The 72,089-nt window shown below is 38.1% G+C and overlaps 1 protein-coding gene across 1 annotated transcript; it reads right to left on the bottom strand.

Annotated features, from left to right (window-relative positions):
- Positions 1-11,849: 11,849 nt before the first annotated feature.
- On the bottom strand, positions 11,850-52,544 carry LOC140991487 (putative beta-glucosidase 41). The gene is made up of 13 exons (XM_073461492.1): positions 52,306-52,544; positions 52,119-52,185; positions 51,942-52,000; positions 50,272-50,347; positions 13,945-14,016; positions 13,763-13,850; positions 13,412-13,667; positions 13,216-13,331; positions 12,902-13,125; positions 12,778-12,809; positions 12,577-12,679; positions 12,393-12,501; positions 11,850-12,194 (listed from the first exon to the last, which is right to left on the bottom strand). The coding sequence occupies exons 1-13, from the start codon at positions 52,423-52,425 to the stop codon at positions 11,996-11,998; spliced, it is 1,521 nt and encodes a 506-aa protein (XP_073317593.1). The 5' UTR covers positions 52,426-52,544; the 3' UTR covers positions 11,850-11,995.
- Between the last annotated feature and the right edge of the window lie 19,545 nt (positions 52,545-72,089).

Raw genomic sequence — 72,089 nt, forward strand, 5'->3', positions numbered from 1 at the left:
CCCAAAAAGACAACCTGTCTCAGCCAAAACTCGCATTTTGACAGATTAGCATATAATTTCTCATTTCTCAGCGTCTGCAACACAATTCTCAAGTGTTCGGCATGCTCAAACATACTCTTGGAATATACCAAAATATCATCGATAAAAACAATTACAAACTCATCCAGATATTTCTGAAAGACATGATTCATCACTCCCATAAACACCGCTGGAGCATTCGTTAAACCGAAAGGCATGACAATAAATTCATAATGTCCGTACCTGGTTCGGAATGCTGTCTTTCGTATATCAACATCTCGGACTCTCAGTTGGTGATACCCAGATCTCATATCGATCTTGGACTAGACAGAGGATCCCTGCAACTAATCAAATAAATCGTCGATACGAGGCAATGGGTATTTTTCTTTACCGTCGCCTTGTTCAGTTGCCGGTAATCAATACACAATCTCATCGAACCGTCTTTCTTTAGCACAAATAGCACTGGAGAGCCCTAAGGAGATACACTCGGTCTGATATATCCCTTGGCTAGAAGATCCTCTAGTTGTGTTTTCAGTTCTTTCAGTTCAATAGGTGCCATTCGGTACGGAGCTCGGGATATAGGAACAGTACCTGGAATGAGATCGATGCTAAAATCTACCTCTCGAGCTGGAGGTAACCCTGGAAACTCGTCGGGGAATACATCGGCAAACTCACGTACCGCTGGCAGATCTGCCAATGACGGGCTCGATTTCAGTAGATCTACTGAATAGACAAGGAACCCTTCTGCTCCTTTCTGTAACAATCGTGTCATCGTCAACACAGAAACTAAGGGAATCCGAGATCTGGAACCCTTACCGTAGAATTTCCATTCGTCAGCCATCTCTAGTCTGAACCTGACAATCTTTTGGAAACAATCTACAGTGCCTCGGTACTTTGTTAACATATCAATACCGACAATACAATCAAAATCAGATAGCCCAAGCACAACACAGTCTAACTCAATCTCGTGACCCTCGAACTGTAGCATACACTGTCTAACTGAAGTCACGGATATAAGACCATTTCCCAACGGAGAAGTAACAGACACTACGACTGATAATGACTCGACAAGCAATGCATGTATCAATGCAAAACGTTCTGATATAAATGTATGAGATGCACCTGTATCTATCAGAACATAGGCAGGATAACCGCAAAGAAAACAGTTACCTGCGACAACATCGTCTGGTGCATCTTGGGCATGCTCCTCTGTTAGTGCAAACACCAGAGCCTGCTGTTTGGAAGGCTGGCTCACTGTCTGGCTACCTCTGTCTTGGGGCTAGTTCCGTGTAGGGGTCGGCTGAAAGGAGTGAACAGATGAAACTTGCCTCTTAGGCTGAGTTACTGACCCAGATGCTCCTACACTCTGAGTTTGTTGTACCCCTTTCTGTGGACAAACCCTGGCGAAGTGTCCTTGTTGTCTGCAGATATTGCAACGACCCATCGCGGCCTGACACTTGTCAGTGGCATGTCTACCTCCACAAGAGCTGCAATACACACCTGTATATTCTGTACTCTGACCAGGACCTCTCTGGCGTGATCCACTGGAGCTCGTCGAACTGCTCCCTGATCTCTTGAACTGTTTGCCTTTCGCTTTCAACTGGTCTTTTCTCCCGCTGCTACTACCACTGCTCTCGAATCTGGAAGGAGGTTGAAAAGAGGGCTGTGGTGGTCTTGGACTCGGAGTAATATAAGGAGTGCTTCGTTGCCTAAGCAGTCCAGCTTCCGCCTCCTTGGCACGATTCAACGCTTCAGCGAAGTTGTTAGGTCTACCGGTATTCACCAAAGTAAAAATACCCAACAATACAAATATGATCTCCATTCTCACTCAATTCCTCCCGAAAATCATAACAATTTCAGAAACAATCTGTTCTTCAATCCGGTTTCAATTATACGATGTCTAACATGTCGAGAACCTCATATATGAATCATATCCGATTCTGACAATACCATAATTTCAGATCATATCAAAACTTAAGATAACTTACGTCCGTATGAAGCCTGCGTCAATAAGAACACAGTACTGAAGTCGGATTCAAAATCGGACGGACGGATCTTCCGCAAACTTCAAATTTCTACAAGAAAAGGCGTAAGGATTTTCACGATATTCTCTGAAGCTCTTCTTGTTTCTTTCTGAGGCTTTCTGAGGAATGAATGAAGGAAGTGTCAAACATATATAAATCATGCATGGTAAGGGGAAAGTGGCTTATTCTTTGTTCAACACGTCTCGCGCATATGCGCGACCATCACCAGCGCATATGCGCGAGACGCTCTGTCTCGACACTTGACAATTTCAGCTGCTGACGCATATGCGCGCCCTCTCGCGACGCATATGCGCCAACTTCTCTGGACAAACACTTTGGCTACTGGACACCTCGCGCATATGCGCGCCTCTTGTCGCGCATATGCGCGACACCTTCGTCTCGGCACATCTTGGAACCACACAGCTCGCGCATATGCGCGCCCAGTCTTCGCGCATATGCGCGAGAATTTCTGGTCACGCACTCAACAATACTCATGCAATGTCAATTCATATCTCCAGATGATCTGTCTAAAATCACACCAATTTGTCAGTTCCTCATTTCAGATTAACATGATAAAAATCTCGGGCATTACAGACAGACTGTTTAAACCGTCGTTATTAGCGACGGTTAGAACAAAACCGTTGCTACTTAGCGACAGTTTATACAACCGTCGCCGATTTATTTAGCGACGGATGTTTTAAACTGTCGTTAATTAGCGACGGTTTACATCTTTTTTTTGTTTGTAAGTTTTTTTACTTCACAATTTACATTTAATGACGAAGTTGTAAATTTAAAAGATTTCATTTTTTTGTATTGTAGTGAAATATTTAATAGAGATAGACTTCACAATTATTGAGTTATGGTGAAGTAAATTCTTTCTTTAACTTCGACACAATTTTAATATGACGAGTTAATTTGTATTTTGTTACTTCATCATTTAAGGAAAATTTATTAAAATTATGGTTCATTTTTTCACTTCACTAAATATAAATTTAAAATTTTTTTAACTTTTCACTTCATCAAAACTACTGTGTCAAAGTAAAAGATTATAAAAAATTAGAAATGAAACCCGTGTTTTTTAAATTGTGAAGTAAAAAATAATGTTTTACTTCGCTGGTGTTATTACCGAAGTTAATTGATATATACTACTTCATAATTAATAATCGTCGAAGTAACGAGTGGCGAAGTAAAAGCCAAAAATTCTACTAGTGATCGCTTGGTATGTAATAAGTCGCGCAAGAAGGGTAGTGTGTGTGTGTGTGTATTGTTGTTTGGGGTATTCAAATATGAGAGGAGAAGCAAGAAGAAAACAAAAATAATGGCTTGTAGAGGCAAGTGTTGAATACTTTTTCCTTAAGAAGAATTTGCCCTCACAATGTGCTAGAGTTGGTGGCAATCTTCTCTCAAGATACAACTACAACACTTGAATAATGAGCACTCAAATATTCAAGTTCTATCACAAACAAATGAAGGAACTCTCTCTTGTTGAAGAAGGAAAAAGAAGAAGATGCAAAATGATGTTATGTATATTTGATTTTCAATAATCTAATATTTAATGTTTTTCAAGTGAAAAGACATGAGCTTTCATTCATAAGGGTGTCCCTTGGTCATTGTAACTGACCACAATCATCAAACAATGCCAATGAAATGAAAAAATACCAGAAAAATCCGAAGGAACACGAAAAAATTCGAAAGGGCGCGCGCGCTCTCGGCAGCGCTCGGCAGCACCTGCCGGGCGCTGTCGGCAGGCGCGCGCGCGCGCACCTGCGCGCCGATCCGCGCACATGTGCGCGGCTGCTACTGTTCACGAATGATTTTTTTTTTTCCATTTCCGTCCCTTACATGTTCCGACTACTCGTTTTAAGTTCTTTCAACATTCGATGAACTTGTTTCGAGTTTGATTCAGAACAACCAAACTTAGTATTCGTTCATTAAGCTTCGTTTTTCTTTTCAAATTTTTCCAATCACACACATTGATTAATTTGCTTAAATTTCATTCATTAAGCATCAAAATTTTCCAACAATCCCCCACATGAATGAAATTAATGCATGAATGCTCGTGATGCATAAGAGAGAGTATATACGAAAAATTATCACATCAGGAGAGAAGGCTTTTGGCTTTGAACCTTCCCTAGTGGAATACAATCGGATTTACTAGGCCACGAAGTGAACGTGATGTCTTGAACTTCTTGGCGGTTCATGTAAACCCAGACAACTGTACCCACATGACAACCTTTCTTCCTTTTCCATTTTGTTTTATCGGTTGTGTCCGTTTTGGTCATGGAACACTTCTTGGCTTCATACGTGTTTCATTGAGGCGGCCCGGCCTCACACATACATAGGTGATCTCCTTGTAAAAGGGTATCCTACTTACCCTGCTTTTGCAAGCTACAGAATCATTAAAAGTACAATACTTAACCTCACTATCTTTGTAGGCAACTTCACTAATCGTCTTAGGAATGAGGAGTGATTCCTCAAGTTCTCATAATTTAGTTGTCCCATTGAACCTAGATCTTGAGATCTCCAATCAACAAAGTTGGGTTGCCACTATGAAAACTTTATTTGGTAGGTTTTAAACCCATTCCTCTTGATAATATAATCAATTGATATAACTCCATTAGAGATCAACTGTCGCACAGTATTATGTCTTCGACGAATGTGTCGAGACTTGCCATTGTACATACTGTTTTGTGCCCTTGCAATTGCCGACTGACTGTCACAATGTATCAAGATTGCGGGCACTGGACTTGTCCAACATGGAATGTCCTCTAGAAAGTTGCGAAGCCATTCAGCTTCTTCTACAGCTTTATCTAGTGCTATGAACTCCGATTCCATAATCGATCTAGCAATGCAAGTTTGTTTCGATGACCTCCAAGAGACTGCTCCTCCACCAATGCTAAATACATAGCCGCTGGTGGATTTGGAGTCCTTGGTGTCAGAAATCCAATTCGCATGACAGTATCCTTCAAGTACTGCAGGATACCTTGTGTAATTTATTACATATTCTAAGGTGTGCTTTAAATATCTAAGCACCCTTGTCAATGCCTTCCAGTGCGCATCACTAGGATTACTTGTAAACCGACTTAACTTGTTAACCGCACAAGCGATGTCAGGTCTAGTACAGTTAGTGATGTACATAAAGCTTCCAATAATTCTGGAGTATTCCAGTTGGGAAACTGGTTCTCCACGATTTTTAGCCAAATGGACATTCACGTCCAAAGGCGTTTTTACTGGGGTAGAGTCATAAATGTTAAACTTCTTCAATACTATTTCTACATAATGAGATTGAGATAAGACTATTGCTTCCGGAGTTCTAAAGATTTTAATCCCTAGAATTACATCAGCAATACTCATATCTTTCGTATCAAAATGTTTTGTCGACATTTTCTTTGTACCCTTAATCAACTCTTGGCTATTCCACATTATTAGCATGTCATCCTCATATAGACATACTATCACATAAGATTCTCGAGTGCCTTTAATATAAACACATTTGTCACACTCATTAATCTTAAATCCATTTGACAATACTACATTGTCAAATTTTTCGTGCCACTGCTTGGGCGCTTGTTTAAGTCCGTATAGTGACTTAATAAAACGACATACCTTTCTTTTTTGTCCTTTAACTATGAAGCCTTCAGGTTGCTCCATATATATTTCTTCTTCAAGTTCACCATTTAAGAATGTCATTTTGACATCCATTTGATGTATCTCAAGGTTATGCAAAGCTGCAATAGCAATGAGCACATGGATGGATGTTATTCTTGAAACTAGTGAATACGTGTCGAAGAAATCAAGACCTTCTCTTTGTCTATAGCCTTTGGCCACAAGCCTGGCTTTGTATTTTTCAATATTTCCATCAACTCTCATTTTCTTGTTCAATCACTATAAGAAAAAAGGCCTACGACAACGGTTTTTTCCCGTTGTTGTAGGCCTTTTAAAACCGTTGTTAGAAGCCCTGTGGTTAAAGGGTGTGCTCAAAGACAACGGTGAAAAACCGTTGTCGTAGACGTCTAAAGATGACCGTGAAAAACCGTTGTCGTAGGTATACAAAATCGTTGTTAAAGGTCATGTGGTTAAAGAATTCGCTAAAAGACAACGGTTCTAGAGTGTTGTTGTAGTTACAATTTGCGATGGTTTTTAAACAACCGTCGCAAATTAATTTGCGACGGAAATCATCGTTACCCGTCGCTAAAATTAGCGACGATCGTAATTAAAATAGTCGCTAAAGAGCGACGGTTTTATACACCGTCGCTAAATTTAGCGACGGTATTTATTCAATTTCGTCGCTAATATTAGCGACGGTGTTTTATGCTTTCCGTCGCTATTTTTGTTAGTAAAATAAAAAAAATTTCAGTCGAAAATATTATATTCTTGATTTTAAAAATTTATTAAACTTTAAAAAAAAAACGAAATTTAAATTGTTTAAGGGAGAAAAAATTTAAGTGTTGTGAAGTGGTAAAAATTTATTAATCTTTAAAGAGAAAAACGAAATTAAAATTGTGTAAGGGAGAAAAATTTTAAGTGTTGTGAAGTGGTAGGGTAGAAAATGGACTGAGGGTTGGGATATTTATAAACAGTTTGCGAAGGTTTTGATTAAACCTTCGCAATTAGCGACAGTTATTTTTTCAACTGTCGCCGATTTAAAATTAGCGACGCTTTTATAAGAACTGTCGCTTTATTTAGCAACGGTTATATTTAACCGTCGCTAAATATAGCGACGGTTAAATAGAAACCGTCGCTAATTATAGATCGGCGACGGTTTACCAAAAAGGTCGCTAAATTTAGCGACGGTTATACAAAAACCGTCGCTATATCTACATCGGCGACAGTTTTACTTAAAACTGTCGCAAATTTTAGCGACGGGTATACTTAAACCGTCGCAATATTTAAATTAGCGATGGTATAGTATAAACGTCGCTAATTTTAGCGACAGATTTTACTTAGGCCGTCGCAAAATCTAATATTGACACCAAAATTTGTAGAAAAACCAGTTGAAAGACAACAGTTTTTTACAAACCGTTGTCGTAGCTTGAAGAAAAACGCTAATACGACAACAGTTTAAAAACCGTTGTCGTAGTCCAAAAAAAAAACGCTCATAGACAACGGTTTTTAAAAAACGTTGTCGTAGGCAAAAAAAAACGCTCATAGACAACGGTTTTTAAAAACCGTTGTCGTAGATATATCAAAGACAACGGTTTTAAAGAAACTGTTGTCTTTGAGCGGATTTTTTTAGGCTACGACAACGGTTTTTGTTAAAACCGTTGTTAAAAGTAAAAAGACAACGGTTTTTGTTAAAACCGTTGTCTTTGATGTGTTGTTAAATAGGATTTTTGTTGTAGTGAATATCCATTTGCATCCCAATGGCTTAGTACCTGGTGGAAGATCCACTAGTTCCCAAGTATGATTTTGCAATATTGAATCCATTTCAGAGTTGATGGCTTCTTTCCAATAGGGAGCTTCAGGGCTAGCCAGAGCATCTTGTATGTTCTTTGGTTCATTCTCCAACATAAAAGTATGAAAGTCTGGACCAAAAGACTTTGAGATTCTAGCTCTTTTGCTTCTTTTTTGACCTTACTCCTTTGAAGAGCCTTCCAATGGTATAGCATTTTCATTTAGAGTGGGTTCATGTGTAGGCACTAGACCTGCATGCTCCGTCTCAAGTTTTCGCTTGCTACAACCATTTTCTTTCCTTTCTTTACAAGGAAATATATTTTCAAAAAATACTGCATTTCTTGACACAGATGTCATGCCCGTATTCATTTCTACATTTTCAGATTTGTGCACTATAAACCTATAGGCACTACTATTATGTGCATACCCGATGAACATGCAGTCGACTGTCTTTGGTCCAATTCGCTCTTGTTTAGGCTTTGATATTTCAAACTTAGCTAGACACCCCCACACTTTAAGGTACTTGTAGGAAGGTTTGTGACCTTTCCACAATTCATAAGGTGACTTGTCATTTTTCTTTTGGGGTATCTTGTTCAGGATGTTATTAGCCGATAGTATTGCTTCCGCCCCATAAGTTTTGGGGTAGTCCTGAATTTTTTAACATAGCATTCATCATATCTTTAAGAGTTTGATTCTTTCTTTCGGCAATGCCATTCGATTGTGGTGAATAAGGAGCAGTCGTTTCATGAATTATGCCCACAGATGTGCAAAATTCATCAAACGGTGCTCCGTATTCGTTCCCTCTATCGCTTCGAACCCTCTTTATTTGTTTGCCTAGTTGATTCTCAACTTCGGTCTTATAACCTTTGAATGCTTCAAGAGATTCATCTTTAGACGTCAAAAGATATACGTAACAGTAACTCGTATGATCATCAATGAATGTCACGTAGTATCTTTTCTCTCCTCTAGTTTGTACAAACTTTAAATCACCAAGATCGGTGTGTATTAGTTCTAGAGGAGTTGTACATCTTTCAATCGAGTGGTAAGGCGCTCTGGTCATTTTTTCTTCAACACATATTTCGCATTTGTATGTTGGATCGACGTTGTGTTTAGGTAATAATTCCAGTTTCATTAAACGTTGCAAGGTATTAAAATTTATGTGTCCTAAACGAACATGCCATAAATGAGAACACTCAAGCAAGTAAATAGAACTTTTGTCTTTATTACTTTCAACAACATTTTGGCGTATAGCCATTACATTCAACTTGAAAAGGTTCTCATCGAGATATCTTTTTCCAATAAATGACCATTCTTAGTCAATACTACCTTGTTAGACTAAAATGCTAGTCTAAACCCATGTTTGACCAACAGAGACACACGAGGTTCTTTCTTATGTCTGGTAAATGAAGTGCATTAACAAAAGGTTACTTCCAAACCCGATGTCATCTTCAGTACCACATTTCCGGTGCCCACCACCTCAGATGTAGCGGAGTTCCCCATGTATAGTTTTCTCCCGGTCGATGGAGTGTATGTGGTGAACATCCCTTTGTTGGAGCAAATATGTTGAGTTGCTCCAGTATCAACCCACCACTCGTTGGGGTTTTCCACCAAATTTGTTTCAAAAATAACTGCAGACAAATCAAGTTCAGAAAAATCAAATAGTACCGACCTTTCTTGAATTACGTTGGCTTGAGGATTTCCCTTCTTTGGCTTCCTACAATCCTTAGCCATGTGGTTTGCTTTTCCGCAGTTATAACAAGTGCCTTTGAACTTCTTCTTGTTTGGTGGTTGTTGGCCTTGTTGTGGTTGCTTCTCAAACTTCCTCTTTTTCCCTTGGAAACTCGATTCAACAATGTTCACCCTTTCTGTCATTTTACTTGCCTTGGTCTCGGTGCTCTTGTTGTACTCTTCTATCCTCAATCTCACAATGAGATCCTCCAATCCCATCTCCTTTCTTTTGTGCTTCAAGTAATTCTTGAAATCCTTCTACAACGGAGGGAGTTTCTCGATCAATGCAGCAACTTGGAAAGACTCTCTTAGGCTCATTCCTTTCGCATGAATCGCGTGCAAGATAAGTTGTAATTCTTGCACTTGACTCATCACAGATTTTGAGTCCACCATCTTTAAGTCCAAAAATCTCCCAACAATGAACTTCTTCAAACCCGCATCCTCCGCCCTGTATTTCTTGTCAAGCATATCCCAAAGTTCCTTGGCGGTCTTGACTTGACAATACACATTGTACAATGCATTGTCAAGTCCATTGAGGATGTAATTCTTGCACACAAAATCACTTAGGTTCCATGTATCCAAAGCGGCCCTTATCTTGGTATCTGTCTCGTTTTCAGCAACGGTGGGAGGATCCTCCTTCAAGAGCCTTGAAAAACTCAAGGTTGTGAGATAGAAGAGCATCTCTTGTTGCCATCTTTTGAAATCCACACCAGAAAACTATTCTGGTTTCTCTCCTGGTGCAACGGTTGCATGTTGTGTTGTAGATGATGATGCCATTGATATTCTTCTTGCAAATGAATAAAAATCCGAAATTCTTCTTAAGATTGTTGTTTGGGGTATTCAAATATGAGGGGAGAAGCAAGAAGAAAACAAAAATAATGGCTTTTAGATGCAAGTGTTGAACACTTTTTCCTTAAGAAGAATTTACCCTCACAATGTGCTAGAGTTGGTGGCAATCTTATCCCAAGATACAGCTACAACATTTGAATAATGAGCACTCAAATATTCAAGTTCTATCACAAAGAAATGAAAGAACTCTCTCTTGTTGAAGAAAGAAGAAAAAGAAGATGCAAAATGATGTTATGTATATTTGATTTTCAATAATCAAATATTTAATGTTTTTCAAGTGAAAAGACATGAGCTTTCATTCATAAGGGTGTCCCTTGGCCATTGTAACTGACCACAATCATCAAACAATGCCAAGGAAATGAAAAAATACCAGAAAAATCCGAAGGGACACGAAAAAATTCGAATGGGCGCGCACGGGCCGAGCGCTCTCGGCAGCGCTCGGCAGCACCTGCCTGGCGGGCGGATCGGCGCGCAGGTGCGCGCCTGCTACTGTTCACGACTGATTTTTTTTTTTTTTCCGTTTCCGTCCCTTACATGTTCCGACTACTCGTTTTAAGTTCTTTCAACATTCAATGAACTTGTTTCGAGTTTGATTCAGAATCAACAAACTTAATATTCGTTCATTAAGCTTCGTTTTTCTTTTCGAATTTTTCCAATCAAACACATTGATTAATTTGCTTAATTTTCATTCATTAAGCATCAAAATTTTTCAATATATATATATATAAAACAGCCGGATGAAGTATATGGAGGATAGAAGAATAAGATTGAAAAAGGGAAAGCACAAAGGCTGAATCAAATTTGAAGAGCAGCTTTTTTATCTTATCAAGAATATATAATGTCTGTTTTTGTACAAAAGAAGATATTATTTACGAAACACATAAATTAGACAACACAAAGAAGGAAAATCATTGTATTTCACAAAAATCTTTTTTTTTTTGAATGGCTAGGGAAGTAGAAAACTTCAATTTTACACTCTTATCTGCATTTTAATGAAAAATTAGAGAATTAAGACTTTATTTTTGATTTGTTCGCGTCGATTGATGATAGATTTATCAATGTTTAAAATCATTTATTAAAAGATTGAAGCTTCCGAAAAATCTGAAGTACAAAATACATATTCGCATTTAAAAGATTTCGTTTAATTTATTTTAGATTTTTAAGCTTGGTTTCTTTTTTTTTTTAAAGAAAAAAGGACTTCGAACTTTTCGTGTTAAAAAAGTATCATGTTTCTAGAGAAAAGAGTTCCATTTCGCTAATAAAAATCTAAAGTTAATATTCAGATTTAAGAGTATTTCTGGAAATTACTTTGTATGCATTTTTGTTGGGTATACATTTTGTATGCATATCTATACTTCTATGCTATATTATTATATTGGAGACCCTTAGAGCAAATAACTAGTTTTGGTGTCATGGTCCGTTTTAATAATTATATATATTAATAAAGTGTTAAAAGTACAATATAATCACATGTAGCTTAGCAGACAGAGTCTTTGTTTTTTAATCATCAAGTTGTAAGTTCTGTTTTTTGTTTCGTCTTTTTTTTTTTTATCTTTTTTCTAATTAATTTTTAATTTATATATCAAAATTACAGTACAGTCTCTCACTATTTCTCATAATTACTTTTTTATACTTTTTTAAATATAAAGCGAATTAATTATAAAAAAATATTATACAAGCACGCAACGCGTACGTCGATGTATTAGTTTACATAATGGATATGAGTCTTTTGAAAGAATGTAATGTATGCATCATGCATGCCAACTCGTCATTTTTTCCCATTAAAATTTATATTAATTTCTCTTTAGAGGGAGAAAATAAACTTGGCATAAAAAGAATAATTCTGCTTGATTTATCCCAATTTATGTGTATGATTACAAAGTACAACAATTAGTTATGAGAAGTGTTTCAATTTGTTTTCACTTGGTATAATGTAAACAATAAAATCCTATAGAGTGTTCAATGGTACCGACGCATATATACTATTGAAACACATGGCTAGATTCTCGTTTTGAGTTTAGCATGTTCCGGAACCACTTGACTGAGGACTTAGGAATCCTGGTAAGGTTGTTTTTGAAATCCACATAATATATCCCGAACCGAACCGTATATCCCATGTTCCATTCCCAATTGTCGAGCAACGACCAAACGAAGTAACCACGGATATCGCACTTGTCTTGCCTACATTATGAAATCGACCTAAATGAATTTTCTAAATATTTGATCATATGGGTTTGAAAACTAAAAATTATGTTTCTAATCATGAGAATATTGTTATTATTATAAAGTAAAACATACATGTGAATATTTACACGAATACAAATGAAATTTAGCCGTTTGAGAAACCAAAGAGAAAATAAATTTATTTACCATGATTACCTTATGGCAGCCGAAAGATTTGAAAGGTAGTCCCTGTGAAAATTTATTCTCTTATCATCCTTCAATGCTTTATCTGGTGTTTCGTGTGATCTATTAGGATCATCCATCCCTGGAATCATGAATTCAATTTATTTCAAATATATCATGACTAGAATTCAAAGAATTTTCAAAGAAACAGACTCACCGTTTTCGGTTATTATTACAGGTGGATTCCCATACTTGTCTTTGATGTAGTTCGCCAGCTTCCGAATACCCCATGGAACAATGTGCAACCAACTAGACGCAGCCTGTAAAAGAGGGAACAACAAGAAGGCATAGCTTACTCCAGGGCCAGGGACTGATTTTGGTTCATGATCATTATGGTAAATTGGTCGATGCTACTTACCCTTTCGCCAATAGAGATTCCTCGCTTTGAAGCTATTGAAACATGCACAAATAGAACATTAATATCATGTTGATGAATCTTAGACAGAAAGATTGAGTTTTTACTCGCTTTTATAACATCTTACATGTGGTAATTACAGCTGAGTCAGACGAAGCATCCTGTAATATCAGCTTACGAATTTGAGTTCTGTCATTACGAGCGTATAAACTAGTGTAATGGTTTATCCCAACGAAGTCCAACGAACCCTTAAGTAGTGGGGACAAGTCCGGACCGATTTCAGGGAGTCTTTCACCCACCAGCTTCTGCATTGAAAGAGGGTAACTCCCAAGAAGAAGTGGATCTAGAAACCTTAAAATCAGATTCAAGGCATGTAATCATTTAATACAGACCATCATTTTCAAAATTACGAAATAGTACATTTTATTCGTATGTCATTACCATCCGATTCCAAAATCCAATGCTCTCCTTGCAGCGTCTACGTTTTCATCAACATCAGATATTGGTTCATACCACTTGGCGTCTAATGCTATCCCGACTATGCCTCGTTGGCTTTCCTGGTAAAAATGACGTCTATTAAGATTGGTCCCAGAGATGTTTTTGTCCCTCAAAATAAGTTCTTAATAAACAGAAATACCTTGAAATTTTGCTTGTAGTTTCTATAAGCAGCAACATGAGACAAGAGTACGTTATGAGCTACTATGTAAGGCTCGACAGATGATTTTCCTGCTCTGCAAAACAAATGTCCCAGGATAGAGCACCTCCCCGGAGCTTGAACCCCAAAATCATAACCTTGGATTGCAATACCGTGAGGCTCGTTGAAAGTTATCCAGTGTCTAACTCTATTCCCAAAAGCTTTGAAACATGTAAACGCGTATTCTTCGAAATCTTTTCTGTAACAAGTAAAAAATTTGACGTATTAAACTTCATTCTCGAATCCAAGAAAACACACTGTAATCAAAGTGAATTCCACGAACAATGCACCTACACTACTTGGTTGCTTAATAATCCTCCATACTTATCTTCAAGGATTTGGGGAAGATCCCAGTGATATAAAGTTGCATAGGGCTGAATTCCTAACAAAAAAACAACATTTTGAACAACTACTTAGAAATGAAGAACTTGCACGTATGATTTCTCATAAGTATTCTTTCTCCTTACAAAACTAACCTTTTTCAAGTAAAGCATCTATTAGATTGTTGTAGTATTCTATCCCTTCTTGGTTTGGTTTCCCAGTTCCATCTGTAAATTCCATAAACTAAAGACGTTAGAAATAGTGCTTAATGTTTGAGGCCACAAACTAGTATTGAAAAACAGGGATTACTGATGGCAAATGTCTGCATATTCAGTTATGTTTGCGATAGTTCACCTTAGGGATTAGGGGTGGGAACAAGTCGTCTATTTTGGTTTCAAATGCTTTGAATTGGATTTTCAGATAACAATTTATGCTACCAAAATAGTTGGTCACCCGAGCAGTCAAGTGCCGATGAGATTTGGTCACCTTGGGGAATTTCCCTAACAACCAATATCCATTATTTGAATTATATGCATTTTGAAGCTTGTTGTCCTTTTCAATCACGATTTAATAGATTTTGCAAATCCAGAAGCTTCAATTTAATGTTGGCCCCACATACGGCAAAATGAGATAATAATATGAAAATAAAGAATAAATTGGACATCGAGATTTACGGGAAAAACACCCAAAAATTATTACAGTAAAAATTACGGGAAAGATGAAAAGAATTCCATTATAATATTTTATGGTGTACAACCACTCATTGTGCTTTCAAATAGAACATATGCTGAGAGATTATGCATCTTTTTGGTGGGAGGGAGCAGCACATGGGGTGAATTTGGCTACTTTCACTTGTAACCAGTTCAGGGATCTGTGCACCCAAGGACATCTCAAGAAGCCGGGACAGCAGAAGCTCCCTCAGAATCCAGGTGCCCCGAGACAAGAGGAGAGGCATCCTTGCAATCAGTGCACCCGTTTCCATTACGGTAAATGCATGTGGCGGACGTTTAAGTGCTTTATCTAGAAAGAAAAGGGTCACAAAGCTGCAGACTGCCCAAGGAACAAGGGGCCTACTACTGGTAGGGTCTATGTCATGCTCGCAGAGGAGGCAGAAGCAGAGCCTGACTCGACTTTGATCACCGGTAACCTATTTGCTTACCATTTCTTTTGAAATTTCCTTGATTGCATGAAATGTTAAGTTGGCTAGCAGAACTACTTTTGGAACCAAGAACTTAAAATAAAATAAATTGCATGCTCTAATTAGATGGATTTAAGGGTTGAGTTGAGTTTAGTTAATTTGAGAATTTTGGTTGGTTAAAATGTGTGTTTTCGAGAATTCTTAAAGATTTAATGGAGAATCTTCGAGAAATATGGGTTTATCGATAGAGTTTCTCGAATTATTAGTCTATCGGATTTTAATGTTTATTTTGTCGCAGGAGGATATTTATTTTAGGTGTAGCCACCTATGCTCTGCTAGATTCAAGAGTTACATATTCATTTATATCAGAGACTTTTGTCAAGCGACTAGGAATTGTACCAGAGGCCATGGATTTGGGCTACAAAGTTTCGATTCCTTCCGGGGATCAGATGTTTACTTCGAGGATAGTGAAGAATTTGGAGCTTCGATTGCAGAAGAATGTTGTTCAGGCAGATCTGATCGCGCTGCAGATGCCTGAATTTGACATTATTCTGGGCATGGACTGGCTTTCATCAAATAGAGCTTCGATTGATTTTCGGCAGAGGTCAATATCTGTTCGACCGTCCTGTCGGAAATCTTTTATTTTTTGAGGTAGCAAGGAACAAGAATATGCCACACATCATTTCTTGTATTTGTGCGAGGAAACTGATGAAGAGAGGTTGCCAAGCTTTTCTGGCGAGCATTGCGTCAGTATCATAGCCTGTCAGTCTGAGACTAGAGGATGTCGAGATCGCCAGAGATTTTCCTAGCATCTTTCCTGAGGATAGACAGAGAGGTGGACTTTTCTATCGAGGTGATTCCGGGTACGGTGCTGATTTCTAAGGCATCTTATCGTCTACCACCTTCATAGATGAAAGAATTGAAAGATAGATTCAGTATTAGCTGGACTAGTTTTCCCCATGGGGCACACCGGTATTGTTTGTGAAGAAAAAAGACGGCAGCATGCGACTATCTATCGATTACAGAGAACTGAACAGAGTCACAGTCAAGAAAAAGTATCCTCTGTCCAGGATCGAAGACCTATTTGATCAGTTTCATGGAGCATCATTGTTTTTGAAGATAGTTCTTCAATAAGGAGATGACCAGCTGAAGGTGAGAGAGTCTAATGTGCACAAGACGGCTTTCAGGACGCGTTATGGGCACTATGAGTTTATGGTGATACCTTTCAGACTGACTGACGTGTCAGCGATCTTCATGGATCTTATGAATCGCATATTTTATCTGTATTTGGATCAGTGCGTTATAGTCTTCATAGATGACATTCTAATATATTCGAAGAGCAGAGACGAGCACAGTCATCACTTGAGAACCGCGCTACAGACTTTGAAAGACAGACAATTGTATGCCAAGTTCAGTAAATGTGAGTTCTGGCTAGACAGAGTGGCATTCTTATGCCACATTATTTCCAGGGTTGGAGTCGAGGTGGATCCCACCAAGGTTGAGGCAGTCAGAGAATGGCCAGTGCCTAAGAGTGTGACCGAGATCCGCAGTTTCTTAGGATTAGCTGGGTACTACAGAAAGTTTATTCAATGCTTTTCTTCTATTGCGGTACCCATGACTGCTTTGACAAAGAAGAATGCCAAATTCATCTAGGGATCAGAGTGGGAGGAATGTTTTGAAAAGATGAAGCAAGCATTGACTTCAGCACCAGTTCTAGCTATGCCATCAAGGCAAAGAGAGTATGCACTATATACAGATGCTTCGAAGCTAGGTTTGGGCGCAGCTCTGATGCAGCATGACAGAGTGATAGCCTATGCATCCAGACAGCTGAAGGTCCATGAGAAGAATTATCTTACTCATGACCCCGATCTAGCAACAGTAGTATTCGCCCTGAAGTTTTATAGATATTATTTTTATGGGGAGAAATGCAATATTTTCATAGATCACAAGAGTTTTAAGTGCTTCTTTACACAGAAAGAGCTGAATATGAGACAGAGTGGATGGTTAGAGCTGGTGAAGGACTACGACTATGACATTAACAACAATCCGGGTAAGGATAATGTAGTAGCTGATGCACTGAGTAGGAAGACGGCAGTGATTGCTCAATTATCAGCTCAGAGACCCTTGCAGGCAGAGATTCAGAGATTTGAGCTTGCAGTTTATTCTAATGGCGATGCTCTAATCTTTCTACCCTGATATTACGGTCGACGCTGAAACAGGATTCGAGCAGGTGTGTCTTTTGAGGTGCAGTTACAAAAGTGGAGACTGAGGGATTAGTCCAAGGGTTTGAAATTGTATTCGGTCGAGGATAGTGTAGTCCGATATCACGACAGAATGTGGATTCCTAATGGTAATTCACTTAGAGAAGATATTATGAAGGAGGCCCACAACACCTCGTACTCTATTCACCTAGGGAGTACGAAGATGTACAAGGATCTGCAAACCTTGTATTGGTGGCCGGACATGAAGCGAGATATTTTGCGCTTTTTGTGAGTGCTTGAAATGTCAGCAGAATAAAGCAGAGCATCAGAGACCTGCATGAAAGCTGAAACTGCTCCCTATTCCCGAATGAAAATGAGAGAACATCACTATGGATTTTTTGACAGGGCTACCGAGGACGGTTGGAGGATATAATGCAATTTGGGTGATAGTCGATCGGCTCACTAAATCATCACATTTTCTACTGATCAAGAAGACTTTCATCATGACTCAGTACGCAGAACTGTACATCGGAGAGATAGTCAGATTGCATGGGATTCCAGTGTCCATTGTGTCAGATAGGGACCCGAGAGAGTGATTCAGATCTTAGAGGACCTCTTAATAGCTTGCGTGATTGACTTGCAGTGCAGCTAGGAGCCAAAGTTACCCCTCGTTGAGTTCACATACGACAAGAGTTACCAAGAATCTATTAGTATGGTTCCATACGAGGCACTTTATAGGAGAAAGTGTAGATCACCTGTCTATTGGGATGAGGTAGGTGAATGAGCGGAGTTGGGTCCATATATCGTCAGATAGACTGCAGAGTTAGTGGTCAAGATCAGAGATAGGATGAAGACTAACTCAGAGCCGACATAAGAGTTACGCAGATATACGGCGCAGAGATCTAGAGTTTGCAATGGGTGACCAAGTCTTTGGGAAATTTGCACCTATGAAGGATGTAATGAGATTTGACAAGAAAAGCAAACTCAGTCCTAGATTCATAGGACCATTCGAGATCATCGAGAAAGTTGGGACACTAGCAAACAGAATTGCGTTGCCGCCGAATCTAGCGGGAGCTCATAACGTGTTCCGCGTCTCGATGCTGCAAAAGTATATGTCGAATCCTTCGCATGTGCTGAGCTATGAGCTTCTGCAGCTGACTCCGAAACTGTCTTTCGAGGAAAGACCTATATTGGAATATTTCATGTTCGCAATCAGCCCAGTCGAGGGAATACACCAAAGTTTTATCAGCCTAATTAGAAGCTTATTTCCCTCAGTGTGTGAGAACACATCATAGTGTTCATTGTTCAGTTCACAAACACACACACACCACCACTCAGAATACGATCTTGCACAAAGACATTAAACTTGTGCATGTAATCTTTGACACACAGACGTTAAACAAATGTTGGCTGGAAGGTGCTGCCTTCAGTCTAGGCTAGGAGTTCAGTTAGGCAGTAGAGTAAGTCCTAAGCTAAGTGAGTTTATACAAGTAGTTGTATAGATCAAAGTCTTCTAGTGGTTTCTACCCGAGGAGATAGAAAAGGTTACATAGGAGCAGTTGAAGTCTCCGAACATCCATAAACATATCCTGTGTATTTTAACTATTTAACTATTGTTTTCAAACTGATTTGATCAGCAAGAGTATCCGTCAGTTCAGTTTTCACCATAAGTGAACTGATATGTGCCAGAACTGATCCTACATAATTTCAGTTATTCAGTTGCACAGTACATAAAACCAATCAGTTTTTATTAACGAAGGATTATTTCAAGTGTTTTCTACTTGGTTTACTACCAAACTTGATCTAATTCATCGGTGTAAACATTCTTAGAACACGAGTTATTGCAGCTCATTGATTTATTGTGTTGAAAGCAGCTCTAAGGTGCCGAGCTAAAACTGATGATTTAAGGGGATCTTAATCATCAGAAGTACCACCGATTAACTGGTTCTAACCACCGATTAACTGCTATATCAGATCATAGTAGATTATCAATATGGTTCAGTATCATTTGAGTCCAGTTTGAGTCAGCTCGACCAGTTAGTCAGCACAGAGATCGAGTTCAAGTCAAATTAGCTGCTTTTCCGGCAAAAAGACCCAAGATCGATGCAGCACTCAAAGCATTCAAGGAGACCAGTTGTTAGTATATCCAGTTCTATTTTGTATAAACTAACTGATATTTGATGTTATTTTAAAGTTTGCTATTATAGTACCAATTTCCCTTACACTTGTCGGTGTGCATAAATGTATGATACAAGGGACGTTTAGTTGATTAAATAAACATCATCTTTATCCAGTTAGCTTTCACGTAACTGAACTGCTATCTTAAGAATTGTTACCTTAACTGCTTGAATGATGCTAAAACTTCATTAATCACGTAAACGATTCTATTTTTAAAAGGGGAGTTTTTAATTCAGTTATTGAGGGGGAGCTTTCTTATCTCTCGAACTGAAAGTTTTCTTTTTACTCAGTTTATAAATCAGCCGTTGAGGGGGAGTTTTCTTTAAAAAAAAAATAAAAGATCCCTCAAGTTGAAAAAATGATTTGAAACTAGTTTTTAATTTAGTTCTTGAGGGAGAGTTTTTTTTTTATTTATCCCTCGAACAGAAAAATTTCTTTTACCTGTTTTTAAACGTTTTTGATTCTCACAAAGGGGGAGAATCAATAGTTTTAAATTTTTAATTTAAAAATTGCTCAAGTTTTGTGATCATCAAAAAGCGGAGATTGTTGGAACATCTGATTTTGATGTTAACAAAACTTGTTATTTTGTTTCTAATGATTTACCTTATTGCGTAGGAAGCTGGAACTGATCAGGATTCGAACTGATCAATTAAACGAGCCAAAACTGAAGATATCGATATGCTAATTGAAAGTGCCAACTGATTGATCGAACTGAATCAATACAACTGAAGTATCAAGAGTGTCACGCCCCGTGTTCGAAGCATCAGTGACATTCGGAATTGTTTAACAATTATATTGAAAACAATAAAGCCTCGTATCAAATTAAATCAGTCTTTTTCATATATAAAATATTGTCTTACAATGACAATGAAATAAATATATCAGAGTTGCGAAATGCGGAAAACTAAACAAAAGGAATAAATTGGTTCTTGATCTTGATCATAGTTCACCAACCCCAGAAAGCTTCTTGCTCCTCCTCATTTATTTGCTCTTTAGTTTTATCTGAAATTTGTAAGGGGGTGAGTGTTTTGGGAAACACTCAGCAAGTGGGGGTCGATCGATTCCAAAGATACATATAGGACTTAGTTTTTTTTTTAAAACGTCCTTTTAATAGGCTTTCAAAACTTAATATTCTTAACTTATCATGACAGAAGCGAAACGAATAAATGACAGAATTTATCAGATGATTCATAGCAATTCAGAAACAGATCAACTCAATTCAGAACAGAACAGAACAGAACAGAACAGATCAGACAGAACACTGTTACTCATCTCATTTCCATGGTCAAATTGTCCCCAATATGTTAGTCCTCTAAGGGGTGAGGCCAGAACATGGTTTTATATCCACCAATGTGAGCCAGAACAGAACATGGTTTTATACCCACCAATGGGGGCCAGAACAGAACTACAATTCTCGTCCCATTTCAAATTCGAATCGTAACAGTGCAACAGAATTCAGAAGTAACAAACTGAGACATTCAGATTTCAGAATTTTCCTACTGACACAGCGGAATCAAGGAATTCGAAGCACAGGACAGAACACATAATCGATCGAAATTTTAAACAGAACATACTAGTATTTTCGAAAAAGGGCACACCTTCATGCATGTCACATTATTTATATCAAAGTTTAAAATTAGAAAGAAGCTACGTAAACCAAAAGCCCACTTACTGATTCTTGTACGAAGTTCCTTTCAAAAATTGAGCAGCACTTCGTTGTGACTTTAACAAATGCGATCTTCAATCGCGTAGCACTTCGATTATGCCTTTGAGCTGACTGAGACAGGATTTCAGATTTCAGCAGCACTTTGACGTGAATTTTGATCGCCTGCACTGCAAGAATTTCCTCCTCTTCCTTGCTCTCTTTTGGCCGAAATTTGAGAGTGCTTTTTGGTATGCTTTTCTTCCAACCTTGAGGTAGTATTTGTAGGAGAATTATGGCCCTTCCCTACCCCTTTGGCCGAAACTTGAAGCCCAAGATTGGTCATCATTGTGTTTCAATTCTCCATGCATTCCTCAAGTTCAAGGCTATCCATAATTGTGGTCAAAATCCCATGCACCCTTAATTGTCATCTTGATTTTCTAAAGGGTCATTTCTTGTATTATTAATGTGTCTTAACCTTTAGCTCATCCCTTAGCTTCATCCTTGGTTCTCTCAAAGTTTGATTCTTGCATAATAAGTTTGTCTAATTCTTTGGCTCATCTTGTAGCTTCATTTTTGTTCTTGTTAGGACAAGCTTGGTTGAGCTGCTTTTAGCTGAAAGATCGAGCTCATGAGCTAGGGTTTTTCTCCCCAAGAATGAATGAACTTGTTTGAGCTGAGGGTTTTAGCTTGTGAGCTGAGGGTTTCTTTTCCAAGAATCTTGGAGCTTCCTTGAGCTGAGGTACCTTCAATTCTCAAGGTTTTGCATTGCCTTGGCTTCTTTTTAAGCTACTTTCCGAGCTTTTTGAGGTGCTTTGCTTCGAAAAATCCGGGTTCTCACATCCCACCCTCCTTATTGGAAGTTTCGTCCTCGAAACTTGAGTTAGCTAAATCTTTAAAGAGGTGAGTGTGCCAAGTGCGCATACGTTCTTCAAATTCCCAAGTTGCTTCTCGTTCCATATGATTTGACCATTGTATCTTGACATATGGAATTATTCGGCATCTCAGCACTTGGTATTTAGTGTCCACTATTCGAATAGGGACTTCTTCATATTTCATTTCCTCGTTCACATTTCCTTTGATTAGTAGCGGTTCAACTTCAAGAATACTACTTGGATATGAGACATACTTCTTTAGCTGTGAGACGTGGAAGACGTTGTCAATCCTTGACATGCCTTGTGATAAAACCAGTCGATAGACTAGATTTCCTACTTTTCCTAGTATTTCGAAGGGTCCGACATACCTCGGATTTAGCTTTCCAGATTTGCTAAATCGAACCATTCCTTTCATAGGTGAGAACTTTAAGCTTTCTCATCGATTTCAAACTCTAACGGTCTTTGCTTTAAATCAGCCCAGCTCTTTTATCGATCTTGAGCTGCCTTGAATTTTTCCTTGATAATATTTACTTTATTAACAGTTACTTCAACAGTTCAGGTACCATGATAGCTTTTTCTCCGATTTCAATACTTTCATGATTATTGTTTTTGGCAAATTCAATCAAATGGGATGTTTATTTAATTTCCTCTGAAGTCAATGGCACATGCCCAAAGAATATCTTCAAGAGTCTGTATTTTTATTCTCATTTTGGCCATCCGTTTGGGATTGACAAGCCGTACTGAGAGTGGTCTTGGTACTCATGGATTCCTGAAAACAATTTCCAAATTTGAAAAGATTTTTTGGTCTCAATTAGACAAAATTCTTTCTGTAACACTATGTAGTCCTTTTGGCTTAGCGCATTAGCTATCTTGTTAGCCTTAAGTCATAATCTTTCAACAGTTCGATTCACCGTCTTTGCCTCTTCTTTAATTCCCTTTGTGTGAATGGTTTTTGAGGCTTTGATGATCGATAAATATCTCACATTTGGTACCAAAGAATTTGATTCTATGGATCTCTGGCACAAATACAATTGTGGATAATTCAATATCATGTGTTGGATATATTTTCTCACATGGTCTTAATTTTTTTTTTGATGCATAGGCAATTACTTGCCCATCACAATCCTCATTTGATGCATCATTGTAAATTATGAAATTCTCGTCTTCTTCGAGAAGTACTAATACTAGCGTAGAAGCGAGTTTCTTTTTCATGATCTAAAAACTCTTCTCACATCTTCACTCTAATTGAATTTAGAGTTCTTCTGAGTGAGTTTGGTGAGCAGAAGAAAATCTTTCAACACATTTTCTTAATAGCCAACTAATCCCAGAAAGTTTCGAACTTCTATTCCAGTTTTCGGTTAAGGCCAGTCTATGATTGAATTCACCTTATTGGTGATCAACTGATATGCCCATTTCAGAGATTACATATCCCGGAAATGTGACACTTTTTAGTCAAAATTCACATTTTTTAAATTTAGTATATAGTTATTTTTCTCCGAGCATCTGTAGAGCAGGACGAAGATCTTCCTTGCGGTCTTCCTCACTTGTTGAATATTCAAGAATGTCATCAATAAATGCTACCACAAACTTGTCGAGGAATTTCTTGAACACTCTGTTCATGAGTTCAATGAATGTTGTTGGAGCATTGGTCAAAAGAAATTATTATGAACTCATAGTGTCCATGTCCTTTTTCTTTTTAAGGCTGTTTTAGGAATATTCTCTGCCTTGGCCTTTAATTGTGGTAGTCTGAACTTAGATAAAGCTTTGAAAAGATCTTAGCTCCTTTTAACTGATTGAAAATGTCATTTATTCTTGAAAGATGACATTTGTTCTTGATCTTATTGAGTTCTTTGTAGAATGACACACTATCTTGTACTTTCACCATTCTTTTGCACCAATAAGATTGAATCTCCCCAAGGAGAGACACTTGGTCTGATTTGTTTTTGTTTATTAAATCTTGGAATCGAATTTTTAGCTCCTTGAGTTCAACTGAAGCCATTGGCTAAGGTTCCTTAGATTTTGGTGCAGCACGATCTATCAAGTTAATTCTATCAAGTTAATTTTGAATTCTACTTCACGGTCTGAGATAATTCAAGGTAACGCTTCCGGAGCTCCCGTACCACAGGAATATTTTATTTCTTGAGCTCAATTCCTTCTTTTGATTCTCTCATTATTGTTCGTTAGACTTCTTAACCATACTCCATGGCTTTCTAGGTCTGAGAAGCAGGAAATATGATTTATTCTTGGATTGCAGTTTGGCATTCTTACCTCGACCATCTACCACTGCATGAATCTTGTCCAATCAACCAATTCTCAGAATGACGTTGAATTTTACCATAGTACAATAAAATCGACGCTGAATATATGCGTATCCATACTTATTTTATTCTAAATTATCACGATCACTATCTCCAAACTTAAAACCAATATAGAATCTTAGAACATAACTCCTTAACAGCCTATTGACGTAAGTCCCCATAGTTAAAATTTCTTTCAACCTTGTACGGAAGAAACTAATTCCTCAAACAATTCTTCTTTTATAAAATGTTCCTTTAATCAAGACTATGAGCCTAGTATGCTTTAACACAAACAAGTTTCGTTGGTGTCTTTCTCCACAAATCTTTACCCTATTTTTCTTTTTACTATAAGAAGAGTTAGAACATATTATGCATGCTACACTTCCTTCTATGTCCACCAATATCTCATAACTCTCTTTATTTACCTAAGGTAATGACCTTATTTTCTTAACTTAAGTTATTGTTTCTTACCTTCATTAAATATTCCAAAATCCTTCATATTTAAATTTATCGCTTAACATTCCAAATTTAATGTTCATACCAAAAATCAAATTCTATATCTGAATATCAAAACTTATATAATTCTTGTCTCATATTTTCATAAATAATTTATTATCCCTGAGTCAAACATTTCATCTTAAGTTGGAAGCTTATATTCGATAGGTAAATTCCAAAAAATGTAAGTTAACTTATATCAGATAGGTGTATTCCCAAAAATATAATTCAACTTATCTCTTATAATTCAATTTATTTTTATAAATTCCCAAAGAAATATTACACGTCTTTCTTATCGTATCACATAACCATAATATCAGTCTAGCCTACTTTATCATCTCTCAACATTACTGTTCTTTTTCCACTACATCCATAGATGTTTCTTCTTCTTCTTCCACGTTTTCCATAACAAGGTGTGCAGCCTATCCCTTGCGCCATGAAGCTTTGCGATGTAACGTTCTTGCTTGCTAGAAAGGTCTTCATGTTGATGATGAGAGCTGTTAGCAAGATTCTTCTCAGTTTCAATCCTTACTATAAACTTTCGATTAAGGGAAACTGGTCGTACCACGTGAGATGGGTTACGTAGTGTTAGAGCGAGCTGGCTCTTTGCTCGATCAAGGTGATGGTTGAGATGTTGTATATCAGTTTGAAGAAGATTCTTAATCTTCATGAGTTCTTCTTTATCTTGTTTTCCTCAAGTAGTTAACGCATGCAAAGTGCGGCTTGAGCACGAGTACAAGACCATAAATTGAGGTAAATTTTCAGAATGGTATCAAAGTAAAGGATAGAAAGGTACAAAATTTTGATTGAAACAAAGTTTTCGTGAAACTTTCTATACTAGAAATTTCAGAATGATTGAAGGAGCTAGACTTTGAATTTCGAAGGAAATGATCACAACATAAGACGTAAATGAATCTGATGGGTGAGTTTACTTCAGATAGGAATGCACTAGGCTTTTGCCAAAATTTGACTTCGTCAAATTTTGTCTGTCAAAATCCCAGCGGGATTATGAACCTGGCAGCTCTGATACCGCTTAAATGTCACGCCCCGTGTCCGAAGCGTCAGTGACATTCGGCATTGTTTAACAATTATATTGAAAACAATAAAGCCTCGTATCAAATTAAACCAGTCTTTTTCATAAATAAAGTATTGTCTTACAATGACAATAAAATAAATACATCAGAGTTGCGAAATGCGGAAAACTAAACAAAAGGAATAAATTGGTTCTTGATCTTGATCATCGTTCACCGACCTTAGAAAGCTTCCTGCTCCTCCTCATTTATTTGCTCTTCAGTTTTATCTGAAATTTGTAAGGGGATGAGTGTTTTGGGAAACACTCAGCAAGTGGGGGTCGATCGATTCCAAAGATACATATAGGACTTAGTTTTTTCTTAAAACGTCCTTTTAATAGGCTTTCAAAACTTAATATTCTTAACTTATAATGACAGAAGCGAAACGAATAAATGACAGAATTTATCAGATGATTCATAGCAATTCAGAAACAGATCAACTCAATTCAGAACAGAACAGAACAGATCGGACAGAACACTGTTACTCATCTCATTTCCATGGTCAAATTGTCCCCAATATGTTAGTCCTCTAAGGGATGAGGCCAGGACAAGGTTTTATACCCACCAATGGGGCCAGAACAGAACATGGTTTTATACCCACCAATGGAGGCCAGACAGAACATGGTTTTATACCTACCAATGAGGGCCAGAACAGAACTACAATTCTCGTCCCATTTCAAATTCGAATCGTAACAGTGCAACAGAATTCAGAAGTAACAGAAAGAAGTTTTCAGACATTCAGATTTCAGAATTTTCCTACTGACACAGTGGAATCAAGGAATTCGAAGCACAGAACAGAACACATAATCGATCGAAATTTTAAACAGAACATACTAGTATTTTTGAAAAAGGACACACCTTCATGCATGTCACATTATTTATATCAAAGTTTAAAATTAGAAAGAAGCTACGTAAACCAAAAGCTTACTTACTGAATCTTCTACGAAGTTTCTTTCAAAAATTGAGCAGCACTTCGTCGTGACTTTAACAAATGCGATCTTCAATCGCGTAGCACTTTGATTATTCCTTTGAGCCGACTAAGACAGGATTTGAGATTTGAACAGCACTTCGACGTGAATTTTGATCGCCTGCACTGCAAGAATTTCCTCCTCTTCCTTGCTCTCCTTTGGCCGAAATTTGAGAGTTCTTTTTGGTATGCTTTTCTTCCAACCTTGAGGTAGTATTTATAGGAGAATTATGGCCCTTCCCTACCCCTTTGGCCGAAACTTGAAGCCCAAGATTGGTCATCATTGTGTTTCAATTCTCCATGCATTCCTCAAGTTCAAGGCTATCCATAATTGTGGTCCAAAATCCCATGCACCCTTAATTGTCATCTTGATTTTCTAAAGGGTCATTTCTAGCATTATTAATGTGTCTTAACCTTTAGCTCATCCCTTAGCTTCATCCTTGGTTCTCTCAAAGGTTGATTCTTGCATAATAAGTTTGTCTAATTCTTTGGCTCATCTTGTAGCTCTTTTTTTGTTCTTGTTAGGACAAGCTTGGTTGAGCTGCTTTGAGCTGAAAAATCGAGCTCATGAGATAAAGTTTTTCTCCCCAAGAATGAATGAACTTATTTGAGCTGAGGGTTTTAGCTTGTGAGCTGAGGGTTTCTTTTCCAAGAATCTTGGAGCTTCTTTGAGCTGAGGTACCTTCAATTCTCAAGGTTTTGCATTGCTTTGGCTTCTTTTTGAGCTACTTTCCGAGCTTTTTGAGGTGCTTTGCTTCGAAAAATCTGGGTTCTCATAAAGAGCAGTTCAACTAGTTGTCCAGTTGATAGATTGCTCAGCAGAAGACCTTCAGAAGCTCGGCCAACTGATGAAATGTTCAACTGATGAAGAGCACAACTGACCAGTTCAACTAAATCAGTGAAATCAGTTCAGCTGACGAGTCAACTGATTTCACCTCACCAGTTCAAGACCAGTTCAGAACATCAGTTAGGAGCGATCAGTTTGCAGATCAAGACAAACTTACCTAAGTGGAATCCAGCTACGCACAAAGATACAAAACAACTGTACTATCAAGGTACAATAATGGACGTTGCAGCAAAGCATAAAGCCAAAACGTTCCAGAATGGTTGTCGGAAAAATGGAGACACAAATCTCAAACAACACATTCAAGCTGCAACGGATACAATTATTGAGTCTCACTGTACGATCAGTTTCCCGCCTATTATTAAAATATCAGTGAAGACCAATAATAAGAACACAAGTGTGGAAGAGAAAGAACACGCATATCGCATATCAGCTTGCAAGGAAGCAATCAGCTCAGTCTAGCAAATACACCAAAGTTTTATCAGCTTAATTAGAAGTTTATTTCCCTCAATGTGTGAGAACACTTTTTTGTAGTGTTCATAGTTCAGTTCTCTTACGCACACACACCCCACCACTCAAAATACAATCTTGCACTAAGACATTAAACTTTTATATGTAGTCTTTGATACACAGACATTAAACAAGTTTTGGTTGGAAGGTCCTGCCTTTAGTCTAGGCTAGGAGTTCAGTTAGGCAGTAGAGTAAGTCCTAAGCTGAGTGTGTTTCTACAAGTAGTTGTATAGATCAAATTTATCTAGTGAATCCTACCCGAAGAGGTAGAAGGGTGACGTTGGAGCAGTTGAAGTATCCGAACATCCATAAACATATCATGTGTATTTTAACTGTTTAACTATTGTTTTCAAACTGATTTGATCAGCAAGAGCATCTGTCAGTTCAGTTTCCACGATAACTGAGCTGATATATGCCAGAACTGATCCTACATAATATCAGTTATTCAGTTGCACAGTATATAAAACCAATCAGTTTTTCTTAACGAAGGATTATTTCAAGTGTTTTCCGCTTGGTTTAATACCAAACTTGATCTAATTCATCGGTGTAAACATTCTTAGAACACGAGCTATTACAGCTCATTGATTTATTGTGTTGAAAGCACATCTAAGGTGCCGAGCACATGATCCATCAACCTACCCAGCTTTTGGACAGACAGGAGAGGAGACTCTGGAATAAGGTGACACATTGATTAAAGTTAAGTTTCTGAATCATTACGAGGAGGAGGCTACTTGGGAAATCGAGACCGAGATTAGAAGTCGCTATCCAGAACTATTATGTAAGTTTTAAATTTTGAGGACGAAATTCAATTTAAGTAGGGAGGAATTGTAAGGTCTAGAAATTCGAACGACGTAATCTGACTGCATGCAGACCTAGGGTTTTATTCAAATGCTTATTTAATTATTTTTAATTGCATGTTTATGACATGAATATGTGCTTTTATTTCATGAATTACTAGATTGCATTTAATTGGGCTTTTAGCAGTATTACACACTTGAACGAGGAACTGAGACCGGAGACAGTTTGAGGTAAATGTGTTTTATTAAATAATTATTTATTAATTATTTAATATATGGTGTAATTTGTATGAAAATTTTGAAAATGGGCCCTTTGCAGTATTTTTACATGTTGAACCGTATTTTTTTAACCAATAGACGATTTTTAGCAAAATAGAGGACGTTTTCAGGGTTCGGGTAACATTTTTGAAAATGTGGCAAGACGAAATATTTTATGTGCGTGTTATTGGGCCTAATAGGCTTGCTTTGGTTAGTTTTTAAGTCAAACCCATTAAACCTCACCATGCTAAACCTAGGCCCATTATCCTGTTACTTGTCAATCAATTTTTCACACTCCAATACCCTACTCCCTCAACTCACGATTTGGCGCCCCCCCTCCCCCCTTCAACATAGCAGCAACTTTGCTTCATTTCTTGCAAGGAAATTTGGTATAAACGTTTCCCCATCCTTCGGTGTTCGTCCATCGCTCCGTTGGTCGTCTTGTTGTGTACATTTCTTCATCAAAGCACGCTCTATTCTCTTCTTTTCTCATCGATCACTTTATAATATGTATTTTGGATTTTATTTTCATGATATAATAGTGATATGGTGTCATGCATCTGTTTTGCTTGGTTTTATGCAAAAATGTTGGACTTTCTTGCACGTTTCTCATGTGATCATGTTTTGTAAGGGGCTGCCATGCCTACAGAGATAACAGTGATCTACAATAGCTTTACCATGGATTTAGATGGAAAAAATTGAGCTAGATCCTGTTCCTGTAGGTGGCCGATCGAAATTTCTTGTTTTTGGCTCGGTTTTCGGGCGTACGAGTGGTTCGCGTGTATTCAAGAGCATGGGGTTGAAGGTCATGGCTAGGGCAATGCAAGAAGGTTTGGTTGTGGTCTAGGATAGGTTGGTTCGAGCTTAGTACGGGCCGAGTGAGTGTAGGAAGATTTAGCTTCGAGGTGTAAATGTAGGCTTTTTCCTCGCAGGTTTGGCGTTGCGACGCTGCCGAACTTGAGCTTCGGCTCTTGTAGCACCGAAGTGCTGATGCATGGCGCCTAGGCACTTACAAGCGCCGCAGCGCTACTCAACCAGCGTCTAGGAGCTTGTCCTGCACTTGAGGGTTAATGATTTTGAAGAGTACGGTTCGTTTTGAGTGTTGATAGGTCAATATGTTCGACGTTATTGAGGGTTTAATTGGGTCATACATGGTTTGGTTAAGAGCCTTTGAATTATGGTTTAAGTTCGGGCTAAAACGGGGACTTCGGTCTAAGTTTAAAGTGCATTATAGAAGTTAAGGATTGAGCTCGAGTTTACGTCTAAGAAATTGTTACAAATATGTTTTTAAGGTGTTCGATAAGTGTGATTGAGAGCCGAGCATTTTTGCAACCGAGGTATGTTAAAAGTACTGGCAGTGCCCTGACAACTATTTATGCAAATTTAAAATGTATATGATGATGTTGAACATGGATTTTTATGTTAATATTAGAAACACGTTCCATGATTGGTTTTAAGAAAATATAGGTATATGCATGAGTTTTACAAGTAATGAATATGAGGACATGTTGTTGGAATATTTCATGTTCGCAATCTTGATTTTGATGTTAGCAAAACTTGTTATCTTGTTTCTAATGAGTTATAATAGTGCGCAGGATACTGGAACTGATCAGAAGCCTAACTGATCAGTTATCTAGCCTAAACTGAAGCTTTCCAGAACGCCAACTGATAATGCCAACTGATTGCCCAAACTGAATTAGTCCAACTGATGTATCGAAGAACAGTGCAACTAATTGATCAGTTGATAGGTAATTCAGCATAAGACTTTCAGAAGCCTGGCCAGCTGATGAAGAGCTCAACTGATGGAAAGATCAATAGACCAGTTCAACTGAACCAGTGTAACCAGTTCAGCTGACGAGCCAACTGAGTTCACCAAACCAGTTCCAGATCAGTTCAACTGACCAGTTCAGAGCATCAGTTAGGAATCAATCAGTATGGAGAACACGACAAGATTATTCAATGGAATCCAGCTGTGCGTACTAGATAAAGCATATGTACCATCAGTAGTACAGTCAATGGACGTTGTAGCAAAGATTAAAGCCAAGAGATTACTGAAGACATGTCGGAAAAGTCGAGACACAAAGTTCAAGGAACGCATTCAAAGCTGCCACGGTCACATGTGATGAGTCTTGGTATAAGGTCATCTTGATGCTATAAATATGGACCAAGACCATCAGAAAAACAAGAGGAGAGTGAGAAGAAGTGAGAAAAGAAGAGAGGGCACGCTTACTGCTTATCAGCTTACAAGAAGCAATTAGCCCAGAGGGAATACAAAAGTCATATCAGCTTAGTTTAGAAGCTCTTTTCCCTCAGTGTGTTAGAACCCCTTTCGGTGTATTCATTGTTCAGTTCTTACAAACACTTACTCACCACCACCATTCAAATACAGTCTTGCACAAAGACATTAAACTTGTGTATGTAGTCTTTGACACACAGACATTAAAGAAGTGTTGGCTGGAAGGTACTGCCTTCAGTCTAGTCTAAGAGTTCATATTAGATAGTATCGTAAGTCATAAGCTGGGTGGGTTTGTACAAAAAGTTGTATAAATCAAAGTTTTCTAGTGTATCCTACTCGAGGAGGTAGAAAGGGTGACGTAGGAGCAGTTGAAGTTTCCGAACATCCATAAACATATCTTGTGTATTTTCCTGTTTAACTATTGTTTTCAAACTGATTTGATCAGTTAGTGCATCTGTCAGTTCAGCTTTCATCATAACTGAACTGATATATGGTAGAACTGATCCCATGATTTTCAGTTATTTAGTTTACGCAAGTTAAAAGGATTTCAAATATATTAGGTTTCTTCACGAACGATTACTTCGAGTTTCTTCCGCATGGTTCTTTCACCAAACTCGATTTAATTCATCGGTGTTAACATTTTTAGAACACGAGCTATTGCAGCTCTTGAAGAATTTTGTGTTTGAAGCACCTTTGGTGCCCAGCACACAATCTTTCAATTGGTATCAGAGCTAGCTGTTCTAAGAAAAACATTTGAAGAAAACTGTGTTTTAAAATATTTTACTTTAAAATAGTTTTGAACGGTATTTAAAAGTATTTCATATTATTTTCAAAACTATTTGAAAATGTTTATATATCGCTCATTGCAAAGGGTTGAGAGGATTGGCTGTGCAACTAACATTGTAGCCACTTTTCTCGACTTAGAGCTTTGGGGTTTTAATCAGCCTGCAAGGTTCTGAGCTTTATCTGTCAAGACGATGAGCTTAACTGTTCAGTGAACAAGATTTCAGTTGCAAGCCTACCAATTTAGCTGATATACAAACAAAGCTTAGCCATGCTGGGATGTTGGATGATTAAAGTAGAGCTTAATCATCAGCATTATGATGCCGCTTCATTATCTTATCAAATAGTCATTGCAGTTCAACATCAGTTAAGTCCAGTTTGAGTCAGCTCGACCAGTTAGCCAGTAAAGAAATGATGATTCAAGGCAAGTTAGATGTTCTTCTGACAAAGGAACTCAAGAACGGTGCAGCATTTCAGAAGGTAAAGGCAACCAGTTGTTGGTATATCCAGTTCGGTTATGCACAAACCAACTGATAACTGATGTTATTTAAAATATGCTATTGTAATAGCAATTTCTCTTACAGCTGTTGATGTACTCAAATGTAAAATACAAAGAAGATTATTCGATTAAATAAACATCATGTTTATCCAGTTGAATTTCGATATAACTGAATTCATATCTCCAAATTTCTTGCCTACACTACTTAAAAGGTTAAAATCTGCCAATTCACTTTGAGTGCATATATAATTTCTATTTTCGAAAGTGGTCTTTAACTCAGTTCTGGAGGGGAGCTTTCTTATCTCTCAAACTGAAATATTTTCTTTTTACTCTTTCTTTTAAAAGGATCAGCTGTTGAGGAAGATTTTTCTTTCAAAAGATCCCTCAAGCTGAAATTTTTTTTAAATTTTGTTTTTATTTTAGTTCTTAAGTGGGAGCCTTTTTAACCCTCGAACTGGAAAATTTATTTTAAATTTTTCTAAAAGGTATTTTATCACTGCAGGGAAAATAAGTTTTTAAATTGCTTAAACTGTCCAAGTTTTGTGATCATCAAAAAGGGAGAGATTTTTGGAACATTTTATGTTCGCAATCTTGATTTTGATGTTAACAAAACTTGTTCTCTTGTTTCTAATGAGTTATCATAGTGCTCAGGATACTGGAACTAATCAGAAGCCTAACTGATTAGTTATCTCGCCTAAAATCAAGCTTTCGAGAACGCCAACTGATAATGCCAACTGATTGCCCAAACTGAATTAGTCCAACTGATGTATCGAAGAAAAATTCAACCGATTGATCAGTTGATAGGTAATTCAGCAGAAGACTTTCAGATGCCCGGCCAGCTGATGAAGAGCTCAACTGATGGAAAGCCCAACATACCAGTTTAATTGAACCATTGTAACCAGTTCAGCTGACAAGCCAACTAGGTTCACCAAACCAGTTCAAGATCGGTTCAACTGACCAGTTCAGAGCATCAGTTAGGAATCAATCAGTATGGAGAACACGACAAGATTATTCAATGGAATCCAGCTGTGCGTACTAGATAAAGCATATGTACTATAAGTAGTACAGTCAATGGACGTTGTAGCAAAGATTAAAGCCAAGAGATTACTGAAAACATGTCGAAAAAGTCGAGACACAAAGTTCAAGGAACGCATTCAAAGCTGCAACGGTCACATGTGATGGGTCTTGGTATACGGTCATCTTGATGCGATAAATATGGACCAAGACCATCAGAAAAACAAGAGGAGAGTGAGAAGAAGTGAGAAAATAAGAGAGGGCACGCTTACTGCTTATCAGCTTACAAGAAGCAATTAGCCCAGAGGAAATACAAAAGTCATATTAGCTTAGTTTAGAAGCTCTTTTCCCTCAGTATGTCAGAACACCTTTCGGTGTATTCATTGTTCAGTTCTCACACACACTTACCACCCCAAGGATAGCTGAAGATGCCGGGGCAGCAGAAGCCCCCTCAGAATCCAAGTGCCCCGAGACAAGAGGAGAGGCATCCTTGCAATCAGTGCACCCGTTTCCATTACGGTAAATGCATGTGGCGGACGTTTAAGTGCTTTATCTGGAAAGAAGAGGGCCACAAAGCTGCAGACTGCCCAAGGAACAAGGGGCCTACTACTGGTAGGGTCTATGTCATGCTCGCAGAGGAGGCAGAAGCAGAGCCTGACTCGACTTTGATCACCGGTAACCTATTTGCTTACCATTTCTTTTGAAATTTCCTTGATTGCATGAAATGTTAAGTTGGCTAGAAGAACTACTTTTGGAACCAAGAACTTAAAATAAAATAGGTTGCATGCTCTAATTAGATGGATTTAAGGGTTGAGTTGAGTTTATTTAATTTGAGAATTTTGGTTGGTTAAAATGTGTGTTTTCGAGAATTCTTAAAGATTTAATGGAGAATCTTCGAGAAATATGGGTTTATCGATAGAGTTTCTCGAATTATTAGGCTATCGGATTTTAATGTATATTTTGTCGCAGGAAGGATATTTATTTCAGGTGTAGCCACCTATGCTCCGCTAGATTCAAGAGCTACATATTCATTTATATCAGAGACTTTTGTCAAGCGACTAGGAATTGTACCAGAGGCCATGGATTTGGGCTACAAAGTTTCGATTCCTTCCGGGGATCAGATATTTACTTCGAGGATAGTGAAGAATTTGGAGCTTCGATTGCAGAAAAATGTTGTTCAGGCAGATCTGATCGCGCTGTAGATGCCTGAATTTGACATTATTCTGGGCATGGACTGGCTTTCATCAAATAGAGCTTCGATTGATTTTCGGCAGAGGTCAATATCTGTTCGACCGTCCAGTGGGAAATATTTTATTTTTAGGTAGCAAGGAACAAGAATATGCCGCACATCATTTCTTGTATTTGTGCGAGGAAACTGATGAAGAGAGGCTGCCAAGCTTTTCTGGTGAGCATTGTGTCAGTATCATAGCCTGTCAGTCTGAGACTGGAGGATGTCAAGATCGCCACAGATTTTCCTAGCGTCTTTCCTGAGTACGTTTCTAGCATTCCACTAGACAGAGAGGTGGACTTTTCTATCGAGGTGATTCCGGGTACAATGCCGATTTCTAAGTCATCTTATCGTCTACCACCATCAAAGATGAAAGAATTGAAAGATCAGATTCAGTATTAGCTGGACTAGGGTTTTATTCGCCCAAGTTTTTCCCCATGGGGCACATGGGTATTGTTTGTGAAGAAGAAAGACGGCAGCATGCGACTATCTATCGATTACAGAGAACTGAATAGAGTCACAGTGAAGAAAAAGTATCCTCTGTCTAGGATCGAAGACCTATTTGATCAGTTTCATGGAGCATCGGTGTTTTTGAAGATAGATATTCAATTAGGATATCACCAGCTGAAGGTGAGAGAGTCTAATGTGCACAAGACGGCTTTCAGGATGCGTTATGGGCACTATGAGTTTATGGTGATACCCTTCAGACTGACTGACGCGTCAGCGATCTTCATGGATCTTATGAATCGCATATTTTATTTATATTTAGATCAGTGCATCATAGTCTTCATATATGACATTCTAATATATTCGAAGAGCAGAGAGGAGCACAATCATCACTTGAGGACCGCGCTACAGACATTGAAAGACAGACAATTGTATGCCAAGTTCAGTAAATGTGAGTTCTGGCTAGACAGAGTGGCATTCTTAGGCCACATTATTTTCAGGGTTGGAGTCGAGGTGGATCCCACCAAGGTTGAGGGAGTCAGAGAATGACCAGTGCCTAAGAGAGTGACCGAGATCCGCAGTTTCTTAGGATTAGCTGGGTACTACAGAAAGTTTATTCAATGCTATTCTTCTATTGCGGTACCCATGACTGCTTTGACAAAGAAGAATGTCAAATTCATCTAGGGATCAGAGTGCGAGGAATGTTTTGAAAAGATGAAGCAAGCATTGACTTCAGCACCAGTTCTAGCTATGCCATCAAGGCAAGGAGAGTATGCACTATATACAGATGCTTCGAAGCTAGGTTTGGGGGCAGCTCTGATGCAGCATGACAGAGTGATAGCCTATGCATCCAGACAGCTGAAGGTTCATGAGAAGAATTATCTGACTCATGACCCCGATCTAGTAACAATAGTATTCGCCCTGAAGTTTTGGAGATATTATTTTTATGGGGAGAAATGCAATATTTACATAGATCACAAGAGTTTTAAGTGCTTCTTTACACAGAAAGAGCTGAATATGAGAAAGAGGGGATGGTTAGAGCTGGTGAAAGACTACGACTGTGACATTAACAACAGTCAGGGTAAGGCTAATGTAGTAGCTGATGCACTGAGTAGGAAGACGGCAGTGATTGCTCAATTATCAGCTCAGAGACCCTTGCAGGCAGAGATTCAGAGATTTGAGCTTGCAGTTTATTCTAATGGCGATGCTCCTAATATTTCTACCCTGACATTACGGTCGATGCTGAAACAAGATTCGAGCAGGTGTGTCTTTTGAGGAGCAGTTACAAAAGTGGAGACTGAGGGATTAGTCCAAGGGTTTGAAATTGTATTCGGTCGAGGATAGTGTAGTCCGATATCACGACAGACTGTGGATTCCTAATGGTAATTCACTTAGAGAAGATATTATGAAGAAGGCCCACAACACCTCGTACTCTATTCACCTAGGGAGTACGAAGATGTACAAGGATGTGCAAACCTTGTATTGGTGGCCGGACATGAAGCGAGATATTTTTCGCTTTGTGTGAGTGCTTGAAATGTCAGCAGGTTAAGCAGAGCATCAGAGACATGCATGAAAGCTGAAACTGCTCCCTATTCCCGAATGAAAATGGGAGAACATCACTATGGATTTTTTGACAGGGCTACCGAGGACGGTTGAAGGATATAATGCCATTTGGGTGATAGTCGATCGGCTCACTAAATCAGCACATTTTCTACTGATCAACAAGACTTTCATCATGACTCAGTACGCAGAGCTGTACATCGGAGAGATAGTCAGATTGCTTGGGATTCCAGTGTCCATTGTGTCAGATAGGGACCTGAGGTTTACATCTGCATTCTGGAAGAGTCTGCATCAGGCATTGGGTACCAAGTTGCTATTCAGTACGACTTTCCATCTTCAAAACGGCGGTCAGTCGGAGAGAGTGATTCAGATCTTAGAGGACCTACTAATAGCTTGCGTGATTGACTTGCAGTGCAGCTAGGAGCCAAAGTTACCACTCGTTGAGTTCACATACAACAAGAGTTACCAAGAATCTATTAGTATGGTTCCATACGAGGAACTTTACAGAAGAAAGTGTAGATCACCTGTCTATTGGGATGAGGTAGGTGAATGAGCGGAGTTGGGTCCAGATATCGTCAGATAGACTGCAGAGTTAGTGGTCAAGATCCGGGATAGGATGAAGACTAACTCAAAGCCGACATAAGAGTTACGCAGATATACGGCGCAGAGATCTAGAGTTTGCAATGGGTGACCAAGTCTTTGGGAAATTTGCACCTATGAAGGATGTAATGAGATTTGACAAGAAAAGCAAACTCAGTCCTAGATTCATAGGACCATACGAGATCCTCGAGAAAGTTGGGACACTAGCATACAGAATTGCGTTGCCGCCGAATCTATCGGGAGCTCATAACGTGTTCCGCGTCTCGATGCTGCAAAAGTATATGTCGAATCCTTCGCATGTGCTGAGCTATGAGCTTCTGCAGCTGACTCCGAAACTGTCTTTCGGGGAAATAACTATGTTGGAATATTTCATGTTCGCAAGCAGCCCAGTCGAGGGAATACACCAAAGTTTTATCAGCCTAATTAGAAACTTATTTCCCTCAGTGTGTGAGAACACATCATAGTGTTCATTGTTCAGTTCACACACACACACACCACCACTCAAAATACAATCTTGCACAAAGACATTAAACTTGTGCACGTAGTCTTTGACACACAGACGTTAAACAAATGTTGGCTGGAAAGTGCTGCCTTCAGTCTAGGCTAGGAGTTCAGTTAGGAAGTAGAGTAAGTCCTAAGCTGAGTGGATTTATACAAGTAATTGTATAGATCAAAGTCTTCTAGTGGATTCTACCCGAGGAGGTAGAAGGGGTGACATAGGAGCAGTTGAAGTCTCCGAACATTCATAAACATATCCTGTGTATTTTAACTGTTTAACTATTGTTTTTCAAACTGATTTGATCAGCAAGAGTATCCGTCAGTTCAGTTTTCACCATAAGTGAACTGATATGTGCCAGAACTGATCCTACATAATTTCAGTTATTCAGTTGCACAGTACATAAAACAAATCAGTTTTTCTTAACGAATGATTATTTCAAGTGTTTTCTACTTGGTTTACTACCAAATTTGATCAACGTTCCAGAATGGTTGTCGGAAAAGTGGAGACACAAATCTCAAGGAACACATTCAAGCTGCAACGGATACAATTATTGAGTCTCACCGTACGATTAGTTTCCCACCTATAAATAAAATATCAGTGAAGACCAATAATAAGAACACAAGTGTGAAAGAGAAAGAACACGCATATCGCATATCAGCTTGCAAGGAAGCAATCAGCTCAGTCTAGCAAATACACCAAAGTTTTATCAGCTTAATTAGAAGTTTATTTCCCTCAATGTGTGAGAACACTTTCTTGTAGTGTTCATAGTTCAGTTCTTTTACACACACACACCCCACCACTCAAAATACAATCTTGCACTAAGACATTAAACTTTTGTATGTAGTCTTTGACACACAGACATTAAACAAGTTTTTGTTGGAAGGTCCTGCCTTTAGTCTAGGCTAGGAGTTCAGTTAGGCAGTAGAGTAAGTCCTAAGCTGAGTGTGTTTGTACAAGTAGTTGTATATATCAAATTCTTCTAGTGAATCCTATCCGAAGAGGTAGAAGGGTGACGTTGGAGCAGTTGAAGTCTCCGAACATCCATAAACATATCATGTGTATTTTAACTGTTTAACTATTGTTTTCAAACTAATTTCATCAGCAAGAGCATCTGTCAGTTCAGTTTCCACGATAACTGAACTGATATATGTCAGAACTGATCCTACATAATATCATTTATTCAGTTGCACAGTATATAAAACCAATCAGTTTTTCTTAACGAAGGATTATTTCAAGTGTTTTCCGCTTGGTTTAATACCAAACTTGATCTAATTCATCGGTGTAAACATTCTTAGAACACGAGCTATTACAGCTCATTGATTTATTGTGTTGAAAGCACATCTAAGGTGCCGAGCACATGATCCATCAACCTACCCAGATTTTGGACAGACAGGAGAGGAGACTCTGGAACAAGGTGACACATTGATTAAAGTTAAGTTTCTGAATCATTACGAGGAGGAGGCTACTTGGGAAATCGAGACCGAGATTAGGAGTCGCTATCCAGAACTATTATGTAAGTTTTAAATTTTGAGGACGAAATTCAATTTAAGTATGGAGGAATTGTAAGGTCTAGAAATTCGAACGACGTAATCTGACTGCATGCAGACCTAGGGTTTTATTCAAATGCTTATTTAATTATTTTTAATTGCATGTTTATGACATGAATATGTGCTTTTATTTCATGAATTACTAGATTGCATTTAATTGGGCTTTTAGCAGTATTACACACTTGAACGAGGAACTGAGACCGGAGACAGTTTGAGGTAAATGTGTTTTATTAAATAATTATTTTTAATTATTTAATATATGTGTAATTTATATGAAAATTTCGAAAATGGGCCCTTTGCAGTATTTTTACATGTTGAACCGTATTTTTTTAACCAATAGACGATTTTTAGCAAAATAGAGGACGTTTTCAGGGTTCGGGTAACATTTTGGAAAATGTGGCAAGACAAAATATTTTATGTGCGTGTTATTGGGCCTAATAGGCTTGTTTTGGTTAGTTTTTAAGTCAAGCCCATTACACCTCACCATGCTAAACCTAGGCCCATTATCCTGTTACTTGTCAATCAATTTTTCACACTCCAATACCTTACTCCCTCAACTCACGATTTGGCGCCCCCCTCTCCCCTTCAACATAGCAGCAACTTTGCTTTATTTCTTGCAAGGAAATTCGGTAGAAACGTTTCCCCATCCTTCGGTGTTCGTCCCTCACTCCGTTGGTCGTCTTGTTGTGTACATTTCTTCATCAAGGCACGCTCTATTCTCTTCTTTTCTCATCGATCACTTTATAATATGTATTTTGAATTGTATTTTCATGATATAATATTGATATGGTGTCATGCATCGGTTTTGCTTGGTTTTATGCAAAAATGTTGGACTTTCTTGCACGTTTCTCATGTGTTGATCATGTTTTGTAAGGGGCTGCCATGCCTACAGAGATAACAGTGATCTACAATAGCTTTACCATGGATTTAGATGGAATAAATCGAGCTAGACCCTGTACCTGTAGGTGGCCGATCGAAATTTCTTGTTTGTGGCTCGGTTTTCATGCGTACGGGTGGTTCGCGTGTATTCAAGAGCATGGGGTTGAAGGTCATGGCTAGGGCAATGCAAGAAGATTTGGTTGTGGTCTAGGATAGGCTGGTTCGAGCATAGTACGGGCCGAGTGAGTGTAGGTAGATTTGGCTTCGAGGTGTAAATGTAGGCTTTTTCCTCGCAGGTTTGGCGTCGCGACGCTGCCGCGCTTGAGCTTCGGCTCTTGTAGCACCGCAGCGCTGATGCATGGCGCCTAGGCGCTTACAAGCGCCGCAGCGCTACTCAACCAGCGTCTAGGAGCTTGTCCTGCACTTGAGGGTTAATGATTTTGAAGAGTACGGTTCGTTTTGAGTGTTGATAGGTCAATATGTTCGACGTTATTGAGGGTTTAATTGGGTCATATATGGTTTGGTTAAGAGCCTTTGAAATATGGTTTAAGTTTGGTTAAGTTCGGGCTAAAACAGGGACTTCGGTCTAAGTTTAAAGTGCATTATAGAAGTTAAGGATTGAGCTCGAGTTTACGTCTAAGAAATTGTTACAAATATGTTTTTAAGGTGTTCGATAAGTGTGATTGAGAGCCGAGCATTTTTGCAGCCGAGTTATGTTAACAGTACTGGCAGTGCTCTGACAACTATTTATGCAAATTTAAAATGTATATGTTGATGTTGAACATGGATTTTTATGTTAATATTAGAAACACGTTCCATGATTGGTTTTAAGAAAATATAGGTATATGCATGAGTTTTACAAGTAATGAATATGAGGACATGTTGTTGGAATATTTCATGTTCGCAATCTTGATTTTGATGTTAGCAAAACTTGTTATCTTGTTTCTAATGAGTTATCATAGTGCGCAGGATACTGGAACTGATCAGCCTAACTGATCAGTTATCTCGCCTAAACTGAAGCTTTCCAGAACGCCAATTGATAATGCCAACTGATTGCCCAAACTGAATTAGTCAAACTGATGTATCGAAGAATAGTTCAACTGATTGATCATTTGATAGGTAATTCAGCAGAAGACTTTCAGAAGCCTGGCCAGCTGATGAAGAACTCAACTGATGGAAAGCTCAACAGACCAGTTCAACTAAACCAGTGTAACGAGTTCAGCTGACGAGCCAACTGAGTTCACCAAACCAGTTCCAGATCAGTTCAACTGACCAGTTCAAAGCATCAGTTAGGAATCAATCAGTATGGAGAACACGACAAGATTATCAATGGAATCCAGCTGTGCGTACTAGATAAAGCATATGTACAATCAGTAGTACAGTCAATGGACGTTGTAGAAAAGATTAAAGCCAAGAGATTACTGAAGACATGTCGGAAAAGTCGAGACACAGAGTTCAAGGAACGCATTCAAAGCTGCCACGGTCACATGTGATGAGACTTGGTATAAGGTCATCTTGATGCTATAAATATGGACGAAGACCATCAGAAAAACAAGAGGAGAGTGAGAAGAAGTGAGAAAAGAAGAGAGGGCACGCTTACTGCTTATCAGCTTACAAGAAGCAATTAGCCCAGAGGGAATACAAAAGTCATATCAGCTTAGTTTAGAAGCTCTTTTCCCTCAATGTGTTAGAACCCCTTTCGGTGTATTCATTGTTCAGTTCTCACACACACTTACTCACCACCACCATTCAAATACAGTCTTGCACAAAGACATTAAACTTGTGTATGTAGTATTTGACACACAGACAATAAAGAAGTGTTGGCTGGAAGGTGCTGCCTTCAGTCTAGTCTAGGAGTTCAGATTAGATAGTATCGTAAGTCATAAGCTGGGTGGGTTTGTACAAAGAGTTGTATAAATCAAAGTTTTCTAGTGTATCCTACTCGAAGAGGTAGAAAGGGTGACGTAGGAGCAGTTGAAGTTTCCGAACATCCATAAACATATTTTGTGTATTTTCCTGTTTAACTATTGTTTTCAAACTGATTTGATTAGTTAGTGCATCTGTCAATTCAGCTTTCATCAGAACTGAACTGATATATGGTAGAACTGATCCCATGATTTTCAGTTATTTAGTTTACACAAGTTAAAAGGCTTTCAAATATATTAGCTTTCTTCACGAACGATTACTTCGAGTTTCTTCCGCTTGGTTCTTTAACCAAACTCGATTTAATTCATCGGTGTTAACATTTTTAGAACACGAGCTATTGCAGCTCTTGAAGAATTTTGTGTTTGAAGCACCTTTGGTGCCTAGCACACGATCTTTCAATTGGTATCAGAGCTAGCTGTTCTAAGAAAAACATTTGAAGAAAACTGTGTTTTAAAATATTTTACTTTAAAATAGTTTTAAACGCTATTTAAAAGTATTTTCAAAACTATTTGAAAATGTTTATATATCGCTCATTGCAAAGGGTTGAGAGGATTGGCTGTGCAACTAACATTGTAACCACTTTTCTCGACTTAGAGCTTTGGGGTATTAATCAGCCTGCAAGGTTCTGAGCTTTATCTGTCAAGACGATCAGCTTAACTGTTCAGCGAACAAGATTTCAGTTGCAAGCCTACCAGTTTAGCTGATATACAAACGAAGCTTAGCCATGCTGGGATGTTGGATGATTAAAGTGGAGCTTAATCATCAGCATTATGATGCCGCTTCATTATCTTATCAAATAGTCATTGCAGTTCAACATCAGTTAAGTCCAGTTTGAGTCAGCTCAACCAGTTAGCCAGTAAAGAAATCAAGTTCAAGGCAAGTTAGCTGTTCTTCTGACAAAGGAACTCAAGAACGGTGCATCATTTCAGAAGGTGAAGGCAACCAGTTGTTGGTATATCCAGTTCGGTTATGCACAAACCAACTGATAACTGATGTTATTTAAAATATGCTATTGTAGTAGCAATTTCTCTTACAACTGTTGATGTACTCAAATGTAAAATATGTAATATCCAAGATTGGGGATCGGTACGGTTTAAGATTTAATATTTTTATTGACTCCTTGGTTAAGTTTAAATATAGTTTTGATGTTAAGAGTTGAGATTTATGATTTATGGTGTATTGTGTTTATAGAAGATGTGTGGTGATACAGTAGTATCGTTGCGATTAAATTCATGATAATTTTTATATTGAGCCAATTGGTATGAGGCCAATTGGAGTGGTTAGAGAAGACATAAAGGTGTAACTTTCATGTTTTTATTTTTGTTCAAATCATTGTGGAAGACAAGCCAATAGCGCCCCGAAGTTTGTCGTGTGTGTCGTCGTTCCTCCAGTGACACATGTTGGGAGATTGCGCATACCTTTTTACTCAGACCTTCAAATGACATGAGGTTAATTGGAGAAGCACGCCAAGACGTAGAGCTACAACTTTTATGTTTATCACTTTTTCAAATTATGACGGGAAGAGGCGTTTCGGAGGTGATCTTTGAGGCGGCTGTGCGCAGAGCGGCGCCCGAGCGGTAAGAAATGATCGCCCGAGCGCCACTGATTCTGAAAGTTTGGTATCGGACAGTATGGTCCGTGCCCGAGAGGTAATTTATGACCGCCCGAGCTCCCAGCACAGTACAAAAAACGTGTTTTCGAGATTTAAGTGATATAATACATGAGTTGGTCTCATTTTCTCTCATTTCTCTCCATGCTCTCGGTTCTTTCTCTCAAGGGGAGGTTAGGGTTTCATTTCCTATCTTTGATTCAAGCTTGTTGTTGGATTGTGGTGGTGAAACAAGGTTCTTGTGGGTTTAATAAGCTAAGGTAAGCTTGTGGCTTTGTTTATTCTTGGATTATGATGTTGGGAAATCTTGGGTTTGTTGATGGTGTTGGTTTTATGGATTTAATGATATGGTTGTTTGATTATTGGGTTATTGATGGTGCAATATATGGTTTATTGTTATAGGAATTCAACCAAGAGTTTAGAATCAAGGTTTCCAAGTGTAGTAAGTGAAATTTCATTTATTGTGCTCACATGATAATATATGTATTGTGTTTCAATGGTTTTAACATGTTATTCCCTTCCATTTGATTCATGCTATGTATTAATACACTTTGTTGTATATTAGAGGCATTTTTGTCTCAATTATGTTAAAGGGAATACAAAAGAGAATAGAGTCTTCAAAGTGTTTGTTTTAATGCCAAAGAGAGAATTCAAATGATTTATTGGATTGATAGATACATAGTCAGAGATTGCATGCAATTAGTTGATCAACGACCATAGGCTTATATCCCGACAGAGTAATCGATTTATATCGATGGGATATAGGTACAGAGACAGAGATACTATATAGATATCAATCCATCAGAGAAAAGAGAAATACCATCGTTATTGTTATTCATTCTATGATATTCATGTTTCAGAGTTGATGGTATTTAATGTTTTCAAAGCCATGTTTTACAGAGTATGATATGTATTCATTGCTATGTAAGAGTTCCACTTGCTGAGTTTTATACTCATTTCAGTTATTTCATGTGATGCAGTTAAGAGTGACGGGCCAGGATATTGATTGGAGCCGAGGTCATATGCATAGTAGAAGGAAGGAAGAAGGCTATTTTGTTAGCACTTTTGGACATGATCAAAATGATATTTTGTATTTTGTTGCAACGCTTATTTGATCATGTATATACTTTTGATTATATATTGAAATGTATTTTAAATCCTTCTTTCCTTTAAAGAAATTTTAAATTCTGCTGTTATTTTATGAAATCGATCAAGAGGGCGTTACAAAATACAAAGAAGATTATTCGATTAAATAAACATCATGTTTATCCAGTTGAATTTCGATATAACTGAATTCATATCTCCAGATTTCTTGCCTACACTACTTAAAAGGTTAAAATCTGCCAATTTACTTTGAGTGCATATATAATTTCTATTTTCGAAAGAGGTCTTTAACACAGTTCTGGAGGGGAGCTTTCTTATCTCTCAAACTGAAATATTTTCTTTTTAGTCTTTTTTTTAAAAAGATCAGCTGTTGAGGAAGTGTTTTCTTTCAAAAGATCCCTCAAGCTGAAATTTTTTTTTAAAATTTGTTTTTATTTTAGTTCTTGAGTGGAAGCCTTTTTAACCCTCGAACTGGAAAATTTATTTTAAATTTTTCTAAAAGGTATTTTATCACTGGAGGAAAAATAAGTTTTTAAATTGCTTAAACTGTCCAAGTTTTGTGGTCATCAAAAAAGGAGAGATTTTTGGAATATTTCATGTTCGCAATCTTGATTTTGATGTTAAGAAAACTTGTTCTCTTGTTTCTAATGAGTTATCATAGTGCACAGGATACTGGAACTGAACAGAAGCCTAACTGATCAATTATCTCGCCTAAAATGAAGCTTTCGAGAACGCCAACTGATAATGCCAACTGATTGCCCAAACTGAATTAGTCCAACTGATGTATCGAAGAAAAATTCAACCGATTGATCAGTTGATAGGTAATTCAGCAGAAGACTTTCAGATGCCCGGCCAGCTGATGAAGAGCTCAACTGAAGGACAGCCCAACATACAAGTTCAACTGAACTAGTGTAACCAGTTCACCTGACGAGCCAACTGAGTTCACCAAACTAGTTCAAGATCAGTTCAACTAACCAGTTCAGAGCATCAGTTAGGAATCAATCAGTATGGAGAACACGACAAGATTATTCAATGGAATCCAGCTGTGCGTACTAGATAAAGCATATGTACTATAAGTAGTACAGTCAATGGACGTTGTAGCAAAGATTAAAGCCGGGAGATTCCTGAAGACATGTCGGAAAAATCGAGACACAAAGTTCAAGGAACACATTCAAAGCTGCAACGGTTACATGTAATGAGTCTTGGTATACGGTCATCTTGATGCCATAAAAACGGACCAAGACCATCAGCAAAACAAGAGGATAGTGAGAAGAAGTGAGAAAAGAAGAGAGAGCACGCTTACTGCTTATCAGCTTACAAGAATCAATTAGCCCAGAGGAAATACAAAAGTCATATCAGCTTAGTTTAGAAGCTCTTTTCCCTCAGTATGTCAGAACACCTTTCGGTGTATTCATTGTTCAGTTCTCACACACACTTACTCACCACCACCACTCAAATATAGTCTTGCACAAAGATATTAAACTTTTGTATGTAGTCTTTGGCACACATACATTAAAGAAGTGTTGGCTGGAAGGTGCTGCCTTCAGTCTAGTCTAGGAGTTCAGATTAGGCACAACGTAAGTTCTAAGCTGGGTGGGTTTGTACAAAGAATTGTATAAATCAAAGTATTCTAGTGTATCCTACCCGAGGAGGTAGAAGGGGTGACGTATGAGCAATTGAAATCTCCGAACATCCATAAACATATCTTGTGTTTTTTCCAATTTAACTATTGTTTTCAAACTGATTTGATCAGTTAGAGCATCCTTTAGTTCAGCTTTTATCATAACTAATATATGGTAGAACTGATCCACTTCTTTTCAGTTATTCAGTTTACACAAGTTAAAAGGCTTTCAAATATATCAGCTTTCTTCACAAAGGATTACTTCGAATGTCTTCCTCTTGATTTTTAAACCAAACTCGATTTAATTTATCGGTGTTAACTTTCTTAGAACACGAGCTATTGCAGCTCTTAGAGAATATTGTGTTTGAAGCATCTCTGGTGCCCAACGCACGATCCTTCACATGTTTGAAAGAAATGAGTTGGTTGTGACTAATACGAACACGAACATGTAAGGCCAAGGCTCAGTGGACGGGTAAAATAGTCATTGATGTTCCCGTCACCGGGTACCGCGGTTATACGTAGATAGATCCATTGGCTTAGAGCTGATATAAAAGTCACAGCTAATGAACTGAATTCAATAAGGAAAAATTAACACGTCTATGATGATATGATGGGACATGATTTGAATATGATATGTTATGTTTAAATTTACGATTTTGAAGATCATGAAACTTATTTTAATTACAGTACTTTTCACTGTTGCATTATATGTATATGTACTTATTATTAAGGTTCATGTATGTTGAGTGTTTAGACTCACTGGGTGTGATTGATACAGGTGATAATGAGGATGTGGAGACTGAAGTCGCTGAATACTGAGTACGCAGAGCTGGGGGTGTGCATGATAACCGAGGACCTTGCATTCTTCCGCATATTATGATCATGAGTCATGGGTGTGAACAATATTTTAAATATTTTTGCATCTCTTTATACGTTGATGATATTGACAGATGTTGAGTTCTTTTAAAACAGTAGACAAGGAGATTTGGTTGCATTCTAAGATTTTTTGTGACTGTAGTTATTTTTATTCAGTGGTTAGGTGAATTTTAAAACACTTGATTAACTTATTTAAATGTTATGATTGTGTGTATTTTCATTCATCGTCTTTTAAAAAAAATATTTCAGTGAAATTTTAAGTAGTAGACGTTTCAATACAACTCTATTTGGTTATTTCCATCACGCTTGATCTTATAGACCCATCTGTTACTAATGGCTCTTCTCCCTCATGGTAGTGTAACAAGATCCCAAGTTTTATTTTTGTCTAATGCCTCCAATTCTTCCTGCATTGCGGTCATTCACATGGATACATCCGAGCTTTGAGTAGCCTGATGGAAACTCCATGGCTCACCGTCCCCTGTTAATAGACAATATGCAGTATTGCTTTCCATGACATAGTCTGAAAGCCAACCCAGTGGTCTTCTGTCTCGAGTTGACTACCTTATATTGGAAACTTCATATTCAACATGTTCTTCTTCCTCGTTCTCTGGTACTGCTTCACAAGAAATTTGATCTTCGTCTGTCATATTTTCCACCTAAAATATAGTAGTTTCTAAATTCAACGTGCTTTGTCTCCATTTACTTTATCTTCCTCGAATAAAACATCTCTGCTGATGACAAGCTTGTGAACAGTAAGATCCTACAAGAGAAATCCCTTTACTACATCAGCATAACCTAAGAAATTTTCTAGATTTTGAATCATACTTTAAACTTTCTTGATCATTGTACATAAATTTCAAATGTATGCAAATGAGAATAATCATTTGGATTCTAAGTCCACATCTCCATCGGATTCTTCAGATCAATCGCCATTGAATGAGAATGGTTGATGATATAACAAGAGGTTTTGACTGCTTCCACCCAAAAAACCTGCAGTCCTCAATATAGCTCTTGTTCTGTCCAACAAGGTCATGTTCATCTGCTTTGCTACTCCATTCTGTTGAAGTGTGTAAGCCATCGTAAACTGTCTTTTGATGTCTTCTGTTGACAAAATACATCAAATTCGTCATTGGTATATTCTTCTCCATTGTCGGTCCTCAAACACTTGATTTTCTTTACAGAATCAAGTTCAACCCGCGCTTTGAAATCTTTGAAAATGGGGAAAATATTTGATTTTTTCTTGATTGATTGCACCCAACATCTCCTAGAAAAATCATCAATGAACGACACAAATTATCCCGCTCCTCCTAAGGACTCAACCAATGCTTGCCAAACATCCGAATGAATCAGCTACAATATGCTTTTGCTTTTGCCATTAAAAGTGTCAAACTTTAATTTATGTTGTTTACTGATAACATAATGCTTACAAAGGGTGGTGACACTTTGATAAATCATGGCAGCAGCTTTCGTTCTGAGAGAATTTCCAACCCTCGTTCTGACATATGTCCGATCTTTCTATGCCATAATTCTTCTACTGAACCAATTGATGCAACAGCTAGTTTTGCCTCTTTGTGTGTTTCTCCCAAAAGTACATACATATTTGCAGCAACTTTTTCTCCCTTCATACCCACAAGCGCACCCTTCACAATTTTCGTGATGATGTTCTCGATATGAGTTTTGCACCCGATATCATCTACTTGTCCCAAGGACAAAATATTTTTCGTCAGTCCCTTCACATGTCGTACCACATGTATAGTGCGAATGGTGCCATCAAACATTTTTATTTTTATAGTACCGACACCAGCGATTTACAAGACATGCTCATTTCTCATGAATAAAAATATTCCTAAGACTGGTTCATAATGATCAAATCAATCTCTTTGAGACATCATGTGTTACATCGCTCCTGAATCCATAATCCATGTGTCACAAAATTTGTGTCTGCCTTCTGCAACTGTTGTCACTTCGCTGAATAATATTTCACCGCCGCCTGAAGTATTGGCCACATTTTCTTGAGAACTCATCTCGATACTCGTACATTCTTTATAGAAGTGCCTTTTGCCGCAACATTTAAACCAAGGCTTTGATGCCACTTGTTGGTTCCACGTACAGCAACTTGAGATAATAATATGAAAATAGAGAATAAATTGGACACCGAGATTTATTTGAAAACACCTAAAATTAATAGGGTAAAAACCACGAGCAAGATGAAAAGAATTCTACTATAATATTTTATGAAGTACAACCACTCACTGTGTTTCAAAGAGAACACACACTCTCTTAATACAGAAGAACAAACACCTTACAAATATTATAGAACTAAGCACCCAAATGCTATAAGATGAGAGAGGGAACTCGATGAAGGGATGATTTTTGAATGAAGAGAGTGAGCTCTATTTATAGAGCTCCTAGTCCGTGTCAAACCGCGTCTCGGTGTTTTCTTTTCATCTGCAATTTTCAACAAAACCTGCCTACCTCTTAATTCTTTGTCTGCCACCAATAATTCTTTTTCCCACATTTAATGCTCATTACATCAAACTTTGGATTCCATCCAATTGTTCTGATATCCGGCGATAAATTTTGTTGTCCTAAATATTTCTATTTTTTTAGATTTTAGATTGGGTACATAAGCTGGTTTTTCGTAGACAATCTGACGAAATTTAGATATATTAGGTGTGATTTCACCAATCCCAACTACTATTAATAAACCGAACCGAATTGAATCTATGGTGAATGTACAAAATCAAAGAGAGAGAGAGTAATTAATTGAGTAAAATCTTACAAGGAAATATTCTTGACCAAGATATGGAGAATCTGTAAGCATCCATACCTAAGTCTTTCATCAATTCTATGTCACTCTGTCGAATGAAAGATGAAAAGTCTACGTCAGTTAGGAAAATATAAGACCTCGATTTTATCGAAGAAAAGTGATCTTCATTAATTTACCCATATCACTAAACATATTCTTATTCCTATCACAGGTGTGCCACACATGCTTATTATTGTACTATGGTTAATTATGATTGTACTACCAAACAATATGGTTTTCTTATCCTCTTCCAATACCTTTTCACTCTTCCAATACCTTTTCACTAAATTATGGCTTTTATCAAAATCTTTGGGCATTGAATTCAAACCTTTATGTTTGACTTTAATGAGAAAACTCAAGATAAAAGGAAACAACAAACTTGTAAAAAATCTATGGATGAAAACCAATGTAACTTCGTCGTTGAATATGTTTGAAATTCTTTTCCTAGAGTTTGAGAGTTTGATGGGAAATTACAACCATGTTCAAGACCTATAAATCGATCGGATGTAAAATAACATAGATGCGAAACTAATTTTGTAAAATATAAGAGATTTTATGTGATGGGGTTCTTGTTTTCATTTAGTTTACGAGGTGTGTGCACTCGATAAAAACCGGGCATGGAGCTATTTATGTCTCATTAATACACATGCCAAAACGGGTCGGCGTGATGGGCCAACCCGCCACCCATCGCAACCAGTCATTAGGCGAGAAAGGGCGGGGCAGCCCGCCATTTTGGAGGGCTTCTAAATGGCCAACCCATCCTAACCCACCTTTTTTTTTAAAGAAAAAAAATACTAAACAATATTACAATAAATATAGAAGAAAAATATATTTCAGTCAAATAGTTTCATAAAATATTTTAAAACATTGAAACAAGACATTGAAAGCATAGAACAATCAACATAATCAATAAAAAGTAAAGTGCTTATTCTAATCTACACACAAGATTTCATCGTACCCATGTACTAAAAATTAACTCATGGAATCTCACAAACCATAAATACAATGAAACCTTTAAAGATGAATTCCAAATCTTTTTTAGTATAAACTTTTTCCAGTTTTTTAAGGGTTTGTCCTCACAAGAAAACAAAAATTAACGATCTTAAGGGTTTGTCCGCACAAGACACCTAGCTTTTACCATCCTCCTTTTCTTAAAAAGTGAGACATTGGAATATAACAGAAAGTCGATGAATCACACGATTGTAAATTTCAGAAAATATTATGTATACAACAATACACATAATTACTTTAATTACTATATTATTTCGATAATTCTGGATTAATTCGAGTTAAACATTACAGAAAAATGGAGGAGACTGCAGAGCATAACTTCTTCAAAAAAAAAGTAGAAGCATAGGGATTTTACCAGAGTGATGGAGGCCAGGTGCAGGAGAAAAAATAAAGAAGAAATTGAAATTTTTATATAAAACTTAAAAATATAAAATTCTACCCTAATTTGGCGGGCCAGCCAGCCCTTTTATTCCCACCCCGTCATGGCCCGAAACCCAAACAGGCTTAGCCCGTTTGGCTTGCCTCAAAATGGACTGCTATTTTATCAAGCCAACCTGCTCAATTTTTATAGAGGGCGGGCCGACCCGACGTGCCTGATCCAATTTGAAAAACCTACTCATTAAGACATTCACCTTGAAACGATGATATTGATCAACCGCTGTATCTGCATTGCTGAAGTCCAATATTCGTCCTAATCCCCATAAGAAGATTAACATAATCATTAAGCGGTGAAAAAGTTTTAATGACAGATTGATCATGTTTGCTATATTTTGGATCACACAAAATTCTTGAAAAGAAACACCAATTACCTGGTTGCTTTGTGAAGGTATCCCATATGCTCTCTCCTTTATTTCCTTCATTTACTGCTCCTTCAAACTATAAATAACATATTATACACTGAATAAACGCACACAAAATTATCATCATATTTTACTTCTTTATCTTAAAAATGTAATAAAAACCAGTGACCATCTATATATTTTATAGTAATTTAACCTGGTAAGCAGAAGAAGCAGTTCCAAAAACGAAACCGTCTGGAAAATCGTCCCGGAAAATGGATTCGGAATTCGCCAAGAATAACAGTATCAACGGAAAAACCAGTAAAATGGTTGCCATTTATCATGAAATGAGGAATGAGGCTTTAATCTTTGAAGGGTAAAAATTCATTCGTTGCAGCCAAGAAAGTTGGGGGGTTAACAATCAACAGCGACTTAAGGCTTTTGGGGTGCCTGTGAAGCAAAGTGTGCCTCTTGCTTACACGTAATCATCCTTTTTAACTCTTTCGGATACAAATATATACATATCAACAGAAAGGGGATGCCGTCTATCGTCATCAAAACAATCCTCATAATCTAAATTCATCCACTACCCACGTCAGACTAATCCTTAATATTAAATAAATCTAAAAGTTTACCTACGGCACACTCATGTATCAGAAATCTAATACTATTTGTTTACATTTTTTTTTCTACAAAACACAAAATAATACATATCAATTAACTTCATAACGATTAGATTTTTTACTAAAATCTTAATTTTATGGGCTCTTTTTCTTTCCTTGGGTAACGTAGACAAATACAAAATTTTTACTTTCTATCTTCAGTTTTTATTTTTTATTCGAGCTACTCGAATTAAATAAACCAAAATCGATCTCAATATAAAAATATAAAAAATAGAAGACACCCCGAGGTGTAAAAGGTTGGCGATTAGCATGGAATTAGAGAGTGCACCGCGTGTGTGTTGGGGGATAAGACGGGGAAAGAAACGTGGTTAATTTTACTAGCGACCGAGTGTGTGTTGGGGCATAAGACAGGGAAAGAACTAATTTGAACTGAATCCAAAATTTCATATTTTTGTCATATTTGACTCGATTCATTTATGTTGGGCACCGTTTTCTCGTACCCAAAGAACAGTGGAAGTTTAAAATTTTTGTTTCGACATTCCAAACTGTCCTTGGTCATCGTATGTTTAAAACCATTCATAGGGTGTATGAATTGTTATACCTGCAATTATAAAACGCTTGACTCCAAACTATCTGGATTTTAAGCGGAGATAGCTCTTTTTGTAACTTTCTACGAACGGATCACCGGCTTTGATCGTCTAATCAGGTCGGCGGAGGCTGAACCAGACTCGACATTGATTACCGGTAATGTAACGTACTAACGTACCGTACTTTTTAAACATACACTACAAGAAAAACGCTAGGCCTTTAAAAACTGTTGTAACTGAGGGTGTTGTTGAAAGTCTGTTCAACGACAACGGTTTTTATCCGTTGTTGTAGCTCAATTAGCGACGGTTTTAATAAACCGTTGTTGTTGGGCGTTTTTCTTGTAGTGATACTTAAAATTTGCGAAAAAATAAAAATTTTTTAAATAAGTAATCGTCTTTCAAAATGAAATATAAATAAAATGTTCGACAAAATATTTGGAATATAATGATCTTGCAATAGTACTTGTTTTAAAATAACATAAAGCAATTCGTTGAAATCATAGTAAACAATTTTACATGCATAAAATAAAATCCTTTAAAACTGCGGCGGTCCTTGGATTAGGCATCCCGCACTATCCGAGCTAACTCACCGGGCCCCGCCTCTCGCCTCCTCAAACTCGTCCTCACCTACATCGATAAATGTCTAGTTAGTCTAAAGACTCAACATGTATAAACTGGGAATATCAAGTAACATATAATAAAACCACATGCATTTTAAAGTAACACATACATACCTCAACTTTGAACATACTTTCATAACCATAGACGTGCCATCGATTTATAAACATTTTCATAAACATAATTGCATCATATATACTTAAACATGCATATCATCATCATTTTGCGTAGATAAATGTTTCAAAGCAAATGACACATAACATAGTGCGTCTGATTAGACTAAACCACAGTACTGAGTTGGGAGGGATGTCCACTACCACATACATAAAATCCCTGGTCATACTTTATCGGGTGGATTGGTCCCTGGTCATACTTTACCGCTTTCCAATCCTGATCAAAACCCGGTCATACTTTACTGCGGTGGAGAGGTCCCAGGACACGTTCTCCAGCTTCCAAACCCGTTCATAATTGGTCACAAGACAATTAGCATACCTCAAAAACATAAAATATTTTCTTTTTGCACGTCGAACATAATTACATAGCGTTGAGGGATTCGTTGGATCTCGCTTGGGCTGTTGCTGCACATACTAACACATGTACAAGAAACTCAAATATCATAACTTAATCATGCCAATCGTATTCACTACCAAAAATAATTAAATAACTTATGACTTTCTAGACCACTCGGGACTTGACCATGTTCAACCATCATACTAAACTGTGACATCGATCCACAAAAACAATCCCAATGTGAAGAATGAACATTTCCCAAACAATGGAAGACACAGACAAAGATTGCCCAAAATTGTAACACAAACAACCCCGAACTAGCGCCTACGAGCCGAGCCATGTAGCGCCGCGGCGCTTCAAGCACCGAAGTGCTAGCGTTGCGGCGCCACACGCTTTAGCACCGAAGTGCTAGCGTTGCGGCGCCACATGGAAAGCGCCGTGGCGCTACAAACGCCGAAGTTCTGGCGCTGCGGCGCCACAAGGGCAGCGCCGAGGCGCCCGACCTGCAATCATTTTCTCAAAAAAAATCAAATTTTGATCCAAACTCTGAGCCATGCCCAACCATCTCGAACTAACCCATCGAGACTCATCCTAGGACGCTAAGGCATTGACTCAAACCCATACAAATGCTCCAAACAACAACACGCAATCACAACACGACACGATCACATAAACTCGGTATTTGGCATACTTCGCTTCCTTACGACTTCTATTGAATCCAAAACCTTACCGACTCGAAACAAAGCACCAACTAGCAACTGATCACAACACATGACACACCTAAACTCAGCAATGACCACTCGGAGATTCCCAACGAAGTCTGCAACCAAATAACTCAAGAAATATGATGAACATATTTTTAAAAACGTCACAACTTGAGCAGTCAAACAAAAATGATCATACCTCACTCGATTCCTGTCCAAAAATTACGAATTTACTGTCAAATCGAAGGTATCAAAGAGTACTACGTTTTATATGTTGAAAGTTTTTCCAGAAAGTTGACCAAAAAATTCACAGTACTCAAAATGACAGCAGACTCAGTTTTGAGATCTAAAATTTTGATCTAAAATCGTTTCAAATATTTTTCTCAAACCTATGCATAACATACACAGATTTTTCATACAATATGCATCAAAATATTTATTATGACAAGATCGATGTGAAAAACGAAAGATTAAACACGTCTTTGCTGATTAAACTCATGAAACGATGGATAACGACGCGAGGGAATGCGAGGCTCGATCCGGAACGACTTGTGGCACGATTTTTTCTCGAAAAACCAAAGAAATCTTCAGAAATTTTGCAAGGGAGAGGGGTGGCTGCTGCTGAGAATTTAGAACCCTAGCTATCTCAAAAATTTCAGAATGTGTATGTTTGTGTGCGTGAGTGTGTGGTGCAGATTAGGTGAAAATTTTCTTAATTAATTAATTAATTAACTAATTAGGGACTAAAAGTGTTTAATTAAATAATTAGTAATAAAAATAATACTACTCTAATTTTTCAATACTACTCAAAGATTAAATAAAATAATTGAGTACCAAGTTTCAAGATTAAAATCTCCAAATTTTCAAATTGGTATTTGAAAAGTTTAAAAGCATAAAATCACCTAATAAATTAAATTAGAATTTAAAATACCTAAAATTCCAAAAATCAGTTAAAATAACAATTTTTTTGACTTGAAATAAAATACCACATTTCAAGAATCGTCTAAATCGTCACCGGTCTCTTTTTCTGATCCCGCATCGAATATTCGCCTGAAACATAAAAATTAAGAAAACATTTTAACGTGCATCACAATAAACATGTAACAATTTAAAATAATGCGAATTGTAAATCATGCATGGTTAAAAATCATTTTAAAAATTAAATAAATAATTTTAACCATTTAATAAATGCAAGGGTTTAAGTGTACTGATTTTGGGCTCTACAGATAACCCTTATGTTTAAAATTTTTATTTATCACCCCGATTGCATGAGATATTATGTTGTTTGTTGGAATTATTTTTGGGATGGAGAACTTAGAATAAAATAGGTTACATGTTTTACTAGGTGGACTGAAGGGTTGAATTGATTTAATTAAGAGCTTTAAGAACCAAAATGCAATAACGGAAATTGAAGGGACCTAATTGCGAAATTCGAAAGTTGAGGGGTTGTTCGCATTTTTTCGAAATTTTGGGATCAAGTTAATAATTTCGAGAATTTTAGAATCTAATGTGAATATTTTCAAAATTTTTGGGGGCTAGAATGCAATTTTCGAAAAAAAAGGACTAAATTGAAAAATATTCTAACATTTCTAAGGGCGAATTTGTAAATTTCGAAGGACTTTTAGGACTTAATTGGGGATTTTTGAATATTTTGGGTTAATTAATGATAGAAAATTTCTTAAGCTTTAACACGATAAGGTTTAATGGTATGTTTTGTCGCAAGAAAGATATATATTTCAAGTGTAGTCACGTATGCATTGCTAGATTCCGGAGTTACCCATTCATTTATATCCAAGTCATTTGTCAAGCAACTAGGAATCATACTAGAGGCTATGGATTTGGGATTCAGAGTTTCGATTCCGTCCGGAGATCAGATGTTTACCTCGCAGATAGTAAATAAATTGGAGCTTCGGTTAAAGAAAAATACGGTACAGGCATATTTGATTGTGGTACCATTGTCGGAGTTCGACATTATTTTGGGTATGGACTAGCTTTCTTTGAACGGAGCTGCTATAGGTTTTTGACGGAGAGCAGTATCTGTCCGACCGCCCAGTAGTAAGTCATTTATTTTTGAGGCAGCCAGACACCAGCAGATGTCGCACATCATTTCTTACAACTGTGCGAGGAAGCTCATGAGGAGAGGCTGCCAGGCATTTTTGGCGAGTATTGTGACAGTGACCGAGCCAGCAGCCAAAGGCTAGAGGATGTCGAGGTGGTCAGGGATTTTCCCAGTGTTTTTCCGGATGATGTTTCAGGCATTCCACCAGACAGAGAGGTGAACTTTTCTATCGAGCTGATGCCAGGTAAAGTGCCGATTTCTAAGGCACCCTATCATCTAGTACCTGCAGAGATGAAGGAGCTGAAGGATCAGATACAGGACTTGCTAGAGAAGGTTTCATCCGCCCGAGCTTTTCTCCATGGGACGCATCGGTACTGTTTGTTAAGAAGAAGGATGGAAGCATGCGGCTTTGCATTGATTACCGAGAGCTGAACCGGGTCACAGTTGAGAATAAGTATCTGCTGCCCAGGATCGAGGATCTATTTAATCAGCTTCAGGGAGCATCAGTATTTTCGAAGATAGATCTCCGACCAGGATACCACCAGCTGAAGGTGAGAGAGTCTGACGTGCATAAAACGACTTCGAGGATGCGTTATGGGCACTAAGAGTTTATTGTGATGCCCTTCGGACTGACGAACGGGCCAGCGATCCTCATGGATCTCATGAATCGCATGTTTCAGCCGTATTTGGATTAGTTCGTCATAGTTTTCATAGACGATATCCTGATCTATTCGAAGAGCAGAGAGGAGCACAGTCAGCATTTGAGGACATCGCTACGGGTTTGTTAAAGTAGGTGCCCGTCGAGCCAAGTGTTAGTCGAGTGTTCACATTGAAACTCTATGTATAAACAATATTTATTTTAATAATAATTGAAATTATTGTTTTGGCACATCTTTATCTGTATACCCATGATTGTTACATAGATAAAGTTCTTGAATATACAAATAATAGAAAGAATATGAGATGCTCATATGATGAGTATCATGAAACTCATATTTGGAATATTGTTTATTTGAAACAGTTTCTAGTCGATTCAGCCGCCACTAAGAAGGATAAAGGACGCTCGAGTTTGAGACTAGTATCTGCGATGTGAGTACCATGTTTCATTGGTAAGGGACATTGTGATGTCCGAGCATGCAGATAGGTGCTCCTTGTAGAGTGCACTGAACAACCCTCCATAATCGACTTTCCAAGTGGTTCTCACTTATAAAGTGGAAACGTCCTAGTTTATGGTTTTACACCATTAGTCTTTATGACCCGGGACAACATTGTGACTCAATATGCTAGCATTGTACTTTGAATTGTTTATCGACTCGCATGAGGTGATCAGGTGGCAAGGTTGGGTTTTTTGTCGAAACATATAGGAGTCTATGTCACGCCCCGTGTCCGAAGCGTCAGTGACATCCGGCATTGTTTAACAACTACTTGAAAACAATTAAGCCTCGTATCGAATTGCCAAAAACCAGTCTTTATTCATAAATAAAACATTGTTTTTACAATGACCATCGAACAACAATTACATCAGAGTTTTTTGCGGAAATGAAACAGAAGGAAAGAATAAAAATCTCAATTCTTGGGCTTGACTTTCGATCACCATCCTCAGAACGCTTCATGCTCCTCCTCATTCATCTGTTCTTCATTTTTATCTGAAATTTGTAAGGGGTGAGTGTTTTGGGAAACACTCAGCAAGTGGGGGGTCGATCGATTTCCAAAGATACATATAGAACTTAATCATTAAAACATTTCTTTAACAGACTTTCAAAACTTATTACCTTTAACTTACAGAAACGAATCGAATATGAGACAGAAGTTAAGAGATGATTCAGAGAATTTCATAAACAAATCAGATCATTTCAGAAGAGACACAACACTGTTACTCATCTCATTTCCATGGTCAAATTGTCCTTAATATGTTAGTCCTCTAAGGGGTGAGGCCAGAACACGGTTTTATACCGACCGATGGGGGCCAGACAGAACATGGTTTTATACCCACCTATGGGGGCCAGACAGAATTACAATTCTCGTCCCATTTCAAATTCGAATCATAACAGTGCAACATAGAATTCAGAGTTTACCAGACAGAACGTATCAGAACTTTTATATATCAGAATTTCAGACGGATTCAGCGGAATCAAAGAATTTCGAAACATAGAATAAAACACATAATCGATCGAAATTTTAAAAGACGGACATCATGCTTTTTCGAAAATGAAGACACACATACATGCATGTCATAACTTATATATTCAAGTTTTAAAGTACAAACGAATATACGTAGCAAAAACCCACTTACAGTATTATGAAGGAAGAACCGAAATTTGTAGATGTTGACACGAAGTTTCCTCTCGGATTTCGGGCAGCACTTCGACTTATAATTTGAACAGAACACTCTTATTATTTCAGCAGCACTTCGACGCGAATTTTTGATCCCTGCACTGCAAGAACTTCCTTCCCTTTCCTTGCTCTCCTTTTGCCGAAACTTGAGGTGTATTTTTGGTGTGCTTTTCCATCAACATGTGAGTGGTATTTATAGTTGCAAATGCGGATTTTCATCCCCCCCCCTTGGTCGACCACTTGGGCTCCAAGAAAGGATTTTAATGTGATCATTATGGTGGTCAAAGTAATGCCAAGCACCAAGAGTCATTCCTTGCACCATAAATGTGTCCTGGTCTCTTAGCTCCTCCCTAAGCTCTTTCATGGATTATCTCAACGATCATTTCTTGCATACTTAATTTGTCTTAACCTTTAGCTCATTTATTAGCTTCTTCCTTGGTTATCTCAAAGGTCATTTCTTGCACTTTTAAATTGTCCAAGCCTTTAGCTCATCTTTTAGCTCCCTTTTTGGTCCTGTTAGGATAAGCTTGGTTGAGCTGCTTTGAGCTGGGGTTTTACTTCTCCAGTGATAACTCTTCGATGGATGCGATTACTTGCAGCTTGGCCTCCCTTTGAGTTAGTCTCCGAGATTTGAAGCCATTTCCTCAAGTTAAGTTAGCTGAAATCTAAGTTCATATTTAATTTTTATAGTTAGAATGAAAATTGTTGAGCTTAGAGCTTCGTTTAAGCTAAATTTTAAGTTTGTATTTCTTACGTGATTTGATTCGGATCGAATTTTCCAGGTTCTCACATCCCTCCCTCTTTATTGAAAGTTTCATCCCCGAAACTTGGATCAGCTTGTGCTTTTGAATAAATGAGGATATTGCGAGCGCATTTTCTCTTCAAGTTCCCAAGTGGCCTCCCTTTCAGTATGATTTGACCAATGCACTTTGACAAATGGGATTGTCCGGTGCCTCAACACTTGGTCTTTTGTGTCCATTATTTGGATAGGGACTTCTTCATATTTGAGTTCTTCGTTAAGGTGTCCTTCAATCATCAGTGGAGCGACTTTGAGTACATGACTGGGGTCTGGGACATATTTCCTCAGTTGCGAGATGTGAAAAACGTTGCGAATCCTGAACATTTCACGTGGCAAAGATAGACGGTAGGCTAAGGTTCCCACCTTTTCAAATATCTCGAACGGTCCTACATATCTCGGGTTTAACTTTCAAGATTTGCTGAACCGAACCACTCTTTTCATGGGAGAAACCTTGACATAAGCTTTTTCACCAAGCTCCAATTCCAACGATCTTCTCTTCAAATCAGCCCAACTCTTTTGTCTATCTTGGGCTGCCTTGATTCTTTCCCTGATTATGACTACTTTGTCAATGGTTAATTGTACAAGCTCTGGTCTAGCAACAGCCTTTTCTCCGACTTCATCCCAGTATAGAGGCGACCTACACTTACGGCCATACAGAGCCTCATATGGAGCCATCTCGATGCTATTGTGATAGCTGTTGTTATAGGCGAATTCTATCAGGGGTAATTGTTCACTCCAGTTTCAAGTAAAATCTAGAGCACATGCCTTCAGCAGGTCCTCGAGGGTTTGAATTGTTCTCTCGGTTTGGCCATCAGTTTGTGGATGATAAGCCGTACTGAGAGTTACTTTGGTTCCCATGGCATTCCGAAAACTTTTCCAAAATCTTGATACAAATCTTGGGTGTCTTTCAGACAGTATACTTAATGGGACTTCGTGTAGTCTTACTATATTGTCCATATATAAGGTAGCTAACTTGTCCAAGTTGTAATTCATCCGTATTGGCAAGAAATGTGGAGACTTGGTCAACCTGTCAACGATTACCTAAATTCCATCGTGACCCTGCCTTGATCTTGGTAGTCCTACTACAAAATCCATGGAGATGTTATCCCACTTCCATTTTGGTATTTTCAATTGCTTTAAAAGTCCTCCAGGCCGTTGGTATTCTGCCTTGACTTGTTGACAGATCAGACATTTGGAAACAAAGACAGCTACGTCTTTCTTCATTCCGTTCCACCAGTAATTATTTTTCAGGTCTCTGTACATTTTGGTGCTTCCTGGATGTACTGAAAATCTTGATTTATGTGCCTCGATCATTACCTCTTCTCGAATTCCATCGATATCGTGCACATACAACCGTCCTTTCATCCAAAGGATATCATTCTCATCCATTTGAAACTCTGGAACCTTTCCTTCTTGGATCTGTTCTTTAATTTTAATGATAGAGGTGTCTTGGCCCTGCTTTAATTTAATGATTTTCCGAAGTCCTGGTTGCACCGATAGTGAAGATAAACTCATGTTTCCAAAATTTCTTCGACTCAATGCATCTGCCACCTTATTCGCCTTACCCGGATGATAACTGATTACCAAATCATAATCTTTTAGAAGTTCCATCCACCTTCTTTGCCTCATATTTAATTCTTTTTGGCTGAAAATGTACTTGAGGCTCTGGTGATCAGTAAAAACTTCTCATTTCACTCCATAAAGGTAGTGCCTACAGATTTTGAGAGCAAATACCACTGCGGCTAATTCCAAGTCATGAGTGGGGAAATTTTGCTCATAAGGTTTTAGTTCCCAAGAGGCATAAGCAATTACCTGACCTTCTTGTATAAGTACACACCCTAATCCTCCTTTTGACGCATCACTATATATAGTGAAATTCTTACCATCCTCGGGAAGAATTAGTACTGGTGTGGATGCAAGTTTTGTCTTCAGGGTTTCAAAACTTCTTTCACATGCCTCATTCCAAATGAATTTCGAATTCTTTTGAGTAAGTTTGGTGAGTGGGATGGCTATCGAAGAAAATCCTTCCACATATTTTCTATAGTAGCCAGCTAAACAAAGAAAGCTTCTTACTTCGGTTACTGTTTTAGGTTGTGGCCAATCCTTGATGGCCTCTACCTTCTTAGGGTCTACTGACACCCCAAATTCAGAAATTATATGTCCTAGGAACGCCACACTTTTCAGCCAGAATTCACACTTCTTGAATTTGGCATATATTTCCTTTTCTCTCAGTGTTTGCAACGTGAGACGCAAATGTTCTCGGTGTTCTTCCACACTTGATGAGTATACCAAGATATCATCAATAAAAACAACCACAAACTTGTCGAGATATGGTTTGAACACTCGATTCATCAGGTTCATGAATGCTGCAGGAGCATTTGTTAGACCAAAAGGCGTTACTGTAAATTCGTAATGTCCACATCTCGTCCTAAAAGCAGTTTTAGGGATATCCTCAGTTTGACTTTCAGTTGATGATAACCAGATCTTAGATCGAGTTTTGAGAAAACTTTGGCTCCCTTTAGCTGATCAAAGAGATCGTATATTCTTGGGAGTGGGTATTTATTCTTTATGGTGATCTTGTTTAACTCCCGGTAGTCAATACATAGCCTCATACTTCCGTCTTTTTTCTTTACGAACAGCACTGGGGCTCCCCACGGAGATGCACTAGGGCGAATCTGTTTCTTGTCCAGTAATTCCTGAAGTTGCTCCTTTAACTCTTTTAATTCAGCTTGAACCATTCGGTATGGTGCCCTTGAGATTGGTGCAGCACCAGGGACCAAATTGATTTCAAATTCTACTTCTCTATCGGGTATCTCTCCCGGTAATTCCTCGGGGAAAACATCTAGAAATTCTTGAACAATTGGTATATCCCCCAACTTTGGGACTTCTTCTTCTTTGATCTCAGTGATCATCGTCAGATAAATTTCTTCTCCTCCTTTTATGGCCTTCCAGGCTTGTGAGGCAGATAACAGAGATTTCCTTTCCTTGGATTTTCTGTGGTATATGACTTCCTCTTTAGTCAGAGTCTGAAGACTAATTTCTTTATTTTGACAGTCCACCATGGCATGGTTTTTAGCTAACCAGTCCATTCCAAGGATGATGTCAAACTCAACTATATTGAGTTGAATCAATTCCACTTCAAAAGTTTGTTTGCTGATACCAATTTTACAGTTTCGATACACTTTGTGTGTCTCAATTATTTTTACTCGCCGGTGTTGCCACTCTTAATGGTTCATTAAGAGTATCATGTTCAAGTTTAAGTTTCTTAGCAATTCTTCTAGACACAAACGAGTGTATAGCACCACAATCAAACAAGGTATATGCAGGCATTTCATTGAGTAAAATAGTACATGCCACCACTTCATTGGTGTTATCAGCTTCCTCCTGAGTTATTGCGTACACCCGCACATTAGTTTTGTTTTCCTTCGGTTTGATGGGTCCCGTCCCTTTGTCTTTGTTGTCTGGGCAGTCCTTAATCCGGTGACCCACTTTACCGCATTTGAAACACGCACCTGTTTTCCGATAACATTCTCCAATGTGCTTCTGTCGGCATGTATCACACCACTTTCATTCGATATTGCCAGCACTGTTGAAATTTACTCTTGGAGGTCCACTTGAATGATTCGGCTTCTTGAAGTTGGAAACATTTTGAGCAGATTTGCTGACCAATGATCTCTTGTTCCTATTTTCCTCTTCACGGCGCTTGATATCTGTTTAAGCGCTCATCGCCACGCCCATCAGATCAGCAAAATTATTCGGCTTGAATACTGCTAAAGCCGATTGAATCCGGCTGTTCCGTCCTTTCTTAAATCGATGCATTTTCAATGTTTTGTCAGACACGATTGTTGGGACATAAGTTCCCAGATCGTTAAATCTGGAAGTGTATTCTATCACTGTCATGTCTGGGGTCTGCTTGAAGTTTTCAAATTCGTTCAACCTCTGCAGACGAAACTCGGCTAGGTAGTATTGTTTCAAAAATTCTCTCTTGAAACTCTGCCACGTGATTTCTTCTACTTCAGCTAGAGATGGTGACACAGTTTCCCACCACTTTCGTGCTCTGTCTTCTAGAAACGGTGTTACATATTCATAATGGTATTTAATTCCACGCGGTTGGGGTTCCGGTGGTGGCTGGATAGCGTTGGCAAGGGGGTTCACGATTCCTTGCAACGTGGCGGCTACAATGGTAGCTATTGCCATCATATCTTCTTGACTGAGATTCGCTCTCGGTGGTGGTGACGGATCTTCATTTTGGTTGGCGCCACGAGGGTTACGGTTGTTTCGGGGTGGTCTGCCTGCCATTTCCTATAAACATGTATTTTATTAATTTATTTGCCACGATGTAAAATCAAAATAATTTCATAAATTTTGAAATTCATAAAATCAAAAAGTTTCAAAACAAAGGATTAATCACATAATTCTAAATACAGTCGATGCCTAATCTAGAGTTCTCTCCCTACTCATCTATGACCTCACCGTCTCTTACTGCCTCATTAATCTCTTCTTCTTCAATAGGATTTTCTTCTTGGTTAGCTTCAATTTCTTCCAAGAGTTCCTCCATATTGATCATGTTATTCTGTAGCTGATCAATTTGATTTTGCAACTGTGTGTTGTGGTGGTCAAGGTTGTTTACTTGCTCTTGAAGCTCCTGTATTGTCGATTGGCTTACTTTTTCAAGGTTGTTTACTTGCTCTTTTCCATACTGTAAAAATCCTATCTTGAGCTTTGTTTAACTCTTGCTTGATGATCTCGTGACGACGTTCCGACTCTTGATGATAGGCAGCATAGCGTCTAACGTCCTCGCGTAGTCTCTTCTCTTCCTCTCTGGCTTCACGAAGATCCTCCATCATGCATACATTATTCCCATCCAACTGGTAGTTGTCTCTCTCAAGTTTTTCATTTTTTTCTTTCATTGTTTTAATTTCTGTCTCCTTTTCCTGAATTTGTTTTTGAAGTTCATTTATAATGCCTTGAAGATCCATATTTGTTTTCCTATAAAAAATTACAATTTTTCTGATAGTATACTCATCCAATTTTAAATATGCAATAAGATAATAGAAAGTTTCATTTAAAAATAATTCGGTACATAATATTTTCTTAATCGCAATTTCACTACAATCCAGATACTTTTATTAAAATCTTGATACTAATCTAGTCTATCATCTCTCCTCCGTCGCTGTCGCTGTCACTGTCGTCTCCGGCCACCTCCATCGGTGCCTCCTCCTCCTCTGCCATGTTCTCTACCACTAGATGCAATTAGTTGTTCTGGTCTTGAAGCTGATCCATGGTTCTGTGGAGCCTTGAAAAGTACCGCTCTTGCTTGGCGCTGAAATCCTCCTGACGCTGACGAGCCTGAGTAGCACGTCCTCGCTCTATCTCCACTCTCTCCAGCAAATCCCTGTTGAGTGAGGCTAAGCACGTGATGCGAGCTGAATCAGTCGGCATTTGTAGAAGTTGGCTCTCAGTCAAGTCCAAGTGATGAGCTAATCGCTGTACGTCAGCCTCCAGTATGTGCTTAATCTCACTTAGTTCTTGCTTTTCCAGTCTTTCCTTGGCCAGTTGCGATTTCAAGGTCGCAATTTTCCTAGTCTGATTATCAATCGTGAGCTAACGCATACGAAGGGCAGCCTGAGCACGGGTACATGGGGCAGCCATTTCCTAGAATAAGTGGAGGAAAAATATCAGAATCGTATAAAGGGTAGAAAGGTAAAAATAATAGAAACAAAGTTGTCGTGGAAAGTTCTCGATACTAAGGATTTCCGGAACAATTGAAGGGACAGATTTTTGAAGTGTTCGAAAATTAGGGAACAAATGAAAGTTGGACTCAGATTGGGATACACTATAATTTTACCAAAATATGACTTCATCAAATTTTGTCTATCAAAATCCCAGCTGGATTATGAACTGGCAGCTCTGATACCACTTAAATGTCACGCCCCGTGTCCGAAGCGTCAGTGACATCCGGCATTGTTTAACAACTATTTGAAAACAATTAAGCCTCATATCGAATTGCCAAAAACCAGTCTTTTTTCATAAATAAAACATTGTCTTTACAATGACAATAGAACAACAATTACATCAGCGTTTTTTGCGGAAACGAAACAGAAGGAAAGAATAAAAATCTCAATTCTTGGGCTTGACTTTCGATCACCATCCCTAGAACGCTTCCTGCTCCTCCTCATTCATATGTTCTTCATTTTTATCTGAAATTTGTATGGGGTGAGTGTTTTGGAAAATACTCAGCAAGTGGGGGGTCGATCGATTTCCAAAAATACATATAGAACTTAATCTGTAAAACATTTCTTTAACAGACTTTCAAAACTTATTACCTTTAACTTACAGAAACGAATCGAATATGAGACAGAAGTTAAGAGATGATTCATAGAATTTCAGAAACAAATCAGATCATTTCAGAACAGACACAACAACCGTTACTCATCTCATTTCCATGGTCAAATTGTCCCCAATATGTTAGTCCTCTAAGGGGTGAGGCCAGAACACGATTTTATACCCACCGATGGGGGCCAGACAGAACATGGTTTTATACCCACCAATGGGGGCCAGACAGAATATGGTTTTATATCCACCAATGGAGGCCAGACAGAATTACAATTCTCATCTCATTTCAAATTCGAATCATAACAGTGCAACAAGAATTCAGAGTTTACCAGACAGAACGTATCAAAACTTTCAGATATCAGAATTTCAGACGGATTCAGCGGAATCAAAGAATTTCGAAACATAGAAGAAAACACATAATCGATCGAAATTTTAAAAGACGGACATCATGCTTTTTCAAAAATGAAGACACACATACATGCATGTTGTAAAGGCCTAAAAATCCTTACTTGAAAATTTGCGGAAAATTTAAAGTTTTCTTTTAAAATAAATGGAGTGCCTCATTCATACCAAAAACTGATAAAATATTTAACGTTCAAAACAGCAGCGGAAGAAATTATTACTTGCCAAAATAACAAGTTAAAGTATTCAATAACTAATAAAATATTTGAGCATCAAAATGGCAAGTGCTGAAACTGAGGTCCTCGGGTGCCACTACTGCCGACTCGAGCTAGCTCACTGGTCCCCGCCCTCGATCCCGACATCATCAGTACCTACAACAATCAAGTCTAGTGAGTCTAAAGACTCAACATGCATATATCGTAAATAACGAGTAAATATAGTAAAATTGCATGGGAGTAAAATTTCATGTCATGAGGCATATCGTAAAATGTCGTGTCATGATTAATTATAATACGTGCATAGCTGAACTGAAAATCATAGTGAAACTGTTTGCTCCTTGGAGCCCTGTACTGAAATAGCATATAATAATTTTCTGTGAGATTATGGTCTACGCAAGTGGTCCCTGAACTGAACTGAACTGAGCTGACCGATACTGGTGACCGGACCGATACTGGGGATCGGATTTACGTCTGATCAGACTACTGCCACAGTACTGGGTGAAACAACTGAACTGACCGGTAACTGGTGACCGGGCCGATACTGGGGACCGGACTTAAGCATGATAGTAAAGTGACCACAAGCAATATCGCATAAATCTCAAAATTTGTATTTTTGCACGTAATATAATTAAATAACTGAATTAAATATCCTGTACCCATTTTACTGCTTGGATTGGATCGCTCCCAGGCTCGCTGCAACCTAAATATGCCATGAAAAATATGCAATAGATTTATGGGACCAAACTATACAATAACCTTAAAAAATGTGACAATTACGCCTACCGACTTCGTATTAAATCATGACTCCGAGCCAACCCGAACCAACACTGAACCATCATGTAGTCATGATTAAAATACGTCTAAAATGATCAAATAATGCTCCTAAAATGGTGAGGGCCGAAATCTAGGTGAATGGAGGCCAAAACATGAAACGCTCTTTCGAGAGTCAATTTGGCACATCGCACCGTAAATTCTCGTACGACCTCAAAAATGATCCGAATCACGAACGGTCAAAAACATGACCTTCCTAACTCGATGAGGCACTGTCCAGTCCAAGGCCATGGGCTAAAAGCCAACCAAGAACCCGGAACACGCCTCTGAACCGCGACGTCGCTTGCTGTCAAAAAAAAATACAGCAGCAGCGTCTTGATTCCTTGCGTCGTTTGCAAGACTTTTGGCCATTGGGGCTTGAACCACCGACCAGAGCCTCTCAACAACATCCCAAGGAATGATTTGAACCATGGCTAAGGGCCCTAGGCCAGCCACAATTCGCATCACACCAGCAACAACCGAAAAGTTCCAACCGAGAACCAATTCTGCGCGTCGGGGCATTGTTCTTGTTTAGCTGTCACCGATCGTTCGAGTGGCCATTTAATTGACCAAGACACGATCTAGACATCTAGGGGCATGGTATGAACCGTGGCTAAGGGCCATAGGCCAACCAAGATCCACACCATTCCACAAAAGTCGAAACACACATGCTGTCAAAAATGATAAGCCGAAGGGTGCAGGGGCTGTTCTTGAGTATTTTGTAAAAACCGATTAACCAGGGACCAAGCCACCAAAAGGGCAACTTAGTCACGTCTTAGACATACTAGGGAAGTGATCTAACCATGGCTATAGGCCTTGGGGCAGCCATGATCAGTTTCATTTCCCTTTTGACAGCAACTGAATTTTCGAAACACAAATGGAGAGCAATGGGGAGTTGCTGTCATTTTCTTGATCTCCAGCGTACATGAGTTTAAATGAATAGACCAACATGGTCCTTATGCATCCTATTACATGTCTAGATGTCGCCTTAGGAGCCTGGAATCGAACCAATACCTGAAACCCACAAAACAAAGCAAACCGTGAAGCTTGTCATGAAACTCAAAAAAAATCTGCATCTTTATTTTCGAAATGTTCATGATATATTTCGGTTTTTGGCAATTAAAACATGATCATGTAAGGTTTAAAAAACATAATACGACTTGATTGAAGAGTCAAGGAAAAATATATGCATGCCTGGTTTCGTTTGAAAGAAAAACGAAAAGAACGAGACGATCCGGCGCGGAGGAGGTGGAGTGATCTTCTTTCCTTTTCTTCTACTAAATTTTCTCTCTAGTTTTAGCTATGTAACCCACGGTTTTTTACTCTGAAAAAGCTCTCTGATTTTGTTGGATAGGGGAGGAGAATATTGGTTAAGGGAGTGAGGGAGGTGAGTGCAAAATATAGGGAACAAATCAAGACCAAGTCTACATTTTTTTGAAATTTGAATTGTTGGTTGCTATCAAATATTGTTGGGGTGTTATTAGAGGTGAGTGGCCGAATTCCTCATGCTATCAACACTAGGATAATGCTTATTAGTTAATTAATTAAGGTTGCTCAATAATAAAAAAATTAGCATGCTAAAACAACAAGGAATGGGTCAAAGGGTGAGTTGGCATATCAATGTTGCTTAATCATCTAAGGGCCGAAAATTCACTAATAAATGGAGGGGAAATATTTTCTAGCTAGTAAATTTATAACCCTTAAAAGCCTCACTAATCCTTTAATTAATTTAGTGAATTATCCCTTAATTATGGAACTTAAATAAACTTATTTCCTACTCACTTCAAGTTGTATAAATAATTCCTTAAACCTTCATTTAACTTAAATTAACTTACTTGCTAGCTAAAATAAATTCTGGGAATGTTTTCTAAATCTTAAATTTTATCTCAAAGCTCCAACTCCAGTCCGGCCTCACTGAATTAACTGAAATGATAAAGTTAAACTACTACGTAAAATAATTAAATTTAAATACTCATGCAATAAAAAATCATTTTAATTTAAATACTAGAATTATGCATGACTTATACGTAGTCTAAGTTACGGGTTCTACACATGTCATAACTTATATATTCAAGTTTTAAAGTACAAACGAATATACATAGCAAAAACCCACTTACAGTATTATGAAGGTAGAACCGAAATTTGTAGATGTTGACACGAAGTTTCCTCTCGGATTTCGGGCAGCACTTCGACTTATAATTTGAACAGAACACTCTTATTATTTCAGCAGCACTTCGACGCGAATTTTTGATCGCCTGCACTGCAAGAACTTCCTTCCTTTTCCTTGCTCTCATTTGGCCGAAACTTGAGGTGTATTTTTGGTGTGCTTTTCCATCAAGATGTGAGTGGTATTTATAGTTGCAAATGTGGCTTTTCATCCCCCCCCCCCCTCTTGGTCGACCACTTGGGCTCCAAGAAAGGATTTTAATGTGATCATTATGGTGGTCAAAGTAATGCCAAGCACCAAGAGTCATTCCTTGCAACATAAATGTGTCCTGGTCTCTTAGCTCCTCCCTAAGCTCTCTCATGGATTATCTCAATGGTCATTTCTTGCATACTTAATTTGTCTTAACTTTTAGCTCATTCATTAGCTTCTTCCTTGGTTATCTTAAAGGTCATTTCTTGCACTTTTAAATTGTCCAAGCCTTTAGCTCATCTTTTAGCTACCTTTTTGGTACTGTTAGGACAAGCTTGGTTGAGCTGCTTTGAGCTAAAAGATCGAGTCCTTGAGCTGGGGTTTTACTCCCCCAGTGATAACTCTTCGATGGATGCGATTACTTGCAGCTTGGCCTCCCGTTGAGTTAGTCTCCAAAATTTGAAGCCATTTCCTCGAGTTAAGTTAGCTGAAATCTAAGTTCATATTTAATTTCTATAGTTAGAATGAAAATTGTTGAGCTTAGAGCTTCGTTTAAGCTAAATTTTAAGTTTGTATTTCTTACGTGATTTGCTTCGGATCGAATTTTCCGGGTTCTCACAGTCTATGCATTGTAGTCAGGGATTCACCGCTTACCTTCGGGTCTGGATATCCTATGTGATCTCCTGTGTTTGTAGTGTGAAATCTCTGATCATAGTGTTGGTGGTAATTAAGAAAGGGTTTTCTTTGATTACACCAACGATGCAACTATTACATGACACATAATATCGATTCTTTGTCAACTCTCGATATACCAATGGTTGTCGAATCGGTCGGGATATAGGAGATGAAGGGACCGTACTATACGCTAACCATAATGGAATGGTCTTTGCAAGCAATATCATTTGATACCTAGAGAATCATGTAAGCGATGCTGCTAGGTGTTTAACATGATTGGTTGGGTACTATCAGACTTGAGTTTTGGCGTTCTTATTATCAATGAGTTGATAAGTTAGAATGGAGCAACTGAGGTATGCTCATATAAGGACATGTTTAGTCCCGAATCACATTGAGATGTGAACCCACTGCTAGTTGTATCATTGAACCATTGAGGGTCACTCAAGTGCTAGATTTTTAGATCCCGTTGAGAAGAAAAATAGTTCAATGTGTTGAACGACTTATAAAAGAGTTTATAAGCGCAAAAAAAAAATAGAAGTATGACTTCTTTAAGAGAATTATGGGCAATGTAAATTTTAATTTGTGGAAGTGTTCCTAAATAAAAAGTTGGCCCAAATAAATAATGTATTTGAAAATTGTGATTTTCATAAACATTATTATGGACTTAAATAAATTAATTCAAGAGTTGAATTAATTAAACACTAATGGACCTAGTAGAGTCCAAATAATTAAATTAATTCAAGTGTTGAATTAAATAAATAACATTGGGTCTTGTAGAGCCCGAATGAAAATAATTATTTAACTAGTGGGTTTGAATAAATTCAAGTAAGATTTAATTGATCTCAAATGTGTTTGAGATATTAAAATATTAGTCCATGGGCCTTATGTATGTTTTTTGACCTAAACACATGCATGAGGAGGTGAAGAGTTGGGAGACAACTTTTTCAATAAAAAAGGCATGTCTCTCACA

Source organism: Primulina huaijiensis, chromosome 1 (assembly GCF_012295235.1).
Source record: "Primulina huaijiensis isolate GDHJ02 chromosome 1, ASM1229523v2, whole genome shotgun sequence".
Taxonomy (NCBI): domain Eukaryota; kingdom Viridiplantae; phylum Streptophyta; class Magnoliopsida; order Lamiales; family Gesneriaceae; genus Primulina; species Primulina huaijiensis.

Excerpts from the sequence above, each read along its gene's own strand:
- LOC140991487 (XM_073461492.1), bottom strand. The coding sequence starts at position 52,425 with ATGGCAACCATTTTACTGGTTTTTCCGTTGATACTGTTATTCTTGGCG. Across the intron at positions 14,017-50,271 it reads TTGGTCAAGAATATTTCCTT|ATGGAACTGGGAAACCAAAC; the intron begins GTAAGATTTTAC and ends TGGAATTTACAG. Across the intron at positions 12,810-12,901 it reads CTCAGCTGTAATTACCACAT|CTTCAAAGCGAGGAATCTCT; the intron begins GTAAGATGTTAT and ends ATGTTTCAATAG.